This window comes from Nicotiana tabacum, chromosome 20, assembly GCF_000715075.1.
Source record: "Nicotiana tabacum cultivar K326 chromosome 20, ASM71507v2, whole genome shotgun sequence".
NCBI lineage: Eukaryota > Viridiplantae > Streptophyta > Magnoliopsida > Solanales > Solanaceae > Nicotiana > Nicotiana tabacum.
In genome coordinates this window covers 68,045,849-68,117,937 of record NC_134099.1, presented here as the reverse complement: position 1 = coordinate 68,117,937, position 72,089 = coordinate 68,045,849, and positions in this window count along the sequence as shown.

The following is a 72,089-nucleotide window of genomic DNA, read 5'->3' as shown; positions in this document are numbered from 1 at the left end:
TGGGTAGAACCTAGGTTTTTCAAAAATTGGTGATTTGGACCTCGATTAGAGGTCCGATTTCAAAATAAATTATATATTTGGGTTCGTGGGGTAATGGGTAATCGTGTTTTGGTTCAAACCTCAGGTTTTGACCATGTGAGCACGGGGCGATTTTTGACTTTTTGGGAAAACTTTGGAAAATTCATTTTCATGCATTCATATTGATTCATTTAGCGTTTATTGATGTAATTAAGTAAATTGTGACTAGATACGAGCGAATTGGTGGTGGAATCAAGAGGTAAAGCTATAATTGATACTTGAGTTGTATTTGTGGCATCGAGGTAAGTGTTCGGTCTAACCTTAGCTTGAGGGATTAGGAGTTGTGTCCTATTTGCTATTTGATTCTTGTTGAGTACAACGTATAGGTATGGTGACGAGTATCTATACGTTGGTGTCGAGCATGACCGTGAGTCTTAAGTTACAATTTATTTTGTGTTCTTAAATAGTACTATGGATGCTTTAATTGATGAATCTCGATATTGAGCAAGGATTAAGTTTGTTTACGTAGAAATTACTTATGATTGAGTAATAGTGTTAGCTGATATGAGTAGAAGTTGGGTTAAGATTGGTTATAGTTGTTTCTCCCTTGCCGGGACGTATTTCCTTTCACTGTCAAATCCTTTACCGGGATAGTGTAGCTTATTGTTGATCCCTTGCTGGGACTCTTGGTATGGTTGTTGTTAAAGGTATATAAATGTTATGTTGGATCGGGTTGTATGCCGCAACAATACTATATATGGATTGGGTTGCACGCCGCAACAATACTATATATGGAACGGGTTACACGCCGTAACAATGTTATGTTGGATCGGGTTGCACGCCGTAGTAATACTATATATTGAGCGGGTTGCACACCACAACAATGTTATATTGGATCGAGTTGCATGCCGCAACAGTGATATAAATGGATTGGGCTGCATGCCGCAACAGTGTTAAATGATAGGGATCGGGTTGCGTGTCGCAACAGAGTTATTATGGTTTTCTTGTAAATCTTGAATTGTTCTCTCATATTTCTCTTAAGTTTATGTTGGATTCGATATTTCCCCCATAGCATGTACCTCTCCCATGTTAATTGTTTATTCCTGTTTATTTTCTGATGTATATTATCTAACTGCACAGGTTTATCTGGAGTCTGGTCCTAACCTCGTCACTACCTCGCTGGGGCTAGGCCAGGCACTTACCAGCACATGGGGTCGGTTGTGCTGATGCTACACTCTGCACTATGTGCATATTCCAGAGCAGCTTTTGGACAATAGCACTTGGGGAGCCTGCCTTCAGCCCAGCCAGAGATCCCGAGGTAATCTTGCAGGCATTCGTAGGCCCGACGTTCTCTTCTACTTTATTATGTACTCTATTTTCATTAGATTTCGAGTCAGATTGTATTTCTTTCAGACATTTGTTGTAGTAATCTTAGTCTGTCCGTGATATTGTGACACCAGATTTCGGGTAGAGATGTGTGTTGTCATTATCGTACTGGCCTTGGTTATTATATTAGATTAAGCATTCCATTTGATTTCATTTATCGTTAATATCTAAATGTTGGATACCTGTTAATTCATATTGTTAAAAGGGGTTAAAAATGAAAGAGTTAGAAATTTTCTATATTTAGTGGCTTGCCTAGCTTCTACGAGTAGGCACCATCATGACTCCCGAGGGTGGGAAATCCGGGTCTTGACAAGTTAGTATCAGAGCTCTAGGTTACACAGGTCTCACAATTCATGGACAAGCGTAGTAGAGTGTGAGGGATCGGTACAGAGACGTCTGAATTTATCTCGCAGAGGCTACAAAGTTAGGAAACATTCCATATTTATTCTTTCATGTCGTGCGAATTGGTTTCTCAATGCTAATTGAAATTTTACTCTGTTTTTTCACAGATGTCGTGAACACATGCTTCCTCATCCACTGACCAGCAACCCGAGCCCCTAGTAGCAACTCCCACGAGAGGCAGAGGGTGAGGCTGAGGCCGAGCTAGAGGCCGAGGTAGGGGCCTGAGCTCAACCCAGGGTAGCAGCACCCGCAGTGGAGCCTCAGGTTGACTTTGATGATGAGGTTCCAGCCCCAGCAGTTCCGGTGGGCCCAGCTCAAGTCCTAGAGGGGTTTATTGCTACCCTAGTACTTCAGGATGCTCTGGTCCGTCTAGTGGGCCTTATGAAGAGTGTCACCCAGGCAGGCTTGCTTCCTGTAGCACCAGCCATCTCTTAGGCTGGAGGATGAGCCCAAAATCCTGTTACTCGCACCCCGGAGCAGGTAGCTCCCCAGTTTCAGACTCCAGCAGTTCAGCCAGTTAGAGCAGTTCAGCCGGGTGTGGTAGATCAGACCAGTGATGAAGTAGCTATGTCTGCCGATACCTTATAGAGGTTGGATAGGTTCACCAAGCTCTTTACTACTACTTTTAGTAGTGCATCTACTGAGGATCCCCAGGATTATCTAGATAGTTGTTATGAGGTTCTCAGAAACATGGGGATAGTTGAGACCAATAAGGTCGATGAGGGATTTCTGCTTGGCTAGACCAGCCGAATCGCCATGTTTGACTTGGGAGTAGTTTACTCAGCTATTTCTGGAGAAGTTTCTCCCCATAACTTAGAGAGAGGCCTATCGGAGGCAGTTTGAGCATCTCCAGCAAGGTTCCATGACTGTTACCTAGTTTGAGACCAGATTCATCAACTTCGCTCGTCATGCTCTTGTCATACTTCCCACCGAGAGAGAGAGGGTGATGAGGTTCATTGATAGACTTATTTATCCGATTCGTCTTCAGGTGGCTAGGGAGACTGGGAGTGAGATTTCTTTCCAGGAGGCGGCCAATGTGGCTAGGAGAGTGGAGATGGTTCTATCGCATGGAGGTGGTGATGGGTTAGACAAGAGGCCCCATTATTCAGGCAGATTCTGTGGTGCCTCGTCTGGAGGCAGGGATTTGTATGGTAGAGGCCATCCTCCTAGGCCTTTTCAGTCAGCGCTTTAGGTTCTCATGGTGCTTTAGGTGGTCGTGGTTCTCACATGTAGTTTCCTGATCAACAATCCTATAGTGCACTACCAGCTCTTATCAGTGCACCGCCGCTCCAGAGTTTTCGGGGTGGTCATTCAGGTCGCCAGGGTTAGTCTCAGCTTCCTCAGCCGTAACACTCAGGTGGATGTTTTGAGTGTGGTGAGTATGGTCATATCAGGAGGGCTTGTCCGAGGTTGGTGGGTACTCAATCACAGTAGTAGGGTTCCCAATGCTATGGTTCAGGCACTAGGTGTTCCACAGGCCGCCCAGCCAGCTAGAGGTGGTGGTAGAGGTTCTAGAGGTGGAGGTAGAGGTGCTAGAGGGGGAGCTCAAATAGCTAAAGGTGGAGGCCAGCCAGCAGCAGGCCGTCCCAGGGATGTAGTTTAGGGTTGTGGGGCCCATCCCCGATGTTATGCTCTCCTAGCCAAGCCTGAGGCTGACGCTTCAGATGCAGTTATTACAGGTATGGTTCTAGTTTGTGATTGAGATGCTTCAGTGTTATTTGATCCATGGTCTACGTACTCGTATGTGTCATCCTATTTTGCACCATACCTGGTTATGCCTACTGATTCTTCGAGTGATCATGTTTATGTGTCTACACCGGTGGGTGATTCTATTGTGGTAGATCGAGTCTATCGCTCTTGTATAGTCGTGATTGGTGGTCTTAAGACTCGTGTAGATTTGTTGCTTCTGTTCATGGTTGATTTCGATGTCATATTGGGGATAGACTGGTTATCACCTTACCACGCTATCTTGGTCTGTCATGCCATGATTGTGACCTTAGCCTTACTGGGTTTACCTTGTTTAGAGTGGAGAGGGACTCCTGGTTATTCTACCCGTAGTGTTATTTCTTATGTCAAGGATCGATGTATGGTCGAGAAGGGGTGTTTGCCTATTTGGCATATGTTAATGATTCTAGTGCTGAGGTTCCTTCTATTGATTCTATGCCCATTGTTCGTGAGTTTCCTGAGGTTTTCCCTTTACACCTACCGGGTATGCCACCCGACAAGGATATTGACTTTTGCATTGATTTGGCTCTGGGAGATCAGCCCATTTCTATCCCACCGTATTGTATGGCCCCGCCTGAGTTGAAAGAGGCGAAGGAGTCGTTGCAAGACTTTCTTGAGAAGGGTTTCATTAGGCCGAGTGTTTCTCCTTTGGGTGTGTCGGTATTGTTTGTTAAGAAGAAGGATGGATCGATGAGAATGTGTATTGATTACCGGCAGTTGAACATGGTTACAATCAAGAATAAGTATCCATTGTCGAAGATTGATGATTGTTTTGATCAGCTTCAGGGTGCCAAGGTATTTTCGAAGATTGATTTGAGATCTGGCTACCATCAGTTGAGGATTAGGGCATCCTATGTCCCTAAGACAACCTTTTGCACTCGCTACAAGCATTATGATTTCTTGGTGATGTTATTCGGGTTGACGAATGCCCCAACAGCTTTTATGGATTTGACGAACCGAGTGTTCAGGACTTACTTGGATTTGTTCGTGATAGTCTTCATTGATGATATTTTGATATATTCCCGCAGTCGGGAGGAGAACGAGCAGCATCTTAGAGTGGTTCTTCAGACCTTAAGGGATAGTCAGTTATATGCTAAGTTCTTGAAGTGTGAGTTCTGGTTGAGTTCAGTTGCATTTCTGGGTCATGTTGTATCAACAGAGGGTATTCAGGTTGATCCAAAGAAGATTGAGGCAGTCAATAACTGGCCTAGACCAGCATCAGCTATAGAGATTCAGAGTTTCTTAGGATTGGCAGGCTACTATCGTCAGTTCGTGGAGGGGTTCTCATCTATCACAGCCTCGATGACTAGGTTGACCCAGAAGGGTGCCCAGTTCAGATGGTTGAACGAGTGTGAGGCGAGCTTTCAAAAGCTCAAGACAGCTCTAACTACGGCACTGGTGTTGGTTTTGCCCACATGTTCAGGGCCTTATACAATTTATTATGATGCATCTCATATTGGACTTGGTGCAGTGTTGATGCAGGATGGCAAGGTCATTGACTATGTTTCGCGACAGTTGAAGAGTCATGAGAAGAACTATCCGGTTCATGATTTGGAGTTGGCAGCCATTGTTCACGCATTGAAGATTTGGAGGCATTATCTGTGTGGTGTGGCATGTGAGGTCTTCCCGGATCACAAGAGTCTTCAGTATTTGTTTAAGTGAAAGGAGTTGAATTTGAGGCAGATGAGGTGGTTGGAGTGGTTGGAGTTGTTGAAAGACTATGATATCACCATCTTATATCATCCGGGAAAGGCCAATGTCATGGCCGATGCTTTGAGTAGGAAGTCAGCCAGTATGAGCAGTCTTGCTTATATTCCGGTCAGTGAGAGACTGCTTGCTTTGGATATTCAGACTTTGGCCAATCAGCTCGTGAGGTTGGATGTTTCTGAGCCCAGCCGTGTGTTAGCTTGCACAGTCACTCGTTCTTCATTATTGGAGCATATCCGAGATCGGCAGTATGCTGATCCCTATTTGTGTGTCCTTAGAGACACGGTGCAGCATGGGGGTGCCAAGCCGGATACCTTGGGTGATGATGGAGTTTTGAGATTGCAGGGTCGAGTTTGTGTGCCTAATGTGGCTGGACTCCAAGAGTTAATTTTAGAGGATGCCCATAGTTCCCGATACTCTATTCATCCGGGCACCGCTAAGATGTATCAGGATTTGCGGCAGCATTATTGGTGGAGGAAAATAAAGAAAGATATCGTTGCATATGTGGCTCATTGTTTGAATTGTCAGCAGTTCAAGTACGAGCATCAGAGGCCCGGTGGTTCATTTTGAGAGGATTGAGCTTCCCGAGTGGAAGTGGGAGGGGATCACTATGGATTTTATTGTTGGACTCCAGCAGACTCGGAAGAAGTTTGATGCATTGTGGGTTATTGTTGATAGGCTTACCAATCCTGTGGCAGTCTCTTATTCTTCTGAGAGGTTAGCTGAGATCTATATCGGGGAGATTGTTTGCTTCAGGTGTGCTTGTGTCTATCATTTCGGACCGAGGTACGTAGTTTACCTCGTGCTTTTGGAGAGCAGTTCTGCGAGAGTTGGGCACGCGGGTTAAGTAAAGCACAGTGTTTCATCCGCAAACGGATGGACAGTCCGCGCTGACTATTCAAATTTTGGAGGATACGCTCTGAGCTTGTGTCATTGACTTTGGAGGCTCGTGGGATCAGTTTTTGCCTTTAGTAGAGTTTTCCTACAACAATAGCTACCAGTCGAGTATCCGGATGGCTCTTTATGAGGCTTTATATGGTAGGCGGTGTCGGCCTCCAGTTGGATGGTTTGAGCCGGGAGAGGCTCGGTTGTTGGGTACGGATCTGGTTCAGGATGCCTTGGACAAGGTCAGGATTATTCAGGATAGGCTTTGTACAGCTCAGTCCAGGCAAAAGAGTTATGCCGATTTCAAGGTTCGTGATTTGGAATTCATGGTCGGTGAGAGGGTATTGCTTCGAGTGTCGTCTACGAAGGGCGTGATAAGATTTGGGAAGAAGGGCAAGCTTAGCCCTAGGTTTATTGGCCCGTTTGAGATTCTTGATCGAGTGGGAGAGGTGGCTTATAGATTTGCATTATCACTGAGCTTGTCAACTTTTATGTGTCCATGCTTCAGAAGTATCACGACGATCCATCCCACATGTTAGATTTCAGCACTGTCTAGTTGGACAAGGAATTGTCTTATGAGGAGGAGCCTATAGCTATCCTAGACCGGCAGGTTCGTCAATTGACATTGAAGAGCTTTCCTTCTGTTCGTGTTCAGTGGAGAGGTCAGCCTCCAGAGGCATCAACCTGGGATTCCGAGTCCGATATGCGGAGCCGTTATCCCCATCTTTTCCCCGACTCAGGTACTTCCTTCTTCTGTCCGTTCGAGGACGAAAGACTGTTTTAGAGGTGGAGAATGTGATGACCCAAGAGGTCATCACTTGTTTTAAAATGAAATTCTGCATTCCTTAGCTTTAAAATCCTCTTTTAGCATCACCTCGATTTGTGTGTGCAGTCTGGCACGTAGCCGGAAAGCTTATATGTGAAAATATGTTAAAAATGATAAATTTTGACTATAAAATGAATTAATTTAACTTTGGTCAATATTTTGAGTAAACGGACTCGGACCCATGATTTAGATGTCGCAAAGGGTCCATAGGAAAATATGGGACTGGGGCGTATGCCCGGAATCGAATTCCGAGATCCCAAGCCCGAGAAATGAATTTTTGAAGAAAATTGTTTTTTGAAATTGTTTATAAGGTTTGGAAATGAATTTTTGATTAGAAAATGTTGGTATCAGACCCGTATTTTGGTTCCGGCACCCGGCATAGGTCTTATATGTGATTTAATATAATTTTGTGAAGTTTGGTAAGAAACGGAATCCATTTGACGTGATTCGGACCTTAAATGCAAATTTGATGTTTAAAGAAGTTTTGAGAAATTTCATTGATTTTGAGGTTTAATTCGATGTTCATGATGTTATTTTGGTGATTTGATTACACAAATAAGTCTGTAGTATATTTTTGAGGTTGTATGTATGTTTGGTTTGGAGCCCCGAGGGCTCAGGTGAGTTTTGGATAGGCCACGGGGTGCATTTTGAACTTAGAAAATTGCAGATTTCAGCTGTGCATAGCAGGCCTACAGGCTTCGCATTTACGAAGATTGGCTCGCAAATGCGATATCGCAAATGAGAGTGGTTGATCGCAAATGCGAAAGAAGCCAGGCCAGCTCCAGTCTCGCAAATGCGAGATTTCGTTTCGCAATTGCGAAACTTCCCTGTTCAGCCTTGGGTCGCAAATGTGACCCTGTCTTCGCAATTCCCATCTCGCAATTGCGAGACCCCCTTCGCATTTCCAAACCTAGCAGATTGCGAACCCCTGTTCGCAATTCCCATATCTGAGACCTGCAACTTTTACACTTAGATGATTTTCAACCCATTTTTCACATCTTTTCAAAATACAAACTCCGTAGGGCGATTTCCCAAGAACAACTTGTCACGACCCTGGTTCACCAACCGTGAACATGTCATGACGGCACCTAGTCTCCGTGACCAGGTAAGCCTAACACTTGCGGAAACATAATAATTGCAGAAAAATGGAATACCATATCTAAATAAAAAAAAGAAAATTGTACCGAATGCCGCTCGGCATGTACAACTTAATATCCCAAGACTAAAACAATCCCAAAACTCGGAAACTCACGGGAAACACAGGCTATAGAAATGTATAGTGAGGATCCAAACTCCAGAATATCTAACAAACGGAAGGAAAAGAGAACTAAGTACTAAATATAGAATAAAGAAGGAGACTCGTCGGTCTGCGGACGCAGCAGATCTACCTCGAAATCTCTGTAGTCCTCCTGCCTCACTGATAGTGCACCTGAGTAGAGGTACCTGGATCTGCACATGAAAAACATGCACAGAAGAGGCGTGAGTACACCACAGCGGTACTCAGTAAGTGCCAAGCCTAACCTCGGTTGGGTAGTGACGAGGAAGGTCAGGGCCCTACTGAGGTTATATAAAATATAAAGAAAGCAAGATAAGATAAGCAGTGTAATTAAGAAGCTACAGTAAGAATCTATGCAGGGTAATAAGATTACAATAACGGAAACAATGATGAAAGCAAACCATAAGGAAAGTAACCGGGGATATCTAAGTGTCCCGAGGATCTCTTAGTATCCTAGACATGTACTAGGGATCTCTTGGTATCCCGAGGATCTCTCGGTACCCTCAATATAAGCCAGGGATCTCTTGGTATCCCGAGGATCTCTTGGTATCCTCAATATGTACTAGGGATCTCTTGGTATCCCGAGGATCTCTCGGTATCCTCAATATATGTGCGGGGGATCCCCCGGAAATCTAACCCGTAGTCCCAAGGTAAATGTGCAGGGGGAGTCTCCCAGGAATCTAACCCGTAGTCCCAAAGTAAATGTGCAGGAGGAATCTCCCGGGAATCCAACCCGTAGTCCCAAAGTAAATGTGCAGGGGGAATCTCCCGGGAATCTAACCCGTAGTCCCAATTTAAAACACAGAGCAGCAACACAAGAATATTAAATTAAACGCTAATTTCGTACCAAGTAAACATTTACTTCTAGCCTAACATGCTTCACGTAATGCAATTCAGGCAATTTAAGCAAATAGGCAATTAAGTCAACTAAACATGCCTTTCTAGACTAGCAACATGCTAAATTCACAAGTAGAATAAAACAAGAAAAGAACTCAATTGAAATACTTAAGGAAAAACCGGATTTTCAACAATTAGCTCAAGTACGCGCTCGTCACCTCACATACAGGGCATTTCAATTATCAAATATAGCACATCCTAAGGGAAAAGGCCCCCACACAAGGTTAGATAAGCCACTTACCTCGAATGCTTCAAACTCAACTCACGCTTCTAGAATAGCTTTATCCCTTGAATTCACCACCCAACCGCTCGAATCTAGTCACAAATTACTTGAATGCATTAATAATTACTATGGAACTAACCCCAATGCATAGAAAAAGTTTTTACAAGGTTTTTCCCAAAAAGGTCAAAAATACCCCCGGACCCACGTGGTCGAAACTCGAGGTTCGGACCAAAACCCGGTTACCCATTCTCCCACGAATCCAAATATATGTTTTGTTTTGAAATCGGACCCCAAATTGAGGTCCAACTTCTCAATTTGTAGAAAACCTAGGTTCTACCCAAAACACCCAATTTTCCCATGAAAATCTTTGATTTGAAGTGGAAATCATGTTAAAAGATGTTAAGAAGTGAAGAAATTAAGTTAGAAATCACTTACCAATGGTTTTGGAGAAGAAAGGTTGTTTGGAAAATCGCCTCTTAGGTTTTGGGTTTTTGAAAAGTGGGAAAATGACTGAAAATCCCGAATATATATACTTTTGTTGGGGTTGGCGCAGACCGTGCAGAAATGTACCGCGGCCGCGCCGAGGGAGGGAAGAAGTGGGCTTTCTCTGAACCCACCCAGCGCGGACCGCACTGATTTGGTGCGCGGCCGCGCTGGTCGACCCTCTGAACCCACCCAGCGCGGACCGCACTGACTTGGTGCGCGGCCGCGTTGGTCGACCCTCTGAACCCCACTACGCGGACCGCACCGAAAAGCACCGCGGCTGCGTGACTGCCAGCGCGGACCGCGCGGAAATGACTGTGGCCGCACTGGGGCCTGCAACATCTGAACCTGCATTTTTTGAGTCTAAGACCTCTCGGGGCTCCATACCAAACATTCATGTGATCTCGAAAATACTTTACAGACTTACTCGTGCGATCAAATCGCCAAAATAACATCATATACATAGGATCAAGCCTCAAAACTCATGATTTTCTTTCAACTTTCATAAAACTCAAACTCCCCATTTTAAGTCCGAAACACGTCATATGACGTCCGTTTTTTTAGCCAAACTTTACAGATAGTGCTTAAAATATATTTAAGATTCGTACCGGGTGTCGGAACCAAAATACGAGCCCGATACCACAGTTTTCTGATCAATTTTCTTCTTCATTTTCCTTAATAAATTTAAGGAAATAATTTCACAGAAAAATTCATTTCTCGGGCTTGGGACCTCGGAATTTGATTTCGGGCACACTACCAAGTCCCTTTTTTTCTACGGACCCTCCGGGACAATCAAATCACAGATCCGGGTCCATTTACCCAAAGTGTTGACCGAAGTCAATATTATGCATATTAATATCAAAATTCATCAAATTTCTCACATAATTCGCATATTTCAACATAAAAGCTTTCCGGCTACGCGCCCGGACTGCGCATGCAAATTGAGGCAACTAAAAGCGAGGTTTTCAAGGTCTCGGAAGCACGGAACAAGGAAGAATTACGGTGGTGACCCTTTGGGTCGTCACACAACTCTTCTTCCAAATTGATTGTAAGTTAATTTTAACTCATTTCCTTCAATCATTAACATCTTTTAACATGATTTCAACTCAAAATCAATGATTTTCATGGGGAAATTGGGTGTTTTGGGTAGAACCTAGGTTTTTGAAAAATTTATGATTTGGACCTCGATTTGAGGTTCGATTTCAAAACAAATTATATATTTATGTTCGTGAGGGAATGGGTAATCGGGTTTTGGTTTAAACCTTGGGTTTTGACCATGTGGGCCCGGGGGCGATTTTTGACTTTTTGGGCAAAACTTTGGGAAATTCATTTTCATGCATTCATATTGATTCATTTAGCGTTTATTGATGTAATTAAGTAATTTGTGACTAGATATGAGCGAATTGGCGGTGGAATCAAGGGGTAAAGCTATAATTGAAACTTGAGTTGTGTTCGTGGCATCGAGGTAAGTGTTCGGTCTAACTTTAGCTTGAGGGATTAGGAGTTGTGTCATATTTGCTATTTTCTTCTTGTTGAGTACGACGTATAGGCATGGTGACGAGTATCTATATGTTGGTGTGGAGCATCACTACAAGAAAAATGGCCTTTAAGGAAGGGAAATATGGTCCCTAAAGATCCAAATCTGGTCCTAATAAACCAATTGCGACGGGAAAAAACTGGTCGCAACCCATCGTAATAGCTTCCGCTGCTAAAGGTCAATAACAACGGGTTCAAAAATCTGGTCGTTAAATGTTTTTAGAGACGTATAAAAAATCTAGTCATTAAATGCTTTTAGAGACTACACATCTCGTCCCAGTAGACAATTAATATATTATTAAAATTATATATTTTTCCATCGTAAAATAGTTTTAGCAACCACCTTTATCCTCCAAATTAGACGATAAATATATTATGAAAAATATATATTTTCCTATCGTTAACAGTTTTAGCGACCAAGCTTTAACGGTCATAACTCATCTTTTTGAGACGAGTAGCACTGGTCCCTATTTAATATAATTGTAGTAACTTTAACGGCCGTATTTCTGATCTCTGTATTATTAACCACAAGTATTCCTAAAACTCGATGTCACAAAAATTTATTTTTATCAATAAATATCAAATTTCTATTGAAAAATCTAGATATAAAAAGGTAATAAGGTTATTAATTACAATGTTAAACATCCCATGATGTTAGTTTCAATATTTGATCAACGCCTTAACAAAAAAACTTAGCTAATATTCCTATCTAGACTATGATATCAAGTTTTACATAATATTCTTAGCAAAATAATAATGAGCTTGTGTATCTTCCAAACTTGCATCTTACTTGTAGCTTCAATCTTCAAAACCTGTAAGTACAAAATTTTGAAAAGACGATAAATAACTATTGGTAAAACAATACATATAAATTTACATATGTGTTTCTTAGAATATATGTGTATTTTACAATGTATACTGGAAACACAAGCTCTGGGAGTAAATTTATACTTGTTAGGAACTAAGAGAGTCGAACTCCATTCACATAAATCAAGTGGTAATAGGTTGACCAATTAAATCTAAGAACAAATACAAATTCTCTTATTATAGAAGCGGCAGTGACCAGCTGTGAGCACGTGATTTTTGCCCTATATGAATTACTCCCACAAATTCAGAACAAAATAATTTTTTCCATTGTTTGCAATTTTGTGGACTTTTGTGGCATTTTTTGTCAATTGTTTGCATTTGTCTGTGCATGTTTATTTTATTTTATTAATGAAAAACACAAAAATACGTTGCATTTGCATTTAGGATCTATTTTCACATTTTGAGGTTAATTATTAAATTAGGTTCTTTATTAAAAACATGAAAATCACAAAATTGGTTTAATTTTGCATTTCAAGCCTTTTAACTATAAATCAATAAGTTCCCCCTTTAATTTAGAAGTAATTAATTCTTTTTAAATATTATGTTAGGTTTTTAGCTTAATTTAGTAAATTAATTACTTTTTAGGAGTTTTTAATTTAAGTTTTAATTAATTAAAAGAGGAAAAGAAAAACAAACAAAAGAAAGTGAATTAAAAAGACTTTTGAAAGAAGTTTGATAGTTTGGGCTGCCTTTAATTAAATTTACACAGGCCCAAGTCATTTTTATTCTCCAAGCCCCGGTCAATTCGGCCCAAAACTCGCCCCTCTATCCGGTCTGCCCCACCATAAAACTAAACGACACCGTTTCGTCCTTTTTGATCTGGACAGTTGATCTCAGTTGATCAAATGGTCTGGAACTGACTCTACCTTAATATATAAATGTCGGAACCCCCCTCCTCATCGTCTCTCTCTCACCCTCGTCTCTTCATAGACCACCCCCGAAACCCTAATCCGCCGCCCCTTTTTCCCCACCTTGAGCCCGGCGGCGCCTTTACCAAACAACCCCAAATTAACACCCCCATGACCCCCTCACTCCCCTCTTTCCAAATCCCCACTCCGTTCCTCTCGAACATGGCCAGAACTCTTCGAATCTTGAATCTAGGGTTCGAGCTTTAGAAGCCAAAACTAAGTCCATTCATGCAAGATCATCTCTCCGGTGTTTATGAGCGTTTAAGGCTGATTTTATCGCGAAACAATGTTATTTGCCTGTTCTTGACAAAGAACAAGTGATTAATATTATTTTGCGGTTTAAATCGGGAGTCAGTCGCGAGTTCGAGTGTTGGGTGAGTTCTGTTTCTTTCTTTGTCAATTTTTGTTCGTCTTTTCTCTTCCTCCTATTCTTTTTCTATGATTGTTTAAATGGCATGTCCTCTGTCTGAATTTGTTGAAGAGTTATGAACCATGTCTTTCCCTTTAGATTAATTTAGGGTTCATTTGTTAGTTATTCAATTTCTCTTTTCAAGTTTTTAATTACTGTCCTCAGTTTTGTTAATTTCATTTTTAGGGTTATGGCATGTTCTGTTAATTAGGTTGAGATGGATTTTTTTAATTTGTTAGTTTAATTATGGTTTGGTATTTAGCATAAAAGAAAACCAATGGTTAGTTTAGATTTTGGGCTTTTGTAGTTGTTCATTTGTCTTTCCTTTCTGCTTCTCGCTCGAATTAGTCAGTTGGAGTTATGATCTTTTTTTTTTGAGCCTTGGGTTCAATTCTGACCCATTCATTTGGGTTTGACCCAGTAATTCAAAATTGAACCAGAGTTGGTATTAAGTTGAAGGAGTAAATAACATGGGTTGTAAGGGTAATTTGAAAATTCTAGGCGGTGGGAATCTCTAGTAACTAAATAGGAAGATTCTTGGAAGTTGGGGTGGGGACTTAGCTAAAAATCTGAATTTTAAATTGAGGATATGTGAGCAAAAACAAAAATTAAAAAGGTTTCAATTGCAAAATTGAATTCTTTTAGGCATCCCTAATGCCTTGCCTATAAAGGCACCTTTGCTAGACATTCAAGGGGAGATTTTTTTTTGGGAAGGGATTAAGAAATAAAATTTTAAAAAAAACAAAACGGCTGAAAACTCTAAAACTGCACTGATTTCTAGCATTTTCCTTGATGAAAAACTGATCAAAATTCTGTTCCAACTTGGATTTTCTAGTTTTTCCCATTAGTTGGAATCTTTGAAAACTTCACATCTTGCATCTGGTTTGGAGATGGCTTGATTTTGGTGTTTCAAAAGTGGGTTTTGAGCTATGGTGGGGCTTATTGTTTCATTGATATTGCTAGGTCTTTGGTTCTGCTGCTGCCTACTGCTTCCTCACTTCTTTTTCCCTTTCAATTTCCAGGTACATATTCTTGAGACTCATACAATGTGATACTCAAATTAAAGATTGAAATGGAAATGGAATGTTGAAGTTTAAACTTTAAGTTGTTGGTTCATAGCTTAGCTTTATTTCTTCTGTAATGAATCTCTTCTGTTTCATGCTCCTCCTAGCCAAGTTTCCTCATGTGTAGGCAACCAGGCCATTGAATGTTACATGTTTACTTTAGGATTTAAATATGGTTATGTTTGAGTGTAGTTGATTCAGAACATTTTGGACCTTATGTAGTGTGTGGTAAATGAGTCAGTAGTTGGATCTTATATTCCATTATGTAATTTACGTAATAGGACTGTATTAGAGCTGTCTTCCTGTTGTATGAGTCATTTAATATGTCATGGCATATGTGTCATGTTTAAACAACATTCAGATTCACGAAATAGCTAATTGAATGGTGTTCTAGATTGTGGTCAGTTTTCTATTTTATTACAAGTTACTTCTGGACATGTGATGTTAGTAATATTCAATGTTTCTGGGTGTACTAGTTATTGGGTATTGATGAGACTTATCAATTCGTGTTTTACTTGTTAATTGTGGTTGTTTTGCATTAGCATGGACTCGATATCGAGTCTAGGATCTTCAGCCTTGTTCTTTAAAGGTTTTAAGCTCATTGAGCTTTGGATTCTGAAGTCCTTTGCAAAGAAAATGGCATGTTGCCGCTACTTGGGCTTGTTTCTTGAGCCCAGTAGCTCGTTCATTTAGTTCACTGGATGTTCCCTTTTATAAGCAAATTTAATTAATACATGCAAAAATAGAAATAAGAATTTATTTAGTCAATTTGTGTTAATTAGTTAAGGTAAAGAAATAATTGGTAGTTCAATCTCGTTTTTCTTATAATTTTGATTGATTTGTAACTAGCCGATTTGGGCTTAAATGTTGATTCTGAGATATGGGGCCTGATACTGGCCTAGTTGACGAAAGTCAAGACCAGCTGAGTCTGCCTGGGGTGTGTCCTTGGACAGTCAATTCACTTTAAGAAATTGGGCTCACCTTTGGGCCCAAATCTGAAGGCATCTGTGAGTAGGATTCAGACCCATCCACCCTTGTTGAACCTAGCTTGTCGTCGATTGTTTGTGCTGGCCCAGTCCGTCTCACTTGTTTAAAATATTTGTTTTTCATTACATTTGGGTTTATGACTAGCAAGATGCAAACTGAACCTCAATTTAGATTAGATCTCGCTTAGTGATAGCCCTATGATTAATAATCTGAGTTTGAGCATTAACTTAGGAGTAATTATAATATCTTTAAGCCTTATTTAGTTAGTTAGATCCTTAAAATTATAATCGAGGTGTGCCGCGCCAAATAAAATCTTAACGTGCAAGGCCCTCGTTTAATTAATCTTGTTTATCCTTAGAAATCGAGGTGAGCCATTTAGCAAATTTTCATGGCCCTTGCAAAGTTGCAAGCGCGTAGTTGCTTTATGCGCGTTATTTTATTAATTCACCTTCCTAAACTCGGGTGCGCATTTATGTGATCCAAATCCAAATCTCAACAATGTTAGATAAAATATGTCGAGGACCGCGGGTGCATTTATGTGACGTGGTTCAAGACGTATTTTAAATGACGTTGCAATCTTCCTTTAAAATAAATAAATGCGGTTATAAAGTTCAAACTGAACCATATGTTAAAACATGTATTAAAATCATATAATAGGCCATTTATAATAGTTGAGCGACTGTGCTAGAACCACGAAACTCGGGAATGCCTAACACCTTCTCCCGGGTTAACAGAATTCCTTACCCGGATTTCTGTGTTAGCGGACTGTAAAACAGAGTCAATTTTTCCTCGATTTGGGATTTGAAACCGGTGACTTGGGACACCATAAATTATCCCAAGTGGCAACTCTGAATTTAATAAATAAATAATCCTGTTTCGATTGTCAGATTAAGTTGGAAAAAAACTCCCTTATACTCCCTTCCGGGGTTGGTAGGAAAAAAGAGGTGTGACAGCTCTGGCGACTCTGTTGCAGACTAGAACCCAGAATCTCTGGTTCAGGTTTCAAGAATTCGATCTTAGAATAATTTTTATATTTGGCTATGTTTATTATCTGATTTTATTACATGTTTGGGCCTAATGTGCTAAATGCTGCTTTTTACCGCTTTGATACTATTTGAACTGTACATAAACTGCTACGAAACCCCTCTCTTCTCTCTCCTGAGGAGTGCACGCTGGTCGTGACTTCTTTCTGTTAGTGTCATATCCCAAATAGAACGAGGTTCGGACAAGTTGCAATGCCGGATGATCTTTTGGTTACCGGTACGCAGCCCCCTCGGCTCGAGTTGTCCGCTCGGGTAAGCCAGGTCTAGAACAATACACCCAGGTTTTAAACTTAGAATAACTCAGCCTCATGCCGGATCCCTAGTAGGAGCATTTGTTTGCATCACGTGCATTTGAATTTGGAGACTCAACACAGGGGTTGGGTCTGTCTATGACAGGTGTGCCTGAAATGAAAAGACCATCCTGATGCATCTTACTTGCTACTTGTGCATTTATTTGCTTCAGATTTGCATGCTGACCGGCTTTTGAATAATAGGAGAAAGTTGAAAAAAGAAAATAGAAGTGTGAGGGCTAAGTGAGATAATCACCTATTTTGAAAAACCAATGTCCAAATGGTACTGAAACTCTGCCGAAATTTTGAAGAAAAAAAATTTTATTTTGAAAAAAAAAAGAAGAAAAAAAGGGGTTGGTTTTTGTTTTAAATTGCCCGAACTACGCCAGTTTGATTCTCACCGGGTGTGGGATACGTAGGCAACCCCCATCGGGTCCAACTTCCTTTTTGCAAAAATAGCCCAAAAGGCATCAAAATTTTCTTACTTTGTTGGAAATAAGTAAGGTGAAGGCATTTTTGTCGAAAATAGCCGAATGTCCCCAAAAAGACGCCGGAAGGCTGTTTTTTGAAGAACAACCACCTTTGGTCTCTTTTTTGATATTTTGGCCGGTTAGCAAGCACAACCTTAAAATCTTTCCCCCGGAAGTGCTAAAAGGTCGTATTTGCAAAATCGGATTTATTTTGAAATGAAAATTTGAAAAGAAAAGAGAGAAAACAGTGTTAACTTCATTTTTGAGTCAAATAAGTCTTGATTTTGCTTAATCACTCTAATAAATGTGCATAATGAGCACGAGTCAAAGTTTGCCAATAACAGTCGTGAACAAGATCCCTTTGGAGTTGCATATGTGGTGGGAGAATCTAGGTAAATCAGAGCAAGATAAGGTCAATCTACATCTGGGGGGCCTCACCGGGTTGTTGAAGATAAGGCCTATAGGAGACATCATAAAGGCGTTGGTTACATTTTGGGACCCAGCTCACAACTTCTTGCATTTCTCGGATTTTGAACTCACACCCACCTTGGAAGAGATAACAGGTTATATGGGAAGTACTGAAGGTCTGAGGCATAAGTATCTGATCGCTCCAAGAGCCGTTAACTCTCACAAATTCATGGATTTGCTAAAAATAAGAAAGGGAGTACCATACTCCGAGTTGGAGGATGGTTTTTCCACTCTACGTTTTATATACTAGAGGTACGGGCATGTAGGAGGATTCAACAACTCGGAAAGTGGGGTGTGTAGCAAAGGCAACTGAGCAAAATGGGATAAGCATAGGCGTTTCGCTTTCATGGTAGCTTTCTTAGGCCTCATGGTGTTTCCCTGGAAAGATGGGAATATCGATCCGCGGGTGGTTTCACATCTCCTTTTTTCCTACACCTCGGAAAGGGTATAAGGGAGTTTTTTCTAACTTAAAGTGACAATCGAAACGGGATTTATTTATTATTAAAAATTTAGAGTCACCACTTGGGATAATTTATGGTGTCCCAAGTCACCGGTTCAAATCCCGAATCGAGGAAAAGATTGACTCTGTTTTACAGTCCGCGAACACAGAATTCTGTTAACCCGGGAGTAGGTTTTAGGCATTCCCGGGTTCCGTGGTTCTAGCACGGTCGCTCAACTGTTATAATTGGCCTATTATCTGATTTTAATACATGTTTTAGCCTATGGTTCAATTTTAACTTATTAACCGCTCTTATTCATTTTTTAGGAAGATTGTAACGTCATTTAAAATATGTCTTGAACCACGTCACATAAATGCACCCACGGTCCACGACACATTTTATTTAACGTTTTTAGGATTTGGATTTGAATCACAGGAAATGCACACCCGAGTTTAGGAAGGTAATTTTAAATTACGCGCCTAAAGCAACTACGCATTTTTTAACTTTGCGAGGGCCATAGAAAATACGCTAAATGGCATGCCTCGAATTCTAAGGATTTAAAATTAATTAAATGAGGGCCATGAGTTTTGAGGTTTTATTGTAGATGGAGTGGTATAAATTGATAAGTACAAAATGCCTAAAGAAATAGGTTAGCTACATGTATATCACTGGAGCCTTTTGTTATAGCATACTACAATTCAGAAAGGTGGAGTTGCCATTTATGTGAAAATAACATAAGACAGGTGCCAGCTTTGGGTTCATCTCCATATCATCTTCAAAAAACCGACTTTCGTTTTCAAATTCTAGAAAGAAACTAACAAAATTTTATAACAAAATAATGAATCTTAAATGACCATATGAGCACAAAATAAAAAATTAACCATGCTGAGAACTATTCGGATGAATCAGAAGGAACAAAACAAACATGGACATACAAAAATGCATTTTAAACTTGATTATCACAAAGAGCACTTAAAGTAATTTATTTATTTAACACTATGCTAAAGAAAAAGTTGTAGTATCACGACTATAACTTCTACAGTACCATTTTGAAGCAGAGGAAGTTGAATCTTTACATGGTTAATTTAAGAAAATGTGCAGCCAATAACATAAATTGAAGATAAGATCCTTCCACTAACGCAATCTATTTTTTTTTACATCTTAATGTTGACAAATTGTTCAACTTTACATACTTCTTTAAATTTCAAAATATGAACGTGGTGCTACATGGGCTTGAAATCTAAATGTAAACAAAACAATACATGTTGGTTACAAGTCATGAGCCAAGAAAAATAAAAAAAAAGTAAAAAAAAAAATAAAGAAAAAAAAACAAAAACGAGACAGAGTCATGAACATAATAAAATAACGTTAACATTTGCAAATCTCAATTCACTCAATCAAAGAAACATCATTCATGCGAACAGATCCAATACGAAAGAAACTTTATCAAAAGAATCAAATCAATTTGCTTTTGCTTCAATAAAGATGCTCTGATATTTTTTAACTCAAGAACTTGAATTACATACCTACAAGAGAGTGAATTGAAATGAATAAAATCTGAAAGTTGTAGAGTCAATACAGCAACAACAACAAAATCTCTATCAACTCTTCTTCAAACCCAAGATTCAAGGCCCGAAATGTTGAAAGAAAAATTTAATGAAAATTTTCGACCTACATTTCTCTCCTCCCCCTATCTTCTTTTTTTTTCTCAAATTTTCTCTTCTATTTAAAGCAAAATTTTCGAGATTTTTCAGAATTTTATTTAAAAAATATTTTATTATTTTTTATTAAAACAAATCGCACTTACAAATTGATTTTATTTTTTTATTAAAAGAAATCACACCTTTCTGTACTTTTATTTTTTAAATTCCAACTTAAATTACTTTTATCTTATTTAAAATCCCACATTTTTTACTTTTTAAAGGAAAATTTCACTTATTTAACTTTTCTTAAAAAACAATCCACTTTCTTTTGCTTTTCTTTTAAAAATGCTACTTTCTTTTCCTTTAAATTTTTTTAATTTTCAGATACCTTTATATTTATTTTTTAATTCCAACTTTCTTTTACTTTTTATTTTTTTAAAATTTCCACAAAACTTTACTTTTATTTTTTTAATTTTCTACATTCTTTTACTTTTTAAAAGATAATTCCACATACTTTTACTTTTATTTTTTTAATCAATACTTCCCTTTTTCTTATTTTTTAAATCACTCCTGAAAATTAAAAAAATTAATATTTTTCGATTTTTTTTATATTTTAAAATAAAATAATATTAATAGTAATAATTCACCTTTTAAAATTTTATGTTTTTACCCTATAATAAAAAGTGTAACAAAACTAAAAATTGTAAGTTAAAACCCCTAAAATATTTACATAGAAGAAGTTATAAAAAATTAAATATTATTAAAAATTAGGTGCTCAAAGTTGCCCCTCTTTGTTTGGAAACATGAAGTTTTGGTTTTGGACATGTGACTAATTTTTTAACATATTTTTATTCAAAAGGAAAGAAATAAGGAAAAGAGAAAGGGTGCAACCGAGTCTTAGTTTTGGACAGCCTACATATCCCGGGTTATAAGGGAATCAGGTCGCGTGTAGTTCAAGAAGTTTTGGTAGCTGGTACTACCGAAGAGCTGTGATTTTGCTGCTATTGTTGTTGTTTCTGCTTACTGAACTCCTTATTACACCGTGACAAAATAAAAGAAACCAGATTAAACTATGATATACGAATTACAAGAATCCTATCTATATCTTCAAACTTGAACTTGCAGTTTCTTCTGCCCTACTGACTTGTACTCTCTGAGTGAGATTCCTTTGTTGCTAACTTGACTTGCATTCTGAGATGCTTTCCCTTTGTTGTTCAAGTGGGCTCCTAATTGTTGTCTTCCTTTGAACCTTGTTGCTTCCCTTCGTTCTCCAGGTGGGCTCCTGATTACCAACACTTGCGCTGCTTTTCCTCGGAACTTGAATTGTTTCCCTTCATTTTTCAGGTGGGTTCCTAATTGCTGAACTACTTTTAACCTTGCTGCTTCTCTTCGTTCTCCAGGTGGGATCCTGATTGCCAATACTTGCACTACTTTTTCTCGAAACTTGAACTGCTATCCTTCGTTCTTCAGGTGGGCTCCTAATTACCAACACTTGACTTGCTGCTTCCCTTCGTTCTTCAGATGGGCTCCCGATTAGCAATACTTGAACTGTATTCCCTTGCTTTCCAGGTGGGCGCCTGATTGCCAAAACTTGAATTGTATTCCCTTACTCTCCAGGTGGGTGCCTTATTGTCAAAACTTGAACTGTATTCCCTTGCTCTACAGGTGGGCGCCTGATTGCCAAAACTTGAACTGTATTCCCTTGCTCTCCAGGTGGGCGCCTGATTACTGAAACATGAATTGTATTCCTTTGCTCTCCAAATGGGCGCTTGATTGCCAAAACTTGAATTGTATTCCCTTGCTCTCCAGGTGGGCTCCTGATTGCTTGACTTGAACTGTCTTCTTCTTGAAACTACTTTTCTTTGACTTGTCCTCCCTTGTTTCTCCAGGCGCGTTCCTGATTGCTTGGGTATGAACTGCTTTCTATTCTTCGAAACTAGTGTTGTCCTTCCCTTCTCTTCAGATGGGCACCTGACTTCCACAAAATAGACAAAATAAAAGAAAATTTTCTGCCCCAGTTTGGTAGCTGGGCATATCCGTGTGTGTTAATTGAATCATGCTACCAAATATCTATAAGAATTTGAAAGCTAGATCTCATTATCTAGGAGAGTCCTGAAAAATTCTAGTAAAATGCCTATTTTAAAGCTACATTATATCTTCTAAAGGTATGACTTCTGCTAAATCTTGTTATCTAATACAGACCTAAACTCATCCCATTATCCAGGAGGGTCCTGAAAATCAAAATCAAGTTTTATCTTAAGAGTGACATTTTTAAGTCTAAATTATACTCCCTTACAGTAGAACTTACGCTAAATCTTATTATCTAATGGAATTCTTAAAGCTAGGTCCCATTATTCAGGAGGGTCCTGAAACTTTCTAGTGAATCCTACCTCAAGCATGCAAACTTTGAAGTTTCGCATATATTCCTTTGGGGTACATTTATGCTAGATTCTGCTACTCATGATTATTTTGAATTTTTAAACTAAGTCCCATTTTCAAGGAGGGTCCTAAGAACTTTGCGATCAAACCTACTTGGTACTTTTTCTTTCTTCACGTAGGATTTCTCCGAAACAAATGAAATTTTTTCCCCTATTTCAAATCAAAGAAAAATCTTGTCAGTTTAGAACGTGGTGGTTAGTTATGGCATTCTTACTGTAGGCGGTTCTTCCTTTGCCATGCTTTGCTTTGAGTGACTGCCTTGAGCAGGTCGAGAATTGTTTGACCTTCTGATTTATCCTTGACCCCAGGAACCTAGATGATCTGAGTGCTCTACACCCCAACCGTTGTTTTTCATTTCTGACCTCTGCATCTCCCGCGATATTACTGAACCATTTCACCGATTTAACTTTTGCTTACACTCTATGTCCCACTTTTCATCACACTATCTCTGGCATGTCCTAGCCGCATTTTGCTTTGTGAAATTTTGAAACTGGTAGTAAACTTTGAAATTCCTTCTTATTTGTTGAAACAAGGCTAACCTTAGAAGAGCTTTAGAGGAGTAAAATTAATAACAATGAAATGCGATGATTTTGAGAATTAAGAATAAAGAAGAAAATCCAAATTTGGATGACTGTTGGAGAGAGAAAAAGAAACTTATCTAAGTGGAGTAACTGGAACCAATAATCATGGTATGCATTTTGGATTAATCAAACCAATCTATTTAACCAATCACTTTTCCAATTGTTTTACTTTGTGCTCCAAGATCTCCGCAACCCGATGTTTACTTTCCGCCAGCTTACAGACCTTGTTCGGCTTGCAGTGCCCTGAAGGGTTTTCACCGACAAACCTCTCTCATTTGTCCATTCCTCAATTCCTTGTTGCCTCATGGTGACCGTGAAGGTTTTCACCAATAAGACTCTCTCATTTTTACTCTCTCTCAGCTTTCATCGCCTCATGGTGCCCACGAGGGTTTTCACCAATAAGACTCTCTCATTTTTTGATTTCTCTTGCTTAACCCGGAGTGTTGCCCCTGATATGAATCCTCTTTACTTACTTGACTTGGCATCTCTCGAAGACTGATCGGGAGGTCTTTCTTTGGACGGCAATGTGGGCTCTTTGGATATGTTTGGAAAGAAAAGGGTATCAAAAAGGCTCAAAGCAACTCAAAATTACAACTTTTGGAATCTGATTTCTTACCACAATCACAATTTCTGCCCCAATTTCTTGCTTGGGGATTTTTTATTTTATTTTGATATGATATGACCGAGCCGTCAGGCTGCCTACGTATCCTTAATAGGAATCATGTCAAACGTAGTTCACATCTGAATTTCCTTGTTGTTATACTTTCTCTTTTCACTTCTTTTCTTTTCTTTTCGTTATTGATTCCAATAGAGGGGTATGAAAAAAAATAAGGCTCAAAAGGGGGAACAAAGTGTAAAGTGTTTAGATAGCAGAACAAATTGCCTTCGTCATTCCAATCTTTGAAACAATGCCAAATACAAACAATCAACAATTATACCAAAGAAATCATAATATCTCTTGACTGCATTAGAATTGATAGCCATGTCTATGAATTTTCCTTCGATATCTGTTAAACATAAAGCACCATTGGACAATACTCTGGTCACAATGAATGGCCCTTGCCAATTCGGGGTGAACTTGCCTTTTGCTTCAACCTGATATGGAAGGATACGTTTCAACACTTGTGGACCCACTTCAAACTTCCGGGGACGGACCTTTTTGTTGTATGCTCTTGCCATTCTCTTTTGATATAACTGGCCATGACTTTTTTCATCAATCAAACTCAACTGCTCTAAATGAGTTTTGACCCACTCATCATCATCAATCTCTGCCTCAGCGACAATCCGAAGGGACGGGATTTAAACTTTCGCAGGTATCACTGCTTCAGTGCCATATACTAACAAATAAGGAGTTGCACCTACTAAAGTACGGACAGTAGTGCAATAACCCAGCAACGTAAATGGTAATTTTTCATTCCATTTCCTGGAACCTTCTACAATTTTCCGAAGTATCTTCTTTATGTTTTTGTCGGCTGCCTCGACTACTCCATTCGCCTTGGGACGATATGGGGTGGAATGGCGATGTGTAATCTTAAACTTTTGACATACCTCTTTCATCAAATTACTGTTAAGATTAGCACCATTATCCGTGATGATCACCTTTGGGATTCCAAATCGAGAGATGATATTTGAGTGAACAAAATCAACTACTTCTTTCTTGGTTACTGACTTGAAAGTCTTAGCCTCAACCTACTTGGTGAAATAATCAATGGCTACCAGAATGAACCTGTGCCTGTTGGATGTTGCTGGCTTAATTGGTCCAATGACATCCATGCCTTAAGCAATGAAGGGCCATGGTGCTGACATTGTGTGCAATTTCGATGGTGGAGAATGAATTAAATCTCTGTGTATCTGGCACTTATGACATTTTCACACAAAACTGAAACAATCTCTCTCCATGGTGAGCTAATAATAACCTGCTCGAAGAATTTTCTTCGCCAACACATATCCGCTCATATGTGGTCCGCAGACTCCCGAATGTACTTCAGACATGACAGTCGTAGATTGTCTAGCATCTATGTATCTTAACAATCCAAGGTCTAGTGTTCTTTTATACAAAACTCCTCCACTGAAGAAAAATCCACTTGCCAATCATCGAATTGTTCTCTTTTGATCCCCCGTGGCTTGCACCTGATATACCCCCATTCTGATGTACTCCCTGATATCATGAAACCACGGTTCACCATCAAGTTCTTCTTCTACCATGTTATAGTAAGCATGCTGATCTCGAACTTGAATATGTAGAGGATCGACATAAGCTTTGTCCGGATGGTGCAACATTGATGCCAAAATAGCCAAAGCATCGGCCACCTCATTATGGACCCTTGGAATATGCCTGAACTCTACTGATCTGAACCGTTGACAAAGATCGTGCAAATATTTTCGGTATGGTATGAGCTTTAAATCTTGTGTTTCCCATTCTCCTTGAATCTAGTGCACCAGAAGATCCGAGTCTCCCAAGACCAAGACTTCCTGGACATCTATGTTTGCAGCTAGCCTTAAACCCAAAATGCATGCCTCGTACTCAGCCATATTGTTGGTACAATAGAAACGAAGTTGAGCTGTAACAGGCTAGTGATGCCCTATTTCAAAAATAAGCACAGCCCCTATTCCAACTCCTTTCATGTTGGCAGCCCCATCAAAGAAAAGTTTCCAACCTGGTTTTTCAATCTGCTCTAGTTCGTCGATATGCATCACCTCTTCATCGGGAAAATAAGTTCTCAATGACTCGTACTCTTCATCGGCCGGGTTCTCGGCGAAATGGTCGGCCAATGCTTGGGCTTTCATCGCGGTCCGAGTCACATAGATGTTGTCACACTCCGTGAGCAAAATCTGCCACTTCGCAAGTCTTCCTGTGGGCATAGTCTTTTGAAAGATATACTTCAACGGATCCAAGCGCGAAATGAGGTAAGTAGTGTAGGATGACAAATAATGTTTCAATTTCTGTGCTACCCAAGTTAGGTCGCAACATGTCCTTTTTAGGTTAGTGTACTAAACCTCATAAGCCGTGAACTTCTTGCTAAGATAGTAGATGGCATGTTCCTTCCTGCCAGTGATGTCATGCTGACCCAATACACAACCAAATGAATTTTTCAGGACTGTCAAGTAAAGAATCAAAGGTCTCCCTGGTTCTGGTGGGACCAAAACAGGTGGGTTTGACAAGTATCCTTTTATCTTATCAAATGCTTCTTGACACTCATCAGTCCACTTGACCGTAGCATCCTTCTTCAGCAACTTGAAAATAGGCTCACAAGTTGTCGTGAGCTGAGCAATAAACCTGCTGATATAGTTCAACCTCCCTATCAGACTCATCACCTCAGTCTTGTTCCTCGGAGGCGGAAATTCTTGGATAGCTTTGATCTTTGACATGTCCAACTCAATACCTCGACGGCTAACTATGAATCCCAACAATTTTCCGGATGGAACACCAAATGCGCACTTGGCAAGGTTAAGTTTGAGGTTGTACCTGCGAAGCCTCTGGAAAAATTTCCTCAAATCTCCGACTTGGTCGGCCTGCTACTTTGACTTTATGATTACATCATCTATGTATACCTCAATCTCCTTGTGTATCATATCATGGAACACAGTGGTCATTGCCCTCATGTAAGTTTACCCAGCATTTTTCAAACCAAATGGCATTACATGGTAGCAATAAGTTCCCCATGGCTTGATGAATGCTGTCTTTTCCGCATCTTCTTCATCCATTAAAATCTGATGATACCATGCACAGCAATCCACAAAAGATCCAATTTCAAATTTGGCGCAATTATCGATCAAAATATGGATATTGGGTAGTGGGAAATTATCCTTTGGACTTGCTTTGTTGAGATTGCAGTAATCAACGCATACTCTGATCTTGCTGTCCTTCTTTGGTACTGGCACAACATTAGCTAACCAAATGGGATATCGTGTTACCCGAATGACCTTTGCGTCCAACTGCTTGGTGATTTCTTCCTTAATCTTCACACTCATATCATTTTTGAACTTTCTCAATTTTTGCTTGACGGGAGGGAATGCCGGGTCAGTGGGTAATTTGTGGACCACCAAATTAGTGCTCAAACCTGGCATGTCGTCATATGACTATGCAAAAATATCTTTATATTCAATCAGTGCTTTGATTATCTCTTCCCTGATCTTTTGTTCAAGGTGGATGCTTATTTTAGTCTATCTAATATTATCTGCGTCCCCTAAATTGATGGCTTCTGTATCATTCAGGTTGGGTTTGGGTCTTCCTTCAAAGTGATTTAATTCCTTACTAATCTCTTCAAAATCCTCATCATCATCATATTCTGATTCGTCTTCACACTCTACTTCTTGAATTATTATTTCAAAATCATATTGATGTTTAAGACTGGGCTGAGAATTCCTCATGCATACCATGTCATTAGAACCAGCGTAAAAATAACTGTACAGAAAAGAAAAGAAAAACAAAATAAAAACTATCAGGAATAATAAAGAAAGGAGATTGCATTTCATTAAATGATAAAAGATAACAAGGTTTGCACACTCAAATAGACTGAAAGATAACAATCTGGATTACAACCCTGGAATAACCAGACAAACCGAAGGAAAATCAAAATAAACTACCAAAACTCCTTCCAAGTGGGGAGAGGAGTAGCCTTCCAATTGTTATGCTTTGTTTTTGGCCCAACAAATTGCACTTCCACGTTGCTAGAACCTTCTCCAATTTCCACCATGTTTACATCGTCAAACAATTTCTCGAATTTTTCAATTAATTCCTTGTTAGGCAGGATCAATCACAGAACTGGGAATTGTTGTTACTGGGAGACTTCTGGTACCGGACTTGACAAATGATCTGGAAAGACATGGGACCGGCTTTGGAAGGACCCATGCCCTTTGTTTCAATTTCCTGGCTCTTTTTATGTCTGCGGATGTGGGTTAGAATCCCAGGCCAAATGTTCCCAAGTTTTTAGGGAGGGGCACCAGCTGTATGATGCCCTGCAGATATGAACCCAAACCTTTGCTTGGTACAAAACCATTCTTCAACATTTCAAAGGCCACCCTGGCTGATGCAGCGGTTATCTTCAGATTTGGAATGTGTTTCCCCTCTGAAACTTTCTCGACCAACATCGTGTCAAAATCCTGGTAGACCCACGGCCCCTTGTCATCTTCCATTTCAATGAACGGCACAACGGCATTGCTATGAGCGCACAAATTATCTTCGTCGTGCACAACTATTTCATGTCTATCCCATTCAAATTTGACCATCTGGTGTAGTGTTGATGGGACTGCTTTAGCTGCGTGAATCCATGGTCGACCTAACAGTAGATTGTAGGAAACAACTATGTCTAGAACCTGGAACTCCATTGTGAACTCAACTGGCCCTATTGTCAGCTCTATCACTATATCCCCAACTGAACCTTTGCCTCTGCCATCAAATCCCCGCACGCAGATACTATTCTTATGAATCCTCTCATCTTCTACTTTCAACTTGCTCAAAGTGGAGATATGGCAAATGTTTGCACTAGAACCATTATCGACCAATACCCGGGTAACCACGGAGTCCTCACATTTCACCATAAGGTAAAAAACTCTGTTGTGCTTATTACCTTCTACAGGCAATTCCTCGTCAGAAAAAGTAACTATGTTCACTTCAAAGATTTTGTTGGCTATCTTTTCCAGATGATTCACTAAGATTTTATCGGGAACATGAGCCTCAATTAGGATTTTCATTAAGGCTCGATGATTCTCGTATGAGTGGATTAACAATGTCAATATTGAAATCTGAGCAGGCGTCTTTTTCAATTGTTCCACGATAGAATAGTCTTGCATCTTCATCTTTCTCAAGAATTCCTCTGCTTCTTCTTCAGTTACAGCTTTCTTCACTAATACTGGGTTATCTTTACATTTTCTTAACTCCTCGGGGGCAAAGCATCTCCCCGAACGAGTCAAACCCTGGGTCTCACAGACTTCTTCTTCCCTAAGGACCTCAAGGGAACTCGGGCAGTGCTCACACCTAGATTTTATAGCCAAGATAGAGTAAGTGCAGTGTGGAAAGGCCATCTTTTGTGTGTCAAAGTTCAGATGGAACTCAAGGGTCCCAAGGCAATGCTCACACAAAAGGGGCAGAACTTTGTGGTCTAAGAGTAGAGTGAGAATGCTCGACATAGTTTTGAAGAGTTTAAGTAAGAAAACAATTTTGAAAAAAGGTAAGCAAGAAACAATTTTGAAAAAGAAAGACTTAATTTGAATAGTTTTATGCTAACGTTTAACTGATGAAAACCATTTGAAGGAGCATGCATACAAATATTAGAACCAAAACAAAGTCAGCATCACACCAAGGACCAAGAATAGTCCAGCAAACACAAGCAAGGGAATGGGATTGGAAGGATAAGTATGGAGTATGTGAGGGAAAGCAGGTAGTAGGCAGGAACATATACAAGCACATAATCAGAAACGCCAACAGGTTCAGTGGATCAGGGGGGACAGTAAGGTATTAGATTAGATTAATATATCAACACCAAATAACTAAGACCATGATCGTACCAATCATGGGGATTCACATAAGAAACATGCACTAAGTATATAGAAACATGTTGATTATTGAAAAGTAAAGCATAACATAACATGTAGAGGGAACTTAGGATCCTTATTACATGTTGAACCACAAAAATAGTGAATAAAAGCATATCAGAAGTACAAGGAATTGTAACAGTAATAGAAACATGTTGGTTTGAGGACTAAGATTTGAATTAGAACATACGAGTGATGTAAAGAAAGCAAAAACATAAGCAGAAATAGGAGAGGCATAGTAGTTAGTGTCGCGCCCCCCTTTTTCTTTTCCTCGTGGAATTGGGTTCATGACATTTTGGATATGGGACAACTCATTCCTTTTAGGAACGATGTTTGCATTTTTGAAGAGTCACCACCTAACGAGTTTAAGGTGCGTTATGGTACCTGCAGGGTTCATTCCTAACTATGTTTGATAACCAGAGATAGGATAAGGGCATGAAATTATCCTAAGGGGAAGGTGTTAGGCACCCCTCAGGATCTACTAGTGTGGTTCCCGGTCAGACCATTTTCTGTGAATTTGTGCAATTAGAAAATACACAAGTAGGGATCAAATAATCGAGGATTTAAGTTTAAATGCACAAGTGTTTGAAAACAATTATTGAAAGGCGAAATTTTGAAAAGAGTTACAATCTAAAGCATGTTTATGAATGAAAAGGGGGGTGTCCTAGGTTTGTTTATAATATGAATCACATCAATGCAATACCCGGTATGACACTCCTCAAAAGAAGGGCTATACGTGGTATTAGTACACCGTTCATCATATCCATATCTACCCATTCTCGCCCCGTAAAGGTAATTAAGCAAAGGATGGTCTCGACTCTTATTGCATGCTATTACCCGTCCCTTCCTATCAGTCCCGGAGGAATTTAGGACTCCTATCCTATAAGGAGGTTCTAGGCAGACCCTCATGTTCAAAAGCAAAATACTAAGGCGACATACAAAACAAGTAGGACTGCATTTAAAAGGGGGAAACCACAAAAAACAAGTAGAAGGCTAAGATATGCCTCCACAAATAATGCACGTAGATAGCATGACTCATACACAATTAAGGACTGAATTCATAATCAAAAAGTAGGGTGTTTAAGTGATAACATCATAACCGGATTTATTACATGACTCAGAAAAGAAGTCTGAATTAGATTTGCCTACTGATTTTAACAGTTGATAATTAAACAAAGGCAGTTCCAGTTTTATTTAAGTTATTACCTAAGGTTTGCCTAGGCCTAAAGCAAGATACAGTGGTTATTCAGAATTATTAAAAGGCAGTTTGGAGCTTATTTTTGTTACCTAAAAAATGTTGTTCTAGTTGGTACAAATGCAGAGACTATTACCAGTTATTTTAAACGGGAGAATCAAGTGTGAAGCTGTTTTTACCTCTTTTATAATCAGCAATTTACACTAAGTGTGAATGTAAGTGCAAATAAGATCCTAGAACATGGTGTCTAAGGTGATGTATAAAACTCATGATGTAGAATTCCTAAGAGAAGGATTTCTAAATGCATATGGCAAGATTGCAGAATTTCCTAAGAGCAGGATTTCTAAATGCACATAGCAGGATTGCAGACTTTTCCTAAGAGCAAGATTTCTAAGTACATAGACATAGAGCATGGATCAATGAATGAGGTGTTGAAACAAGAATCATAGGTCCTAAGAACATGATTTCTAATGCATTGTATGAATCCTAAGCATGGTTTCTATTGCACAATTAGGAATTGAACCTAATAACATGTTTTCTACCCTTGACAAATTATGGCATGCATATTTACCCTATCCCTTTTCACTAGCCACCCCACTACTTGTTTGTAAATTATTACAGACCATGTGATTGAATTACATGAGAAATGCAAAATAAGAAGTTACAACTATAGGAAGCCTGATTCTGAATTTCTCTCTGAGTTGTGTGATAAACCACCTCAAATGCAAATATTGTTCCATAGCATTTCTCATATCTGGGTGTGTCAGAGTTCCCTAAGGACCTCAAGGGATCTGGGGCAGTGGTCATACCCAGATTGCATAACCAAATAGAGTGACTGTAGTATGGAAGGGCCAGCTCTTATGTGTCCAAGTTCAGCGGGAACTCTAGGTTCCCAAGGCAAGGCTCACACAAAAGGGGCAGAACCAAGTAGTCTAAGAGTATGTGTGAGAGTGCTTGACATGGACTTAAAGGAGTTGAGTTGGAAAATAGTTTTGAAAACAGCATGTTTGAAATAAGTTTGCAAAAACAGCAGAAGACTTGCTTAGTGGAAACAGTTTTTGAAAAGGAAAGGGGATGGGAGCAACAACAACATATACAGAACAAGTTCAAAGAGCAGTACAACTTCACCAGTTACAAACATGGAAGTAAGGGTTGGGGACATAGAGGACCCAAATCAGAAACACATAATTAGTTATGAATTAGTGTTAATCAAGTACATTAGGAGACATGTTAATTGAGGGACATAAATAGGAACAAGTAGACATGCTAATTGAGGGACATAAATAGGAACAAGTAGACATGCTGATTACATTTGAACAAAGGAGGGCAGACTTTTAAGCAAGTTGAGTAAAGCAAAAAACAAGAAGTGCAATTTAACAGCATGAGCCATTAAGTCAGTACAGAAAGAGACAGGGATTGACAAACAAAGGAACACATAGAGTTGAGTTTCAGAATTTAAACTAGGAACATACCAGTTGAAGAAGCAAAGTGCAGAAAAAGTAAAGAAGCCTTGGCTTTCAGCTGGCTAGACAAAGCAGTAGCACAAGTAATATATAAAGAGGAGAGAGTTTGAGTGTATATGTGTGTGTTCTGAACTAATTGTTCATGTGTTTAAAAAAGAGAGGGTAGAGTATTTATAGGTTTGAAAATAGGTAGGAAAATAAGGTAACAAGTACTGGCTTATCATAATTATAGAAATAATGCAAATTAGAATCAATTAATGATCTGGACTCCCTTTAATTAAGGAGTCATAGTTAAAACAGGTACAAGTTGTAGGAAAAGAATTGCTTGTGAGACTGATTTTACTATAATAGGAATAGTAAAGCATGCAGTATGTAATAAGGACTAGGTATAGAATAGTTTCAACATAAGGAAAGTACACGTTAATTAACATCACATAAACAAGGCAGAGTATGATTTGATTCTAAAAAAAATTAGTTCAAAGAATCACGGATGAGATTGAAAATCACAGAGAATCAATACTAACCAAGGAAAGTATCACAAAAGCAAGGAAGCAATTTCGAAAAACCAGAATAGAGTTACAAGGAAAAAACATAAAATCAAAGTTGTAGGTTGAAGAAGATAACACAGAATCACCACAAATTGTGTGAACAATCAGTAAAACAAATGGTCGGACCCATAAATGACACGGGTTCGGACAAAATCAAAGAAACATTAAGAACAAATCAAAACCGGTAGCACAAGAGCATATAGGACACACATAGAGCCCAGAAGGTTCATAATAGTCATGCAAACACACCGCAAACAAATTTAAACTTCAAATCGAACCCAAAAGTATTATGGTTTCTTGACAAAAATGAATCGAGCCAAAAGGAAAGACTCAGGTAACGTTTAAACATGCTAAAAATCACAGTAATCAGAAAGAAATCGTTTTTTGCAAAAGGGTTTTGAAACCCTAGTTTGAAAAATAAAGAAACTATCTGAAATCGGAGAAGCATTTGAGGAAAACAAGTGAAACCTTAATAAACCCATAGATCCATCACAGATCTAAAGAAGATCGGAAGATTTATAACTAGGTTTTTTCAGAAAATAGCAGAGACAAAGAAAAAAGTCGTTTAAAACCCATGGATACACCTAGATCGAAGACAGATCTAAAGAGAAGTAATAAGTCTCAAGAGCTAGGGTTTCAGAGAACCCAAAGAAGGATGAGAGAACATTAGATCATTACGGGTTTTAGCCGGAAACGCCATGGATCTGACTCGAGCGGCCATGGATGGCCGGAAAAAGACCATGGATAGAAGTTGAGCAAGGTCTAGACTAGATCTCTTCGAGATCTTTCCACAAAATCATGAAAACAAGCAACCAGGAGACGTAAGAGACAGGTATACGTCTCAAACAGCCATGGAAGTCCATGGATTGAGTGGGGATCAAAGGGGATTAGGGTTAATTTGGATGGCAGTGGCTAGGGTTTAAGTTAGGTTTCAGAGAGAATTGGAGAGGAAAGGGGATTCAAGGGCGGCGGGTTGGTAGGAAATGAATTAGGTTAGGGGTCGTTTGGGTTTATTTTATAAAGGGGAAATGGGGACCGTGTATCTAAATGATCAATGGTCCAGATTGAATGGGGTAGGTGGGTCGGGTTATAAAATTGGGGTTGGGCTTGGTCCGGTGGGTTTACTTGGATTGGGAATTGTGGTATGATTTAGGCTATAATTGAAATACAAATGGGTTGTTATTTAAATAGCCAGTTTTCCCTTTTTAATTTATAAAAAATAATAAATAGTTTCTGAAAAATAGATTGGAAGTACTAAAGTGATTTATAATACCTAATTAAAAATTTAAAAATGCATGATCTGATTTTATGCGTATAAAACACAATTAAACCTTAAATTGGCTAATATTGCAATTATGTGCAATTTAGCTTTAAAAATACTAAATATAATTGTAAAAATTACTTTAGCCATATTTTGGAATAAATACAGAAATACCATAGATGAATTATCAAAACAATAATTTTGGAAATAATTATTGAGGATTTCATGGATAAAAAGGGAGAAAATAAATCAATTTAAACCTTTCAAATTATGGGAAAAATAATAAAACACTTGGACATGCTTATATATACATATATATGTTATGTTAAAGTTGTTTTGCATATTGAAAATATATAGGGAAAAATTGGGTATCAACAGCTGCCCTTCTTTACCTGGGAAGGATGAAGGAGTTGCCGGGTAAAGATATGATGGCCAATTTTGACCGAGTGAAATGGTTTAAAGAGGTTTAGGCTGCACCATGGCTTCTGAGTTGCCTACATATCCCTAGTTGTACATGAATCAGGTCATATGTAGTTTAGGATCTATCAGCGGAGTATACCGATGAAGATCTTTCAAGAACGAATGCAATGTCTAGTTCTGGGCGAGTGGATGATTTATGGGAATGGTTAGGTTCGATATGGCTACGGGAACTGGAGTGGGATCGCTCCGGCTGGGATGGCCATTGCTCGCCAACTTGCCTGCAAAAGAGAAGCAATACAAGCATATACTGTGCATAAATTTAAACATGATGCAAATTCCCGTCGGACCATGAATGTTGTCTTCGGACGATTTGGAATGGCGTCCTCAGACCATGATGTCCTAGGCCATGGGTTGTTTGATGTAGGATTCTCAAGCCATGAACTGATGTTCTCGGGCTATAAGGATGGTGCCTCTGAACCATGACGCCTTTGAATAATGATCTGCAAAAGATTGAAGGAGATCCTCAGGCCATGACATGGTGTTCTCGGGCTATGAAGATGGTGCCACCGAACGATGATGTCTTTGGATGAGTTGGCAATATTTCAGCCTATGAAGGATGCAATAGTATGATGCGGACAAGACAAAGCTTATTCTTGCGAATTGAAGGGCAGAGCTTAGCCTGTAAAAAAAGTGAGATAAATAATGCTTGGGATAGTGCTTAGTTTTGAAGAAAATTGGAGGCCGAGCTTAACGTCGAAAGGCAGAAAAGTAGCCTTATGCAAAGATGTGAATGCAGGTGGAGGTAGAGCTTAAGATTGGAAGGCAGAATGGTAGCCTTATGCAGAAATGCAGATTGAGACAGTGTTTAGTCTCGGAAGGCAGAATAGTAGCCTTATGAAGATTGGAAGGCAGAATGGTAGCCTTATGCAAGAATGCATATGGAGACAGCGCTTAGTCTCAGAAGGCAGAATAGTAGCCTTATGAAGATTGAAAGGCAGAATGGTAGCCTTATGCAATGCAGATGCAGATGGAGTCAGCGTTTAGTCTCGGAAGGCAGAATAGTAGCCTTATGCAATGTAGATGCAGATGGAGATAGCGTTTAGTCTCGGAAGGTAGATTGGTAACCTTATGCAGAATAGAAGGCAGAATGGTAGCCTTATGCAAGAAATAAAATAACAAATGACAGTAGAGTTTTCTTAGCTAATAGCAGATTGCGGCGTTGTGATTGTTGGGAGCATTGTGACATACGGAATATCACTTGGTGTGTATCGATAGCAAATGTTGGTAAGTGCAATGGTTTGGAGAGCCGTATTCTTGAATAATGTTTATTCCATGGCATACAGTGCATTTACTAATTTTGCAGTCCTAATGCCTACATCCAAAGAAAAATCCTGAGTTTTGTAAGGGGAAGGTTAGTTCGTATCCCCGTTGGCTTTGCTTAACTTGTTCGGCTTTGATCTAGTAATATTGTCTATATCATTGGGGTAGTGTTGCTAATCAAATCGGTTTACAATAAACATGCATGATTTTTTAAAGGTATAACATAAATGTATAGTTAAAAATAGCTTTTAAATGAACCGACGACCGTGACGTAGTGTTGATACCCAATTTTTCCCTAGGTCTTTTTGTACCCAAAATACTTCCAAAATAGCATGTATGTGCATATATAAGCACACCCAATAGTTTTAGTATTTTTTAATGATTTTTAAACCGATTTACTACCTATTTTAATACCACAAAATCCAATAATTATTCTCAAAATTATCATTTTTTGGTGAATAACTTATTTCATTCCCGTATTTACACCAAAATATAATTAAGGTAATTTTTGCATATTGTTTACAAATTTGTTTGGCATTTTTAAGCTAATTGCATGTAATTGCAATTAAGGCCTATTTTATGATTAATAGCATTTTATAATTATAAAACTGGTTCCAATATTTTTAAAATTGATATTAATATATTATTTGTTAGCTCAGTATTTTTAATTTACTTTTTAAATCATTATTACTATTTTTATAAAATAAAAAGGGGAAAATTGGCTATTTAACACTTAGCCTATTTCTACTTCAATAACAGCCTTTTCTCCCTTTCAATTGTAGCCTCAATTGGCCCAATTCCGCCCCAAATTAAACGACCCAATTCCCATTTCGACCCGACCCCTTAGCCCAATTTTTAAACCCGTCCGATTTTTTTTAAATCCTAGCCGTTGATCATTTTGATCAACGGCTGGAGTTTAGGCTTTCCTTTTTTAATCACCTAACACCCCTAACCCTACTTCATTTGCTTAGAGACGCCTCCTCTAACTCTCTTCGTCTCCCTCAAATCCTCTTGAATCTCTCTGAAACCCTAATCACCTCCCACCTTATCTCACCTCCTTTCCACCGGAATCCATGGCATCTCCTGCCATAGATGGCCTTTACTCACCCTCTCTCACGCCCAAGCCTGAGTTGCACGAAGTCTGGACGCTTGACCTCGATGGTCCTCTCTAAGATCCGTCTCAGATCCGTAGATCTATGGTTTTCCAGCCATGTTCCAGCATATTCAAACGCTGGAAGCTCTATTCCTGACCATTTCAACTCATGATCTGATCTTGTTCTTCCAAGCCTTTCTCACTTCTAGGGTTTATCTGATACCCTAACCCATTCGAGGTTCTTTCACCGTTATTTGTTTAGATCCGTGCTATGTCTGTGCTTTTCTTGACGATTTGAGTGTTTTCCCCAAATTTCCTTCTCAAAAATCGTTCGATTTCAAATTAGGGTTTCTGAACATCTTTTGATTCTTGATGTTCTTTTCTTTTAGATGTTCGTCTGTATTATGCTTGTATGTTTTCCTTCTCTATTACGTATGTATTGTCTTTTTTTCCTTTCTTTTATATGTGTGCTCACACGATTAATCCGTGTTAAATTTTCCTCACTCTTCTACCATGTGTGTTTACTACCGAGCTTCTTGAATTTTGCTTTTCTGAACTCTGTTTGTGTTCTTGTTAAGCATGTTTCATCTATTCTGGACTTGTCTGAGCTCCGGGTTTCCAAAACGTGTCCTTTTATGCTCTCAAATCGATTTTCATTCTCTGATTGTTTCAAACCTGCTATCGTGGTCTGTTTGTTCCTCATGAGACTCCTTGAGTCTGTTCACTTGCTTTCTCGTTTCTGTGTTTGATTCAATTTGAAACCCTAGATTTTGGGGGTTTCTTCGATAAATTGGATTAGGGTTCCACTTTGGGACCCTGAACTTTCAAACTCACCATGAATCTATGACTGAACTAGTATTCTTTAGTTTGTGATCCTAAACCCTTCAATGCTAGACTATTCTGTTTGAATTGTTTGCTTTATATGTGAGAAACCCCTCTTTCAAGATTTTTGACGATTGCTTGATTGATTTTGGACCCCTTTGATAGGGTCTTGATTGATTGCCCTTAATTTCCTTTTGTTTGAGCCCTTCTCTCCCTATTCCTGACTGGGTTCATTCGAATCAAACCTGTTTACTTTGATTTTGTTAACTGTCTGATTGATTCCCTTTCCTTTCTCTTTACAAATCAAGTACTATTGAGACATTTCCTTAAATATACTTCATGTATTTTCCCTTCTTAGGCTACTATGAAAGATTTTACTCAAATTTCCTTTCCTTGTTTACATTTTTTCGTCTGAAATTAAATCCCTTGGCTGAAGGGAGAATATTTTAGACTGATTTTTAAAAGGTTTTCTTACCTTTCTTTCTTGTTTCTCTACACTATAAGAGGGTGCTGCCCTTATGCACTTTAGATAATCAATTTGACACGATCAATTCTGATCACTTCTCACTCTCAAATACACTTAGAATTTTCATAAGAGCTCGAGTTCTCTGAACTCACAAGCATAAAGTGTTCTTCTCTGATTGTGGCTTTGCTTGAAAGAATCCTGCTTTTCTGTGCTTAGTTTTCTGCAACTGGTATGTTCTTATATTCAAGTCCTGTCTCTTCCCCTTATGTGTTTATTCTATAGTTCATCTTTTACTATTTACATGTTGTGATTTTCTGCAAGTTTGTTTATTTCATCGTTCCTGCTCTTATATGAATCCCAAACCCTAAGCCCCCCATATGTGGTTGAGTTATGGTTTAGAAACATGGCAATACTTGACGTTATTGTCCATGGACATGAACTGGACCCTCTTGAGTCCTAAACTCTTTCAATTCCCATCCCCATTCCCCTTTACATGTATGCCGAGTTTGAGACTTTGGTCTGATAGTGTCCTAATCACTGTCCAGGCCCTAGTCTGACCTTCAATAGGTCTTTACTCATAATTGATTGGCCGACAGGCTGGTCAGGGGTGTGCCAGCCTAGCATATGGTTGGGCATAACCACTAGCCTGCCTTGTCACTCTCTAACCCCTGTACACTTACACTTATTCTTAGAATTTTAAGTTCTACCCCCCTCTTATGAACATTGCTTTGGGACCTTGAGTTCCCTCTAAACTTGGATATCTGAGGGATGGCCCTTCCACACTGCACTTTAATTTAATTTCTAATTAATATCTTGGGTGTAAGCACTGCCTGGAGTTTTTGAAACTCTTTGGATCTCTGAAACACCCTAGATAAGAGAAGGCTTTGGAAATCTGGATCTTGGAAGTGGTTCAATCTCATATTGTTAGATACTAAGTCTGAATTAGGCTGCTCGGATGTAGCTGTAATTTCTGACGTATCTTTATTTCTGCCTTATTTTTTTTGGTCTGTAATAATTTGTATAAACCCGGGGATCTAGCGAAAAGGGGGCGTCGACAGCATGGCGACTCTGCTGGGATTCTTTAGGCTTTTACCATTACATGTTGCTTGTGACTTTACTATCTCATTAATTGCTCTATTTACTGTCTTTATTCGCTACGAAACTGACTTGGCTCTTCATGTCTTTTCTTTCCTTTAGCTGCTTTCCTTTACTGCTTTATTTCAATACTGTTGTAGTTACTGCAATTATTGTAATCATTTATATTATGAACGTAAAAATACATGTCAATTTGTTTCATTCTTGTAAATTGCATCTTCAACATCATATTCCACTCGTGCCAAACAAATACCATAGCAACGCTTATAATGAGTGGTTGCGCTCTTCCAATATTATCACCATTTAAATTCGGCAAAGGCGTATTTGCAGTAAAACCAATCGATCAGCGGTGCAGTCGACGGTTCCTTGCCTTTCCCTCTTGAGTTGTCCGCTCAAGGGTACCTGTCTAATACCCCAATAGAAACCTTACTCTGTTTAACTGTGCATGCATCATGGTCAAACCTAGCCTAGTCAGTTATGTTGTCCGCATAATGACTCATTAAGATAGCCTTGTCCAAAGTCCATCGGGTTTCCCTGAAACCCAAACGGACACCTACATGTTCTGTGCATTTATTTGGAGAACTAAATGCTTTTTATGCTGATTATTGGTATTAAATAGTCGAGTCCGGTGGGGGTGAGGTCTTAACCCTTTTGTTTTGCAGAAAATGAATGACAAAGTTCCTGACTTCGGTATGGTAAACATACCTTCACTCTTGCAGACTTGGTGGAGAAACCTCCCACCGAGCAACCAAATCAACGAATGAAAAGAGAGAGTCACCAAGGCTAGTGAGAAGCTAGAATACCTAGAGTACAGCTTGCTGGAATTGGAAGGGAAAGTGAGGAAAAGAGTCATCGACTGTCAAAATGCTGAGGAAGGCAAAGGAGAACGTCTGGCGATAGCATTTTTACTGGAAAATCTACGCGAGCTGGAGGACTTGATCAACGAGAACATTCAACCTGAAGAAGATCCTTCTGGGACCAAGTAGTTAGGAGTCTTTCATTTTGCTTTAATGATGTAATAAGGCCAATGGCCACTAGTGACATTTTACTTTCCGTTATTTAGTGTCGTTTTGGATTCGTCTTATTTTTATTAATAAAATGAGGCATTTAGCATTATAAGTTCTCCAAATTAATTTGTCGCTAGGCCTACCTCGGGCATAACGAGGCACCCAAATTAGGACGCGATTTATATTCTTGCACAATGTGTTTAAATACTGTAACATTTTTCCTCATAATCCGCACTAACTTGTTACCTTTTTTTTTGTTTTTTATTCCCCTCCCCAAAGGTTAGTTCGTGCATTCTGGCACCATCATCCTACAGTACAAGATCCAAGGGCCCGAAAAGCTTCAGGGTAGTAAGGCTAAACAAAAGCGCCATGCATCACATTTTTACTTTTTACTAGCTAATTTTATTTCCACATTGTCTTTAATTTTGAAAAGTGCTCTGATATTCAAAACAATTATGAATTTAAACAAAGCATTTCAATTTATTATATATCTCGCTCTTATTATTTTTCTATCATTCACTTTATTTTACACAACATTACTAATACTTGCCTTGACGATGAACCAACTATTGTGACTTGCAACGAGACGACGCAACAAACGGATATGGACTCCGAAAAGGATGATATACCAGAAGAGGTCGTCAGAGGAGTTGAGAATTTTGAAAATAGGCCTAAGTCTAACTTGGACGAAACTGAGGTCGTTAATCTAGGAGATACAGGGAATGTCAAAGAAACACGCATCAGTGTTCACCTGTCACCATTAGAAAAGAAAGATTTCACGGAGTTCCTGAAGGAATATGAAGATATATTTGCCTGGTCATATGATGATATGACTGGTCTCAGCACATCCATTGTAGCTCACAAACTGCCAACAGATCCAACATGCCCGCCGGTAAAGCAGAAGCTCAGGAAATTCCAACCCGACATGAGTTTGAAAATCAAAGAAGAGGTTACCAAGCAAGTCAAAGCCAAGGTTCTCAGGGTAGTAGAGTATCTGACATGGTCAGCCAACATCATGCCAGTGCCAAAAAAGGACGGGAAAGTTAGAGTTTGTGTTGACTATCGGGATCTCAATTGGGTCAGTCCCAAAGACAACTTCCCCTTGCCTAACATACACATTCTTATCGACAACTGCGCCAAGCATGAGTTGCAGTATTTTGTTGATTGTTTTGCTGGGTATCATCAGATATGGATGGATGAGGAAGATGCAGAGGAAACGGCTTCCAACGTGCCACGGGGAATGTACTGTTACAAAATGATGTCGTTCGGTTTGAAGAACGCTGGTGCCACCTACATGAGAGCCATGACTACCATCTTTCATGACATGATACACAAGGAGATCGAGGTATATGTGGATGACATCATTATCAAATCCAAGAAAGCCAGGGATCATATGGAAGACCTAAGAAAGTTCTTCAACAGACTGAGGAGGTACAATCTGAAACTGAATCCCGCCAAGTGTGCATTCGGGGTTCTTGCTGGAAAATTATTGGGTTTCATCGTGAGTCATCGAGGAATAGAATTGGATCCATCAAAGGTCAAAGCTATCGAAGAATTGCCACCGCCAAAGAATAAGAAGGACGTGATGAGTTTCCTGGGAAGACTCAACTATATCAACCGGTTCATAGCTCAATCCACGGTCATTTGTGAACCTATCTTCAAAATGTTGAAGAAGGACGCTGCTACCAAATGGACTAATGATTGTCAGAAAACTTTTGACAAAATTAAGGAATACCTGTCAACGCTGTCGGTCTTGGTTCTGCCTGAGCCAGGAAGACCCCTATTGCTTTACCTTGTGGTATCGGATAGATCATTCGGTTGTGTTCTAGGACAACATGATGAAACAGGGAGAAAGGAGCAAGTCATCTACTATCTCAGTAAGAAGTTCACACCGTACGAGGCCCGGTATTCTCTTTTACAACGCACTTGCTGTGCTCTGACTTGGGTCACGCAGAAGTTAAGGCATTACTTCTGTGCTTACACTACTTATCTTATATCCAGAATGGACCCTCTGAAGTATATCTTCCAGAAGCTCGTGCCCACTGGCAAGCTCGCCAAGTGGCAGATCCTGCTAAGCTAATTCAATATTGTTTACGTGACCCAGAAAGCAATCAAAGGGCAAGCCTTGGCGGACCATCTCGCCGAGAATCTCGTGGACGGAGAATACGAGCCCCTAAAAATGTATTTTCCCGATAAATAGGTATCTTTCATGAGAGAAGATATTGCAGAATCCTATGATGGTTGGAGGTTGTTTTTCGACGGAGTTGAAAATTTCAAAGGAGTTGGCATAGGAGCAGTCCTAGTATCAGAAACCGGCCAGCACTAACCGGTATCCACCAAGCTCAGGTTCCCTTGCACTAATAATATGGCCGAATATGAAGCCTGTATCTTGGGGCTCAAATGGCCATTGACATGAACGTTCAGGAGTTGCTAGTGATCGGGGATTCAGACTTTCTCATACATCAGGTTCGAGGAGAGTGGGAAACCAAGAACTCTAAGATACTTCCCTACTTGCATCATATACAGGAGTTGAGGAAAAGGTTCACAAAGACAGAATTTCAGCACGTCCCCAGAGTTTAGAACGAGTTTGCTGATGCATTAGCTACTTTATCGTCCATGATCCAGCATCCAGATACAAATTTCATTGATCCCATCCCAGTAAAGATTCATGATCAGCCAACTTATTGTGCCTACGTTGAGGAAGAAGCGGATGGAAAACCATGGTTCCATGACATCAAGGAGTACTTGACAACAGGGGAATATCCAGAACTTGCCAATGCTACTCAGAAGCTCACACTTCATAGGTTATCCAGCAACTTCTTTCACAGCGGAGGAATCCTGTACACAAGGACTCCCCGATTTGGGTTTACTAAGGTGTGTCGAAGCAAAAGAAGCATCCAGGCAATTGGACGAAGTGCATGCAGGGACCTGCGGGCCGCACATGAACGGTTTTGTCTTAGCAAAGAAGATACTCCGAGCAGAGTATTTTTGGATGACTATGGAAATAGACTGTCTCCAGTATGTTTGCAAATGCCATCACTGTCAAATACATGCAGATATGATAAAGGCACCTCCAAACGAGCTTACTGCAACAAGCTCACCATGGCCATTCGCCGCTTGGGAAATGGATGTTATCGGACCTATCAAGCCTGCTGCATCAAATGGGCACAGGTTCATCTTAGTGGCAATCGATTATTTTACCAAATGGGTCGAAGCAGCATAATACAAGGCAGTCACTAAGAAGGTTGTGGCGGGTTTCATCCGCGACTACATTGTTTGTCGGTTCGGAGTTCCGGAATCAATCATCACTGATAATAGTTCCAATCTCAACAGCAACTTGATGAAAGCAATGTGTGAAACTTTCTAGATCAAACACAAGAACTCTACAGCCTACATGCCTCAGATGAATGGAGTTGTGGAAGCAGCCAACAAGAATATCAAGAAGATACTAAGGAAGATGGTTGAAAGGCACAAACAATGGCATGAGAAGTTATCATTCGCCTTATTGGGATACCGCACTAAAGTCCGCACATCAACCGGAGCAACTCCCTACATGCTGGTTTATGGTACAGAGGCGGTCATCCCCGTCAAGGTAGAAATTCCCTCCTTAAGGATCATACAAGAAGTAGAATTGGATGATGCAGAATGGGTAAAAGGTCGCTACGAGCAGTTAGCCCTTATAGATGGGAAAAGGATGAATGCGGTTTGCCGCGGTCAGTTGTATCAGAACAGAATGTCCAGAGCCTTCAACAAAAGGGTTAAGCCAAGAAAGTTTACACCGGGGCAGCTGGTGTTGAAGAAAATATTCCCACATCAAGATGAAGCCAAGGGGAAGTTCTCTCCCAATTGGCAGGGTCCGTACATGGTTCACCGAGTTCTAACTGGAGGAGCCCTTATTCTTGCAGAGATGGATGGAGAAGTCTGGTCGAAGCCAATCAATTCAGATGCAGTGAAATGATATTATGTGTAACCACTTATGATTCCCTCTATGATGTAATTTGAACTACGCCCGACCTGATTCCCAAATAAGAGGGGATACGTAGGCAGCCCTATGGGTTCGGTCATAATTTAATAAAAATTCCATTTTCCCCGCTATTGGAACTGGGGCAGAATTTTGAGGAGGACCCTCAAAATTACGAAGTTAATTTTAGTTCATGCATCGCCAGAAGCACCAGCCCAGTAAACTGGGGCAGAATTTTGAGGAGGACCCTCAAAATTCCGGAGAAAAAGAGGTTTCAATGTCTTGAACCACGTCGCAGTCGTTGGTTCATCTAAAGAAAATTATTTTTGATTATATATTTACTAGAGCATGCATAACTATTATCTGAATTGCTGTTTTTTAGAGATGCTACCCCAATAACACATAACGTCAAGAGCCCGGGGAAGACAAACTAACCTTTCCCCTTACAGAACTCACGATTTTTCTTTGGATGCAGGCACTCAATTCGCAATATCATTAGGTATATTTATGCACTCTCAAGAATACAACTTCTCAGAATCATCACTTGTCCACAATTGCTATCCGTACACAATCTCTCCAGCAGTCATATTGTCGTAATCGACTATCAGCTAAGAGATCTTACTACTAATCATCCTTTTACATTCTTGCATTGCATAAGGCTACTTTCTGCCTTTCGAGACTAAGCTCTGTCTCCATCTACATTTTGCATAAGGCTACCTTTCTGACTTTCGAGACTAAGCTTTGTCTCCATCTGCATTTTGCATAAGGCTACTTTTCTGCCTTCCGAGGTTAAGCTCTACCTCCATCTGCATTTTGCATAAGGCTACCTTTCTGCCTTTCGAGGTTAAGCTCTACCTCCATCTGCATATCTTTGCATTACATAAGGCTACTATTCTGCCTTTCGAGACTAAGCTCTGTCTCCATCTGCATTTTGCATAAGGCTACTTTTCTGCCTTCCGAGGTTAAGCTCTACCTCCATCATCATGTGCATAAGGATACCTTTTTGCCTTCCGAGACTAAGCTCTGTCTCCATCTGCATTTCCTGCATTGCATAAGGCTACCTCTCTACCTTCCAAGACTAAGCTTTGTCTCCATCCTGCATGGCTGAAATAACGCCACTTTATTTCCTTGCATGGCTGAAATATCGCCACCTTATTTTTCTTGCATGACTGAAATACCGCCACCTTTTATTTACGTCTTGCATCGGCTGAAATATTGCCACCTACTGCATTTCATGGGCTGAAAGATCGCCAAATTGTCCAAGGGCGTCATTGTTCGGAGGCACCATTTTCATAGCCCGAGAACGCCATGCCATTTCCTGAGGACCCCATTTTATCTTTCGCATATCATTATTCAAAGGCATCATGGTTTGGAGGTACTATTCTCATAGTCCGAGAACATCATTTCATAGCCTGCGAATCCTTTATCATACGCTTCATGGCCCAGGACGTCATGGTTCAAGGACGTCATCCTAACCGTCCGAGGACAGCATTCATAGTCCAATGGGAACTTGCATCACGTTTAAATTTACGCACAATATGTGCTCGTATTGCTTACTTGCACGTACATCGGCTGGCAACGGCCGTCTCAGTAGGAGAGATCTCGCTCCGGTTCCCGCAGCCTATCAATTTTCAGAAACCTCTCTCAATCTAAACATCGCGTTCGTCCGTTTCAAATCTCCATCGGCATATTCCGCCCAATGGATCCTGAACTACATATGACATGATTCCTGTAAGACCAGGGATATGTACGCGGCTCAGAAACCAGATCTCGGTCAAAATTCTTTTCAATCGCCGCTTCCGGTCAAAATTGGTCATTTTATCTTTAACCGACAACTCTTTCATCCTCCTCGGGTAAAGAGGGGCAGCTGTTGATACCCAATTTTTCCCTAGGTATTTTTGTACCCAAAATACTTCCAAAATAGCATGTATGTGCATATATAAGCACACCCAAGAGTTTTAGTATTTTTTAATGATTTTTAAACCGATTTACTACCTATTTTAATACCACAAAATCCAATAATTATTCTCAAAATTATCATTTTTTGGTGAATAACTTATTTCATTCCCGTATTTACACCAAAATATAATTAAGGTGATTTTTGCATATTTTTTACAAATTTATTGGGCATTTTTAAGCTAATTGCATGTAATTGCAATTAAGGCCTATTTTATGATTAATAGCATTTTATAATTATAAAACTGGTTCCAATATTTTTAAAATTGATATTAATATATTATTTGTTTTCTTAGAATTTTTAATTTACTTTTTAAATCATAATTATTATTTTTATAAAATAAAAAGGGGAAAATTGGCTATTTAACACTTAGCCTATTTCTACTTCAATAGCAGCCTTTTCTCCCTTTCAATTGTAGATTCAATTGGCCCAATTCCCATTTGGACCCGACCCCTTAGCCCAATTTTTAAACCCGTCCGATTTTCATTAAATCCTAGTTGTTGATCATTTTGATCAACAGCTGTAATTTAGGCTTTCCTTTTTTAATCACCTAGCACCCCTAACCCTACTTCATTTGCATAGAGACGCTGCTTCTAACTATCTTCGTCTCCCTCAAATCCTCTCGAACCTCTCCGAAACCCTAATCACCTCCCACATTATCTCACCTTGTTTCCACCGGAATCCATGGCATCTCCTACCATAGATGGCCTTTACTCACCCTCTCTCACGCCCAAGCCTGAGTTGCACGAAGTCTGGAGGCTTGACCTCGATGTCCCTCTCTCAGATCCGTAGATCTATGGTTTTCCGTCCATGCTCCAGCATATTCAAGCGCTAGAAGCTCTATTCCTAACCGTTTCGACTCAAAATCTGATCTTGTTCTTCCAAGCCTTTCTCACTTCTAGGGTTTCTCTGAAACCCTAAGCCATTCGAGGTTCTTTCACCGTTATTTGTTTAGATTTGTGCTATGTCTTGCTTTTCTTGACGATTTGAGTGTTTTCCCCAAATTTCCTTCTCAAAAATCGTTCGATTTCAAATTAGGGTTTCTGAAGGTCTTTTGATTCTTGTTGTTCTTTTCTTTTAGATGTTTGTCTGTATTAAGCTCGTATGTTTTCCTTCTCTATTACGCATGTATTGTCTTTTTTTTCTTTCTTTTATATGTGTGCTCACATGATTAATCCGTGTTAAATTTTCCTCACTCTTCTACCATGTGTGTTTACTACCGAGCTTCTTGACTTTTGCTTTTTTGAACTCTGTTTGTGTTCTTGTTAAGCATGTTTCATCTATTCTGGACTTGTCTGAGCTTCGGGTTTCCAAAACGTGTCATTTTATGCTCTCAAATCGATTTTCTTTCTCTGATTGTTTCAAACCTGCTATCGTGGTCTGTTTGTTCCTCATGAGACTCCTTGAGTCTGTTCACTTGCCTTCTCATTTCTGTGTTTGATTCAATTTGAAACCCTAGATTTTGGGGGTTTCTTCGATAAATTGGATTAGGGTTCCACTTTGGGACCCTGAACTTTCAAACTCACCATGAATCTATGATTGAACTCGTATTCTTTTGTTTTTTATCCTAAGCCCTTCAATGCTAGACTATTCTGTTTGAATTGTTTGCTTTATATGTGAGAAACCCCTCTTTCAAGATTTTTGACGATTGCTTGATTGATTTTGGACCCCTTTGATAGGGTCTTGATTGATTGCCCTTAATTTCCTTTTGTTTGAGCCCTTCTCTCCCTATTCCTGACTGGGTTCATTCGAATCAAACCTGTTTACTTTGATTTTGTTAACTGTCTGATTGATTCCCTTTCCTTTCTCTTTACAAATCAAGTACTATTGAGACCTTTCCTTAAATATACTTCATGTATTTTCCCTTCTTAGGCTACTATGAAAGATTTTACTCAAATTCCTTTCCTTGTTTACATTTTTCCGTCTGAAATTAAATCCCTTGGCTGAAGGGAGAATATTTGAGACTGATTTTTAAAAGGTTTTCTTACCTTTCTTGCTTGCTTCTCTACACTATAAGAAGGGGCTACCCTTCTGCACTTTAGATAATCAACTTGACACGATCAATTCTGATCACTTTTCACTCTCAAATACACTTAGAATTTTCATAAGAGCTCGAGTTCTCTGAACTCACAAGCATAAAGTGTTCTTCTCTGATTGTGGCTTTGCTTGAAAGAATCCTGCTTTTCTGTGCTTACTTTTCTGCAACTAGTATGTACTTATGTTCAAGTCCTGTCTTTTCCCCTTATGTGTTTATTCTATAGTTCATCTCTTATTGTTTACATGTTGTGATTTTTTGCAAGTTTGTTTATTTTATCGTTCCTGCTCTTATATGAATCCCAAACCCTAAGCCCCCCTATGTGGTTGAGTTATGGTTCAGAAACATGGAAATACTTGACGTTATTGTCCATGGACATGAACTGGACCCTTTTGAGTCCTAAACTCTTTCAATTCCCATCACATTCCCCTTTACATGTATGCCAAGTTTGAGACTTTGGTCTGATAGTGTCCTAATCACTGTCCAGGCCCTAGTCTGACCTTCAATAGGTCTTTACTCATAATTGATTGGCCGACAGGCTGGTCAGGGGTGTGCCATCCTAGCTTATGGCTGGGCATAACCACTAGCTTGCCTTGTCACTCCCTAACCCCTCTATTGCACTTACACTTGTTCCTAGAATCTAAGTTCTGCCCCCCCCCCCCTTGTGAGCCTTGCTTTGGGACATATGAGCTCCCTCTGAACATGGACACTCGAGGGCTGGCCCTTCCGCACTGCACTTTAATTCAATTTCTAATTAATATCTTCGGTGTAAGCACTGCCTGGAGTTCTTGAAACTCCTTGGATCTCTGAAACACCCTAGATAAGAGAAGTCTTTGGAAATATAGATCTTGGAAGTGGTTCAATCTCATATTGTTAGATACTAAGTCTGAATTATGCTGCTCGAATGTAGCTGTAATTTCTGATGTATCTTTATTTTTGCCTTATTTTTTCGGTCTGTAATAATTTGTATAAACTCGGGGATCTAGCGAAAAGGGGGCGTCGACACGTAGTTCAAGATATTGCAACCTCTTCCACTAACGGAATTTTTAGGGTCCTCCTCAAAATTCTTCCCCAGTTTTATGGGTTGACGTTTTTGACTGTTGCTCGTGCGGCGATCGACTGAAATTACTTCGGAATTTTGAGGGTCCTCCTCAAAATTCTGCCCCAGTTTCCAGTTGCTGGGGGAAATGAAATTCTATTGAATCTGTGACCGAACCATAGGGCTGCCTACGTATCCCCTCTTAAACGGGAATCAGATCAGGCATAGTTCAATTTACATCATATAAGGAAAGCACAAAGATTACACATAGTAATGCTTGACTGTATCTGAATTAATCGGCTTTGTCCAGACTTCTCCGTCCATTTCTGCAAACATGAGGGCTCCTCTTGTCAAAACCCGGTGAACCATGTATGGACCCTACCAGTTGGGAAAGAACTTCTCTTTGGCTTCATCTTGATGCGGAAAAATTTTCTTTAACACCAGCTGCCCCCGGTGTGAACTGACTTGGCTTGACTCTTTTGTTGAAGGCTCTGGACATTCTGTTATGATAGAGTTGACCATGGCAAACTGCATTCATTCTCTTTCCATCTATAAGGGCTAGTTTCTCATAACAACTTTTTACCCACTCTGCGTCGTCGAGCTCAGCTTCTTGTATGATCCTTAGGGAAGGAATTTCTACCTCAGCGGGAATGATAGCCTCTGTACCGTAAACCAGCATATAGGGGGTTGCCCTAGTTGATGTGCGGATTGTGGTGCGATAAACTAGTAGGGCAAATGATAACTTCTCGTGCCACTGTTTATGCTTTTCTATCATTTTTCTCAATATCTTCTTGATATTCTTATTGGCAACTTCTATTGCTCCATTCATTTGAGGCATGTAGGTTGTAGAATTCTTGTGTCTGATCTTGAAAGATTCACACATAGCTTTCATCAAGTCACTGTTGAGGTTGGAGCCATTATCAGTAATGATTGACTCTGGAATCCCGAATCGACAAACAATGCGATCGCGGACAAAGTCTGCCACGAATTTCTGACTCACTACTTTGTAAGAGGTTGCTCCGACCCATTTGGTAGGATAAACCTTTGTCCGTTGGAAGCAGCAGGCTCGATTGGTCCATTAATGTCCATTCCCCAAGCGGCAAATGACCACGGTGAGCTTGTTGCATTAAGCTCATTTAGAGGTACCTTTATCATGTCTGCATGTATCTGACAGCGGTGGTATTTCTGGACATAGTGGATGCAATCCGTTTCCATAGTCATCCAAAAGTAACCAGCCCGGAGTATCTTCTTTGCTAAGACAAAACTATTCATATGTGGACCACAAGTCCCAGCATGAATTTCCTCTAGTAGCTTGGATACTTCCTTTGCATCAACACATTAATCCTAAATCAATAGTCCTCCTATACAGGATTCCTCCGTTGTGAAAGAAGTTGTTGGACAATCTCCGAAGTGTGCGTTTCAGAACAGGATTAGCAAGCTTCGGGTATTCTCCTTTTTCAAATATTCCTTGATATCATGAAACCAAGGCTTTCCGTCAGCTTCCTCTTCGATATGGGCATAGTAAGATGGCTGTTTATGGATTTTCACCGGAATGGGATCAATGAAATTCTTGTCTGTATGTTGTATCATAGATAATAGGGTAGCCAATGCATCGGCGAACTCATTCTGGACTCTAGGAACATGCTGGAATTCCGTCTTCATGAACCTCTTTCTCAATTCCTATACGTGATGCAGATACGGGAGTATCTTAGAGTTCTTGGTTGCCCATTCTTCTCGTACCTGATGTATAAGTAAGTTTGAATCTCCAATCATTAGCAGCTCTCAAACGTTCATGTCAATGGCCATTTTGTGTCCTACGATGTAGGCTTCATACTCGGCCATATTGTTGGTGCAGGGAAACTTGAGTTTGGCAGACACCGGATAATGCTGACCGATTTCTGATACTTGGACTACTCCTATGCCAACTCCTTTGAAGTTTGTTGCTCCGTCGAAGAGCATTCTCCAACCATCATAGGATTCTGCAATGTCTTCTCCTATGAATGATACCTTTTCATCAGGAAAATACATTTTCAGGGGTTCGTATTCTCCATCCATGAGGTTTTTAGCAAGGTGGTCTGCTAGTGCCTGTCCCTTGACCGCTTTCTAAGTCACGTAAACAATGTCGAACTCACTCAACAGGATTTGCCACTTGGCTAGCTTGCCGGTGGGCATGGGCTTCTGAAAGATGTACTTCATCCATTCTTGATATGAGATATGTAGTATAGGCGCAGAAGTAATGTCTCAGCTTCTGAGCTACCCAAGTCAAAGCACAATAGGTGCGTTCTAATAGAGAATATTGGGCCTCGTATGGGGTGAACTTCTTACTGAGATAATAAATGGCTTGTTCCTTCCTCCTCGTTTCATCATGCTACCCCAGAACGTAACCAAAAGCTTCATCCAACACTGCAAGGTAGAGTAATAAGGGTCTACCTAGCTCGGGTGGGACTAAGATTGGTGGTGTTAATAGGTACTCCTTGATTTTGTCGAAGGCCTTTTGGTAGTCATCGGTCCATTTGGTAGTGCGTCCTTCTTTAACATCTTAAAGATTGGCTCACAGATAACTGTAGACTATGCTATGATTTGGCTAATGTAGTTAAGCCTTCCCAAGAAACTCATCACATCCTTCTTGTTCTTTGGCGGTGGTAGTTCTTGAATGGCTTTGACTTTCAATGGATCCATTTCTATTCCTCGGCGGCACACAATAAACCCAAGCAATTTCCCAGCAGGAACCCCAAATGCGCATTTTGCGGGGTTTAGTTTCAAGTTGTAGCTTCATAGTCTATTGATGAACTTCCTCAGATCTTCCATGTGGTTAGTGGCCTTCTTTGATTTGATTATAACATCATCCACATATACCTCTATCTCCTTGTGTATCATATCATGGAAAATGGTTGTCATGGCCCTCATGTAGGTGGCCCTACATTCTTCAGGCCGAATGGCATCATCTTGTAACAGTACATTCCCCACGGTGTGATGAAAGCCGTTTTCTCAGCATCTTCCTCATCCATTCAGATTTGATGATAGCCAGCGAAGCAATCTACAAATGATTGTAGCTCATGCTTGGCGCAATGATCAATTAGAATGTGTATATTTGGCAAAGGGAAGTCGTCTTTCGGGCTGGCCCGATTGAGATCCCGATAGTCGACACAGACTTTGACCTTCCTGTCCTTATTTGGCACTGGTACAATGTTGGCTAACCATGTCAGGTATTCTACTAGCTTGAGAACCTTAGCTTTGATCTACTTTTTGACTTCTTCCTTGATTTTCAAACTCATATCAGACTTAAACTTTTTGAGCTTTTGCTTTACCGGTGGACACGTTGGGTTGGTTGGCAGTTTGTGAGACACAATAGATGTACTCAGGCCAGTCATGTCATCATATGACCAGGCAAATATGTCCTCATACTCCTTTAGAAATTCTACATATTCCTTCTTTTCTGATGGCGATAGGTGGATGCCGATTCATTTTTCCTTGACATTTTCTACATCTCCCAGGTTGACAATCTCGGTCTCGTCCAGGTTGGACTTAGGTCTATTCTCAAAGTTCTCAACTTCTTTGACAATCTCGTCAGGTATGCCATCTTCCTCTAAATCAATGTCCTTTTGTTGCGTTGTCTCGTTGCATGTCACAGTCATTGGTTTATCAAGATAAGTAATAGTAATGCTGTATTGGTAAAGTAAGGAGAGAAAACAATAGCAATAAATATCAATTCATAAGAAAAATCAAGCATGCTTTGATAAATTGAATAATTATTTTGAGCATTAAAGATCTTATTGCGAGAATTGGAAAATGCGAGAAGAAAATCATTTAGTAAATAAAAATAGTGAATGATGCTTGTTTTAGCCTTGCTACCCCGATGCTCGTCGGGCTTTGGTTGTCCTGATGGTCCAATTATTGAGATGTGACCCTCTACTCACAGCCTGTATGGAAGGGCCTTCCTCCCCCTCCTCCTCGAGAATAACATAATAATCCATATCCCTATTTTCCAGAAACAAGTTTTTCACTGCTGCGAGCGCTTATTCTTCATCTGAACCATAAATAATGTCGGGTTGTTTGAAGGTATGCTCCAGACCATTCCCAGGTATATTCATATCCCAAACCGAAAGTAGTGCCATGTTTCTTGAGTTTTATGGGTTTAGAGATTCCTTGGAGATTCTTGCCGAGCCCCTTTCCAGGTTTGTACCCACTCCAACTTATTATACTCTCAATTTTGCGATCCCACCATTTGTCTTTGTCAATAGCATTGACCCGCTCAATGTGGTGGTAAGTTTCTCCACCCAGCTTCCTTCTTCCTCGATCGCCGGAATGGTCTGGCGACTGTATATAGGGTTGCTACCATCGCTGTGAAAGATCACTTCCTGGTGATTCCATTCAAACGTTACCGCCTGATGCAGCGTCGATTCTACGGCCCCAGCAACATGAATCCATGGTCATCCCAGCAGCAAGGTGTAAGATGCTGGTACATCTATCACTTGGAAATCGACCTCGAACCAGGTCAGTCCCATCTACAAACATAGAATAATATCACCAATGGTGGACCTCTGAGAACCATCGAAAGCTTTCACATTGATTTCTCCATCCTTTATCTCATGCAGTCCTTTACCCAACTTCTTGAGTGTTACCAACGGACAAATATTAAGACTGGAACCTCCATCGATCAGGATTCTAGTAATGAAATAATCTTAGCATTGCATGGTGATGTGTAGTGCCTTGTTGTGCCCTAGCCTTTCAAGTGGCAGCTCGTCCTCATGAAAGGTGATCTTTTGGATTTCCAGCACTTGTCCTATCATATTAGCCACTTCCCCGCTAGTTATGTTACTTGGTACGCTTCATTCAGCACCTTCAATAAAGCATTCTTATGTGCTTCACAATTTTGTAGCAAGGAGAGAATGGATATTTGTGTTGGCGTCTTGTTTAACTGGTCGATAACCGAATATTCCTTGGCTTGTATTTTCCTCCAAAGGTCGTCCGGACATGTCTCAATGAGGGATGGCCAATTGGAGGCCTGCTTGCTTGATTAAGCTAGATGTTTAGGGGTATAGACTCTACTAGTTCTCGCTATACCCTGTGCTGCGACAGTTTCTTCAATCCTGACCTTTCCTTTCCTTCTCACCTTGGCTGTATAGTCCCAGGGTACGGCATTTGTATAGAATTGTGTCATGGTAGACATCGCCACTGGGATCGGTGCGGCTATCCTCACTTCGAGTGGACCATGTTCCTTGGGTGGGAAGACTGCAACCTCAAATGGTGGGGGTGCATTCGCCAGAAACACGAACTCAACCTTCATCGGTGCTGGTGTATTTGCGGATGGTGCCGCTTCAAACTCAAGTGGTACAGACATATTCACCTCAGCATCCTTGGACGGTTAGATCTGGACTATGATTGGATTGAGAGTAATTATTGGTTTCTTTGGGTCATCACTTTCTGCGATCAACCCTATTGATCCCTCGGGATCCCAATCATCTTCTATTTCAATCATGTGGATACCTCCGCCCTTATGGTCTGGCAGGGGGTTGTTGCGGACTTTCAGAGAAGGTTCCTTTTCCACAATGATCTTCTTATCAATCAAGGACTGTATCTTGTCTTCCAAGGAGCAGCATTCATCGATGGTGTGCCCTTTCATGCCAGAGTGGTATGCACAGGACTTGTTCGAGTTAACCCATTGAGAAGGATTCTCAGGGGTTGTAGCAAGGATGGGGGTGACATAACCAGCAGCTTTGAGTCCCTCATACAGATGGTCGATGGGTTCAACGATGGTTGTATATTATTTTGGAGGTCTGCGATCAAAATTAGGTCGGAGTCTAGGTAAATTTTGGCGTGCAGGGGGTGATCGATAATGGGATGGTTGAGCATTGTAAGTTTGGTAGACATGAGTGGGTTGGGAGTATATAGGTGAAGTAGGTTGATATGTAGGCGGTGGAGATGACTGATAAGTTGGTGCGGAGCTTGGTATGAGGGTGAGGGTGCTTGGTAATTTGGGCTTGGCTGATATGTGAGTGAAGGTGTTGGGTAAGTTTGGTATTTGATGGGAGATTTGGTCCTTTGTGCAACCATCACGGCCCCTACGTCCCTTTTCTTAGACACACCACCGGATTGTAAAGCCTTATTTGTAGCTTGCAAGGCCTCAAAGTTTGTAACCATACCACATTTGATACCTTCTTCAATTCTTTCACCCAATTTGATAATGTCGGAGAACTTGTGGTTCTCAATCATCATCAGCCGCTCATAGTACTATTGGTCCTGGGCCCGGACAAAGAACTTGTTCATTTGCTCCTCTTCTAAGGCGAGTCTAACCTTAGCAGCTTTAGACCTCAAGCGAGTATCATACTTGCGAAACATTTTCGTGGGCTTCTTCTTCAAATTCTGAATATAAAACACGTTTGGGGCATTCTCTGTATTAAACCTGAACCTATCCATAAAGTTAGATGCCATGCCTACCCAGCTTGACCACTTCTTGGGATCTTGGCTGATGTATCAAGATAATGCATCTCCTTTCAAACTCCTCATGAATAGCTTCATGCGTATTCTTTTATTCTTCCTTATCTAACCAGCTTGTCGCAATATGTCCTCAGATGGACCCTTGGATCACCCGTGCCATCAAACATCTCGAACTTAGAAGGTTTGTACCCCTCGGGTAGTTCGACATCAAGCTGTATGCAAAGATCCACATAGTTCAGCCTCTCGATTCCTTTGCTTCCTTCAATGACTTGGATCCGGCCGGTTAGTTTCTTAAGCTCCTCGGCTAGGTTCCTAATGAGTATATCCTTTTCGTCAGACTCAAGTGTGCATGAGATAGGTTGGGTGGAGTGTGGCATGGTCTCCACGTAGATAGGAGTGTTATGGTGACCAGGTGTATGGGTTTGGAAATGGTCGTTTGTGGAGCTTTAAGGTTCTGGGATGAGTAGTGGAGCATTGTTTGGGGTATGGCAAGTGTTATATTGGTTCTTTAGTAGAGCAATATGATGGTGAGGAGCGGGATGATTTTGCTATTTTGGGATCTTTTGAGGAGGTGTAGGGTTTTGAGTATTGAGGAAGTTGACATCTGGGGTGCTAAGGGAAAATGACAAGTTTGCCAGATTCCAAACCTGATCGAGCTCTTCCTAAAACTTCAACAGTTTCTGTTCAAGCTGCGACACATTCTCGTTTGGAACCCGAATACCCTAGCTATTAGTGGCTTCTACCCGTTCAACTGTGTTCTCCTTCCTGATGTTGTTTAAATCTTCCATCTTGCCTTTGTTCTTGCCTTTAATGGGACTAAGAGGAGGAGTGAGTGGAGGGCCCTTGAATTTTGTGAAATAAGATGATGAAGCCAGAGTGAATGAACTAACATTTTGGGAGGGTAATAATAAAAGAAAACAAAATAAAAACAAAAGGTAATCAAGTCAATGAGGATTATAAAAAGTATTGCAATATTTAAACATATAGTGCGGGAATGTAAAGCGTGTCCTAATTTGGGAACCACTTTATTCCCGAGGTAGGCCTAGCGACATATTGATTTGGAGAACTTAGAATACTAAATGCCTTATTTTATTGATAGAGATAGATGAATCCCAAAACGACACTAAATAAGCAGAAAATAAAAGTCACTAATGGTCATTGGATTTATTACATTTATAAAGAAAAAAAGATAAACTCTTATCTATTTGGTCCCAAAAGGACCTTCCCCAGACTCGGCATCCCTTGCTCCATCAAACAGTTTCCCTAATTCTTGAAGTCTCAGCAACAGGTATGCTCTGGATAGATGTACACCTTTGGTCCCTTCAGCCTTTTGACAATCTTCAACCCTTTTGAGAAATTTTCTCTCCAATTCTACCATGCCTCACTCCAAGTATCCTAGCCTTTTGTTGGCACTGATAGCCATATCCTTCCATTCCTCAATCAGCTTCTCGTTGGACTCTTGTATCTCACGGTGTTCGCTCTCGCACTCACAGATCCTTTTGCGCAGCTAGTTGTACTTGACTTGCGCCTTGGCCTTTTCATCTATAACTCTGTGACCTCGAACGAACCCTGGCTGGCCCAGACCATCATGATTGTCTTTCAACCAACTTGAATAGAAAGGAGTGCAACTAGCATGATATCGGTCTGGCTCGATGGTGTCTCTCCCCATTATGATATTGCAATGCCACATGTGTTGGACTTGGCACTTGTAAGGACTGTCATCATTTTGGAAGACAACTCGGAAATGGCTCATATTGTGGACCCTGGGTATGACTTGCTTCCTACCTACTTGCCTCATAACTCGAAGAGGGATGTAAGGGTATGTTCCTCTTAGACCAATCAGTATCAAAAAAGGTACATCTCTAGATCGGATGATGAATTCCTCTATCAGAAACCACTCGAATATCCATTGAACATGTTCTTCAGTCGGATTATCAAAGAGCTCAACCCATCCTTTGGTAGTCTCAGGCTGAGCGAACATGTCGGGATGTAATTCATTCGCTTTGTGTGGTGGAAAGCGATGTGATCATCCCAGTCCCTCCGCTGAATCTCTTGTGGATATTCGCCCTTTTGGAGATGTTCCATGAGCCAAAGCTGAAGTAGTAGATTGTAGCCTTCGAAGTGTTTTGCTCCTCATTGACACTTCTCTAAGGCTCGGTATATGTCTGCGATGATAGAGGAATTCATCGCAGGTTTGGTTGAGTTCCCGGGGGCCTCAGGTATGTTTCGAATGCTCAACAAACCATTTTTGGACTTGGAAAGATTGCAGATTTTCTGCTGTTGTGTTGCAAAGAAAACCTTCATCACGTTCGCGAGGGGGTCTCACGTTCGCGTAGAGCATCTGGGTGAAGCAGCTGAAATATGCTTCGCGTTCGCGATGATGTACCACGTTCGCGAAGGTAAGGACCTGTTGGTCTTCGCGTTCGCGACATGGTCCTCGCATTCGCATAGGGTCTTCCCGTGTAAGCTACGCGTTCGCGAGTGGACCTCGCGTTCGCTAAAGAGGAATTTGGCCAATAGGAGTTTTGTGCATCGCATTCACGATAGTAGCCTCGCGTTCGTGAAGAAGGAATTTCCTGAGCAGATATAAGATTTCAAAATCGAGGGTTTAGCCATTTTTATCAAAACTTAAGCTTGGGAGCTTGGATTTGAGTGAGATTTTGAGGGATTTTCAGAGATATCGGTTGGGTAACAATTCTAGACTCCTTTTTTCTTGTAACCTATTAATCTAAACATGAATTCATCCTTTAATTTCGAAATTTGTATGAAAATTGGGGAAAGTTTTTAGACCAAGAAATTGAGTTTTTATTGGGGATTTGACATCAGATTTGGATAATTTTGGAATCGTTAGACTCGTGACAGTTTGAGTATTCTGAAACTATAAATTTTACTCGATTTCGAGATGTGGTCTCGAGGGGAATTTTGGTTATTTTACATAATTTCGCGTATTAGCTTAGACTTTAATTGTAGAATCAGTTATTTGAAGTGTTATTTACATTATGAAATTGAATTGAATAGATTTTGGCCATTTGGAGTTGAGTACTCGTGGAAAGAGCGTTGTTTCGGATTGATTTTCGAGCCGCTTCGAGGTAAGTGGCTTTTCTAACCTTGTGTGGAGGACCCTCCCCTTAGGATTGGTATATTTGGTAATTGAAATGCCTTGTACGTGAGGTGACGAGTGTGTACTTGTGCTAATTGTTGGAAATCCGGTTTTCTTTAAGTAATTACTAGCATGTTTCCTTTCCTGTATCTATTACTTGCACTATTAAGCCTGTTGTTAGCTTAGGAAAGCATGTCTAAGTGACAAAATTGCTTTATTTGTTCAACCCGCCTTACTTAAATTCTGTGCAGCATGCTAGGCTAGAATCACTTGTTTCATTAATATAAAAAATTGCCATTTCTGTATATTTTCCTGTTGCTGCTGTGTATTAATTTTGGGACTATGGATGTGGAATTTCGGTAGCTCCCCCTTGCCTGTTTATTTTGCGACTACGGATGTGGGATTCCGGTAGATTCCCCCTGCACAGTTATATAGAACTACGGGAATTCACCCCCCAGATTCCCCCTGCTTTAGTATTTAGCCCTTATGTATTTTTCTGTTCTTATTAGACATTCCGGAGTTAGAGCTATGTAGTATTGATCTTAGCTTGTGATTCGTGGGTTTTCGGGATTTGGATTTATGTTTTGGTTTTGAGAGTTGAATAGGATGCATGCTGAGTGGCACATTTAAACACTGTTATTACTTTATTACTGTTTAAAGTCATTTTACTTCCGCAAATTTTGGTTTTTCTTTCGCAATTTTGGCTTACCTAGTCGTAGAGACTAGGTGCCGTCACGATGGTTCACGGAGGGCAAACTGGGGTCGTGAAACCTTGCCTTTATGGTTCTTAGGCATCAGCAAACCCTGAGTTTCCCACACTAGATCGGCCAGGCCTCCTATCTCTTCTAGAAAAGGTGTCATTTCGACGTCCCCGAAGCGAAACACGACCCTTTCGCAATCCCAAAATAGGGTAGCAGCTTCTATTATCATGTTGTTTGGTTGGACCTCCAGGAGGGATGGTAGATTGCCCAAATATTTTTTGACGAGGGTTTGGTCACTAGAGTGTAAATCTTTCCACCAGCTTAGCAATCTTGGGTAGATGTTGGTGACCATGCTGAATTCCTAAAGCATGATTTCTAAATGCCTAAAGAGTTACAACACGATTTCATGACGTGTAGAAGCAACAGTTTTGTGTTGATGCTGTTATTTAGCCTAAAGCAGGATTTCTAAGTGGTAAAGTGATGCCAAATGAGATGTTGAAACAGTAAACCTAAGAACATGGTGTCTAATGCATTACATGCCTTGAATGGGTTGATCTTACACATGGATTCTAATGCACATATAGGAAATGTAAACCTAAGACATGGTTTCTACCCATTGATATTGATAGCATATATAACTACCATCACCTTTTCACTAGCCAGCCCCAATACTTGTTTACAACAGATTATTACAGACCAATACTGAAATGAATTAACATAAGTAGAAAAGAAAAATAAAAAGTAAAAAGTTACACTATAGAGAGCCTGAAGATAGGCCCAGATTCTCAACACCTGATTAGGACTTCCTCTCTGGGTTATGTAATAAATCACCTCAAATGTCAAGATTTTACCATAGACTTTGTCATGCCCCAAAATACAAGGAGCACGACCGGCGCTCAACCGAGTAATCCCGACTGAGCAAGCCTGTTAGGTTCCATTCTACCCAAACCAACTCATGATTAAATATGAGATGGACTCCATTAATCAGATTTAGTAAGTATTTCATTAACAACTTCCATTTCATTTTCATTAGCAACTTAAATCATAATTATCAAAATATTACAAGTTTTATAAATCCTTACAAAACATCAATATTTTTACTTTAATTCCCAATACACGGAGTATTCCAACGGGCAAAAATCACTCGTATCCGCTCACTTTATCTTTGCACGAAAACCCTGCGTGTTTTCGGACAAAGAGGGGCAGCTGTGAGCACGTGATTTTTGCCCTATATGAGAATTACTCCCAAAAATCCAAAATAAAACAATTTTCCTTTGTGTGCGATTTTTGAATTTTCGTGGCATTTTTGGATAATTATTTGTATTTTTGTCTATGCATGTTTATTTGTTTAAATTAATAAAATATAAAAAATATGTCGCGTTTGCATTTAATATTTAATTAAATTTGTTTTACAAAATGAAAAAATCATAAAAAATAATGTATGTTGCATTTTTAGCATTTAACGTCCAAATTATGTGATTTTATCGTTAATTGCTATTTAAATGTGCGATAATTGTTATTAGGAGTTAATTGGTATTTTGAGATAATTTTGGATTTTTATAATTTAATCTTAGCATTTTTAGCTTTATTATTTAGGAAATTGAATAAATAGAAAAGAACAAAAATAGAAGAAATCGGATTGGGCCTTTTCTTCAAATTTAAACCAAATACCCAGCCTTCCCCTACGACCCGGTCCATTTCAAATCGGGTCGACCCAGTCCATAACCCCAAAGACCCAACCCCTTTCTTCATTTTGCATTTTTTCATTTCCCTAACCCTAAACCTAACAAACCACCCGCCCCCCTCTCTTTCCCTCTTCTTCTCCAAAACTCCCAAAGCTCCCCTCCCATGGCTGCCCCTCTCCCGTCGTCCCCTTCATCCTCCGCCTCATCGACACACACACACACACACGTACAGCATGAACACCCTCCTCCATCTCCCAACAGCCACACCATCCATGGCTGCCTCTCAAGCGCGTCCATGGCTCAAGCTTGTCCACAGCGCTGCAGCCCACGACCAGCAGCTCCAGCGGCGACCATCAACAGTCCGTCGAGCTCCAGCCATCGACGACAAACAGCCAGCCTCCATCGTCTTCATCGTCACCACCCTCCAGCTCCACCATCGTCCAACGACAACAATGAACGACCAGCTCCATCGACGACCTCCCCTTCTGCTTCGTTTTCATGTCGCAACACACATACACACACAGCTCCACAGCCTGTCGACGTCCAGCTCCGACACCCAGTCCATCGATCTCCAGCAGCCCCACGACCTGAAATAGTTGTCCCCCAGCTTCGTCTCCAAACACTATCCATCCGAGAATCAGTGTCAAGTTCGTCGAGTTGCAGTGCGTCGAGGTTCCGTTCGAATTCGTGTCTGTTAGTCGAGCTTCGAAATAGTGTTGTGAACGAAGCTGTGTTTCGCCAGAGGTTCAACATTGTTCGACGTCGGATCGTTAGCATAAAGGTCAGCCATAGCTCGTTCGCGTTTTTGTTGCTTTTTCTTTGGTTTTGATAAAATTTAGCATGATAAAATTTAGCATAGATCGTTAGCATGATATGTGTTTTCATTTTTTGATATGTGTTTTTAAGCAGAGTTCAACAAATATGTGTGTTTACATTTTTTGATAAAATTTTTGCATGATATTCCTACTGCATATTCGTTGAAATTATGTGTGTGTGTGTGCGTTTTGACGGCTTTCCTACTATTTTGAGTTCGATTGATGATCAAGTTTAGTGATTGAAATCTGCTTGCTTGTTCCATTAGGTTTGTTCTAATATGAATCTGACTCTGTTGTTAATTCATGAATCTTGTTCCATTAGGATTTTGTTTAGTGAGTTCGTTCATTCAGAGTTTTGATTATTAGTGTGGTTAATTGGTTAAATGAATTGGTTATAGCTGTTGTATTTTGGTTAGAATTGATTAGGCAAATTGGTTATAGCTGATGGGGGTAGAATGGTAAATTGCAGTACTTTTAGGGGTAGAATGGTAATTTCAGTAGTCTCAGTGGGCATTTTCGGGATTTTAAATGAGTCTTAAAAATAATTAAAGAGTGCTCTATCCACTAAGTATTAAATAATATTAAAATAATGCATAAAATAATACGTAGTGGGGGACAAGACATAATGGAGTGGGAATAATGCATTTGTTTAATATGGTGGGGGACAAGACATAATGGAGTGGGAATAATGTATTTGTTTAATATAGTGGGGGACAAAACATGTAGGCATGGGGAACAAAGGAATTAAATAAGAAAAACATTAAGTAGTGGGGGCAAGGCATGCAATTATGGGAATATTTCGGGTTAGTGGTTCAAGACAAGAGTCTTGGTTATAAATAGAGTCATTTTTACACAGGAAGAGAAGGAATGAGGAAAAGTTCATAGAGTTGACTGAATTTTGAGAAATCAGAATTTGAGAGAAAAAAGAGAAAAACAAGCTGAACTTTTACTTGAATAATTTCAGGCTGCTTTTCCTTGAGTGTTATTCAAAATCAGTAAACTACTTCGTCTTGTATCCGTCTCTCTTCTGCTTTGACTGCGATTGCATTCTGGTACTGCTGGTTTTCAATCTGTTACTGGGTTATTCTACTGGTCGTTACTTGTTTTGATGTGTTGCTGAACCTGTTGTTGCTGTGTATTTACACTACTGCTGCTTCTACTGATCTTCATCTTCTTTCCTTGCTTTCCAAATACCAGGTACACAAACTGATACACTGGTTCATCTTGTAAGCTACTCAAAGCATGAATGCAAAAATGGGAAAGATTTGAAGCTGTAGTTTAATGTAGTCTTTTCTTTCTTTTACTGTCTGTACCTAGAACATTCTATGTGCTGCCCATGTAAACTCTGGTTATATACTGAATCTCGATTGTATATATGTTAGCTAGTTGCCTTCACTAGAATCAAGTAGTTGTTGGTTATGTATAACATGGGCACTATCCTATAGCAGTTTAAGTTGTAAACTTCTTCCCCGTAGGTCTTTTTAGTTTAAAAGGACTAATAGTGTAGTTGTAACATTCTGCTAGTTCAATTTGTTCGATTAAACAACATGTTCCAAATACACATCAGGCCTTAGGTTGATTACTCAATAGTTCAAACTATTTTAGTTAACAACTTGCTCATCTAAATTCGTTAAAAAACGGGTTTCATTAGATATCACTTTCATTTCGGATTCTTAAAGTTTGAACATGTGTAGAATCATTTAGCTAAGCCCAACATCTGAATAAGGATGGCACAGGTCCAGTTTTACCCCTTATACATCGGACCTGGGCCCATAATTGTTAACCGACTGCTCTTATTGTATCGTTTTCAGATTTAACGACTCACTTTTGAAACTCAACTATAATAACTCGTGAGCATGTAAATAAGTTAGAACTCTTTTTTCTTTCATTATAGAGACGAACGAAATAGAAAACATAGTCACTATAGGTCAATCCTTTTTGATAATGAGACGAGCCTCGCCAAATAAAAATGCAAATTGCGGGGCCCTCAATAATTGTTCATAATAAATACTTAGAATTTGGGATGGGCCGTTTAGCGAATTTCACTGCCTTCCTCAAAGATAATAACACGTTAGACTCTTTAGGTGCAATTTTAATTAATTTACATTCTTAAATTCGGGTGCGCATTTATGTGACCCAAATCCAAATCTCAACGGTGTCGGAATGTATCAACAACTACGGGTGCATTGATTGCGATGTGGTTCGAAGATCCATTTCCACGACGTTGCAATTTTATAAAAATAATAATAAAGCAGCTTTAAACTTAATAAAAGCACACAGGTTATAACATGTATTAAAATCAGATATTTAGCCATTATAACAATTTAAGCGACTGTGCTAGAACCACGGGATCCGTGGGTGCCTAACACCTTCCCTCGGGTCAGCAGAATTTCTTACTTAGAATTTCTGGTTCACAGACTTCATTTGGAAAGTCGAATATTTTCCTCGAAATGGGATTCAAGATAAACCGGTGACTTGGGACACCAAAAGCAAAACCTTTCCCAAGTGGCGACTCTAAATTAAATAAGTAATCCCATTTTCGAATAATGTCACTTAAATTGGAAAAACTCCCTCACGCATTTATCCTTCGGGGTAGGCGCGCAAAAAGGAGGTGTGACAGCTCTGGCGACTTTGCTGGGGAACGAACCAAGAATCTCTAATTCAGGGTTCAGAATTCGAGCTTAGATGAATTGTTACATTTGGCTTTGTTTATTATCTGATTTTTACATGTTTGGGCCTAAGATGCTAAATGCTGCTTTTATCGCTTTGATATTATCTGAACTGTATATAAACTGTGCCGAAACCCTTTTCTTCTTACCTCCGGGGAGGAGATTGCTGGTCGTGACTCCCTATTCTGTTAGTGTCAATACCTGAAATAAGAAAGAGGTCGGACAAGTTACAAAGTCGGACGATCCCGCGGGTCCCCGGTACGTAGCCCCCTCCTCGACTTGAGTTGTCCGCTCGGGTACACAGTCTAGAACAAATACCCAGGTTATGAACCTAGAATAACTCAACTTCATGTCGGATCCCTAGTAGGAACGTTTGTTTGCATCACGTGCATTTGACTTTGGAGGCTCAACACAGGGGTTGAGTCTTTCTAGGACAGGTGTACCAAAATGACAGAAGACCATCCTGATGCATCGTACTTGCTTCTACTTGTGCATTTATTTACTTCGGACTTGCATGCTGACCGGCTTTTGTATATTTTGAGGAAAGAGAGATAGAAGTACGAGGGTTAAAAAGAGTTAAATCACCTGCTTTGAAAAACTAGTAGTGTCGAAACTCTGCCGAATTTTTTGAGAAAAAGAAAAAAAAGGAAAAGAAAAAGAGAAAAAAAGGGGTTTTAGTTAGTCTTATTTGCCAATGAAAAAAGAGTCTTGTTTTCAAAAGAAGTTTGTTTTATCGGACCGAACTACGCGGGTCTGATTCTCACCGGATGTGAGATACGTAGGCAAACCTCATCGGTTCCGACCCCAATTTTCAAAAAAAATCCAAAAATATTTTCTTTTAATTCCTTCTTTAGAAATATTTCCTTAGAAAATTTACAAAAAGAAAAGAAGTAGTTTTTAAACTCAAAAAAAAATGGTTTCCTTCTTTCTAATATCTTTCATACAAAAAAAAAGAAGAGAAAAATCAGTAAAAATCAAAATTTAAAATACGGGTTTCCTTCATTCTGAAGTATTTTTCCAAAAAATCCAAAAAGAATATCAGAAACAAAAATCCAAAAAATTGCTCTTTAGCTGTCTTTATTTTGTAAATATCCATAAAAACTTTGAAAATATGAGTCCAAAAATATTTTCGCTTTTCTTTAGAAGTGCTTTTGTAAATAAGCCACTACGATCCGCACATCAACTGGGACAACTCCCTATTTACTGGTTTATGGTACCAAAGCTCAAGCCGAGGTAGAAATTCCTTCTTTAAGGATCATACAAAAAGCCAAACTCAGTGATGCGGAATGAATAAGGAGCCGTTTTGAGCAACTAGCCCTCATAGATGAAAAAAAGAATGAACACAGTATGTCACAGTCAGCTTTATCAGAACAGAATGTTCAGAGCTTTCAACAAAAGGGTCAAACCAAGACAATTTGTACCAGGGCAGCTGATGCTGAAGCGGATCTTCCCGCATCAAGACGAAGCCAAAGGGAAATTCTCACCCAACTAGTAAGGTCCTTACATGGTTCACCGGGTGCTAACAGGAGGAGCACTCATACTTGCAGAAATGGACGGAGATGTTTGGCTAAAACCTATCAATTCAGATGCAGTCAAGAGATATTATGTTTAGATTGTTTACATTCATTCATCTGATGTAGCAGAACTACGCTTGACCTGATTCCTATTTAAGAGGGGATACGTAGGTAGCCCTGTGGGTTCAGTCATATCTTAATAAAATTTTCATTTACCCCAAAACCAGAAACTAGGGCAGAATTTTGAGAAGGATTCTCAAAATTCCGGAGCAAGTCCAGCCAATGCCATTATATGCTAGAAAGTCAGAAATCGGTTAGGTAACTGGGGCAGAATTTTGATGAGGACCCTCAAAATTCTAGTGCAAGGAAGCCGCAATGTCTCTAAAGTGTTACAGTCATTAGTTCATCTGATTTACTTGATATTATATATCACTATGTTTCTAAATAACTTTATTTCATCAATAAGTGCATATTTTCGAAAATTTTATTTCTATGGTAGCCAGGTGTTACCTAGGGTAACTCAAACAGGGCCTCCAGAGCAAAAGCAAAGCAAAGCAAGCAGACAAAGGCACGAACCAACCTTCACCTCCCCCCCTACAAAACTCACAATTTCTCTTTGGATACAGGCACAGTGAACATGACAGGAGTATTCGCAAATATACACATATCAAAATCACTATCAATCAAGCCACCAGACGCAAATGTCTCTCCAATTTAGAAATATTCTACTCCTATTTGCTACTTTTTCACCGCATAAGGCTAAGCATTTCCTTCTCTTTGCATGAGACTAAGATTTATCTCGATCCTTGCATAAGGCTAAGCCTTGCCTCCATATTTGCATAAGGCTAAGCATTGCCTTCTCTTTGCATGAGGCTAAGCCCTGCCTCTATATTTTCATAAGGCTAAGCATTGCCTTCTCTTTGCATGAGACTAAGCTTTGTCTCGATCCTTGCATGGGGCTAAGCCCTACCTCCACAATTGCATAAGGCTAAGCATTGCCTTCTTTTTGCATGAGACTAAGCCCTGTCTCAAATCGTGCATGAGGCTAAGCCCTGCCTCCCTGTTTGCATAAGGCTAAGCATTTCCTTCTCTTGCATGACACTAAGCTCTGTCTCGGTCCTTGCATGAGGCTAAGCCCTGCCTCCATATTTGCATAAGGCTAAGCATTGCCTTCTCTTTGCATGAGACTAAGCCTTGTCTCAAATCTTGCATGAGGCTAAGCCCTGCCTCCACATTTGCATAAGGCTAAGCATTGCCTTCTCTTTGCATGAGACTAAGCTCCGTCTCAAATCTTGCATGAGGCTAAGCCCTACCTCCATATTTGCATATGGCTAAGCACCTCCTTCTATTTGTGTGAGACTAAGCCTTGTCTCTAGTCTTGCATGAGGCTAAGCCCTGCCTCCATATTTGCATAAGGCTAAGCCTGCCTTCTCATGGGACTAAGCATTGTTTCCCCTTGCATAAGTGTTGTTCTATTCTAAACATTGCATTATCCTCTTCTCTCGGGGCTAAGCTCTGCCCCCAAACTCTGTACGAGGCTAAGTGTTGCCTTGTTATTAGCTTTGTTATCATGCCTCTGCACATCATGGGCTGATGTATAGCCAATTTTTCCAAAGGCATCATAGCCCGAAGGCATCATCCTCATAGCCTGAAGACACTATGTCATGGCCTGAGGATCTTTCAATATGGCACATCATTATTCAAAGGTATCATGGTTCAGAGGCACCATTTTCATGGCCCGAGAACATCATTTCATGGCCTGCAAAACTCTTATCTCATGATTCATGGCCCGGGAAGTCATGGTCTAAGGACGTCATCTTCATTCTCCAAAGACAACCTTTCATGGTCCAAAGGGAATTTGCATCATGCTTAAATTCTCACAATAATCTATATACTTGCGTGCATTGTGTTTTAAGTTTTACGGGAAATCTTGGAAGTAACCGTCCTTCAAATAGGAGCAACCTTCGCTCCGGTTTCCACTCATACCATTCCAGTTTCCATCCATATTGTTTGATGTTATCTCAAACGCAACCGATTCTCATCAATTACTCGCCTTTAACCCACGACCATTCAGATACCTACCATGTGATACATCCGTTATACTTCAGACTTATAATCATAATTCTGCATAAACCCATCTGATACTACCCTTCACAAAAGATCCTTTTCTAAAACTTGCTACCATTCCTATAACAAATCCATCGACCTCGTTCACTGTTGGGTCCAGAACTACACACGGCCTGATTCCTGTAAAACCAGGGATATGTAGGCAGCTCAGAGACCAAGGTGCGGCCTATATTTTTCAAAACACCCCATTCGATCAAAATCGGTCATCTTTACCCAAAAACTCTTTCATCCTTCCCGGTTAAAGAGGGACAGCTGTTGATACCTAATTTTTCCTTCATATATTTCAAAATGCATATATACTTTCAAAATGGTGCATGAACATCGACCAGTATTTTTTCATAATTTTTGTAATTATTAAAGGATTTTAATTAATTTTCTAGTATTTTATTATCCAAATAATTACTAATTGCATCACAAACGGTTTTATGACAATTGTATTGCTTAATTTTATTATTTTATATTTATACTAAGCTTTAATTATTTCATGAATAGACACATTTACATGTTAGGGTTATAATTACAATAACTTTGTAATAGTGGCCCATGTGTGCATAATTACCTTATTTCATAAGAAAAGTCTTTTGTATTTTTTATAATATTAATTAATTATTTTTAAATAATTTTCATGCATAAAAGTTATTTTATCATTTAATTAGCTATTTTTATAAATTATTTTATCAATTAATTAGGTATTTAACAAATAGCCTCTTTAATTTTGTCTAATTTCGGACCTAGCCCAAATTACCACCCCAGCCCAATTAAACCAACGCAATACCCATAACCCAATTTTAACCCGCCCAACCCCAGACTCAATCCTAGGCGTTGATCTCAAGAAATCAACGATCCAGGACATTCTTTCCTTTTTTAATATACCAAACCCCCTAACCCTAGTCATTTCTCTGATTCCACTGCCCCCAAATCCCTTTCCTCCTCTCTTCTCTCTTAGACTCTCCCCTAACCATAGCCGCCGTCACCGGAAAATCCTCCATTTCATGGGGTTTCCTTGTGATTTTAGGGCCCAGCCGACCTTTTTTCTTCACTGGTTATTCGATTTTGCTGTTATCTGAAGGAATCTCGAAGAGATTCAACTCAGACTTAGCTTCTAACTCTTCATTTCTTGATGAACCTGCCTTATGTTCATCGCTATGTTTGTGACTATTGTTATCTTTATGTTGATGACTTGAAACCCCAGTTCTTAACTGAATTTTTCTCACCTCGTTACATTCTCCAAAACCCTAATCTCTTTCTACTCGAGTCTGTTGAGATCTTTATAGATTTGAGATGTTTTTGAGGTTATCTGATATTTCTCTTCAAAAATCTTCTATTTTTCTTACTATTAACCGATTTTAATGTTTCTCTAAAACTAGGGTTTTATTTCTTTGCATTTCTACAAAACTTTTTTAAAGAAGTTTGAGTGTTTGATTCTGTTACTCTTTGTTTGCTTGACTATCTATGTTCTAAACCCTAGGGCTTCTGATTATTTCATTAGTTATTCTGGTATTTGTCCATTATTTTTATCTGTATCAATTAAAAGAGATTGACTGGTTTTATTAGGGTTCAAATTATATTTTTCTGCCAAGATTGGTACTTCTTTGAGATTTTTTACCTATTTTCCTTATTTGTGGCTCCTAATTAGTACTACTTGCCTTAATTAGTTTATTAATCGGATTTATGGGATTTGATTGATTTAGCCGACTCCTATATGGTCTTTGATTGATTTTCTTGCCTTGTTTAACCTCTAATTTAGCTACTAATTGATTCTCCCTAAGTTAAGGGATGTTTTCCGGATTCTATTGTACTAATTAGTTGGGTTTAGCCCCAATTAACTGGTCGATTTTTATTTGCCTGCCTTATTTATGAACTCTAATATTCTTTTCCTTATTTGCCTTACCCTGCTAAGTGCTATATAATTCCCCTATTCTGATTTCTTTAATAGACACAAACACACACAGAAAGATACAGAAACACACACAGAAAGATACAGAAACACACACAAACTCTTGCTCTTATTCATACACACTCTCCATTGCAATTCCTCATTCTACTTGTGTTTGTTACACTATCTAGCCGGATGAAAGCCAAGGCTAGACTCTTGGATCCTATTTGCTTCACTTTCTTGTTGTTATCTCTTAACTGGCATGTCTCCACTTCTGCTATCATTCAATATGCTATGTAATTAGACCTATGTTCTTCCTGTTTACTGCTTTTAAATAGCATGTCTATCTCTGTTATCCTGTCATATTCAATATGCTATGTATTCAATCTATTGTAGATATAAACATGCCTCTGTTTGCCTTTATGTTTCTGTTAACTAGCATGCTTTAACTCCTGTGAATTTGTCACGTCCAATATGTTAGTTTGGTCAATACACTTAGCATATCCTTGCTCGATCCAGGATACTTGTTCACTTGTTTCCTCAACTAGCATGTTTCAAGCCCTGTCCTGTTTTATGTGTTTACCTTAATAGGTTCCTGATTAATTCATGATTTCTATTCTCTCAACTTTTGCTACCTTTTCTGTATGACTGTCTGATCAGTAACTTGATCCCAACATGTTGTTCTCTTTTTAATATATGCTCACCAAGTAATAGCTAATGAACTAAGTTAATCCCAGGCAATATGAAACCTTGCTTGAATTGATTGTGACTATGTTATATCTGTTGTTTGACTTCAGGTCTGAACTCCATCTGCTAAATGTGGTTCTGTTTGTAGTTGTTGTAATCTTATGACTTGTTTCTATTCACTTCTAAAAATCCAAACTGTTTTTTCCTAAAACTACCTCCTACTTACATATACTAGTTTCAACTCTTACTCTTAGCTATCTAGGTCCTGTCACCCCCAGTGCGAGCACTGCTTAGGGTCCATGAGACTCCTCTGAACTCTGACACATTGGGGCTAGTTTTCAATCCTTTGTGAATTTTGTTGAACATATGATTCTAGTGTTAGCATTGCCTGGGGTCCCTGAAGCCCTTGGGAACTTTGACACACCAGGAACCAGTTTTATGTGTTATGGTTGGGCTACCACTATGCTCAGAGGTGCTATGTTAGAAGGCCTGGTTCCCATGTGGATATTGGGCTTATGAAGGCACCCTATAGTTTAATGGTTCTTTCATTGTGTAATTTATTGGTCTGTAATAATAATCTTTGTAAAAATAGATATTGGGGTTATTAGTAAAAGTTGGGAGGGATTTTTATATATCTCTGTTGGGATTGGGCAGAAATCATGCCTATAGGATTGTTGTGATTATTTATATGCATTAGAAACCATGCCTATATGCCTTATCTTTATATTTGTCCTTAATTTCCACATTACATCCTAGAAATCATGTTATAAGACGTTTACCAATTCTGTATCATAATTCATGAGTTTAAATGTGCATTAGAAACCATGCCTATAGGATCTTTTTGGAATTATCAACTCGTATAACATTCTTCTCACTTAGATATCATGTCCATAGGAAATCATATTTAAAATCAGCTTTGACAACTTAGATATCATGCCTATAGAGAACGTGTAGAAAAATCAATTTTCTGAAATAACACTTGTGATCAGTTTCAGCACTTAGAAAGCATGCCTGTAGGGATAAGATCTGTCTGTTAAGAATCAATCACTAGTTTATAAAATTATGGTCTGATTAGCGTTTAAATATCATGTCTACAGGATTCTTCCACTTATCATTTAGGCAAGCCTATAGGACAATTAAATCCTGGGTTTAAAATTATGATTTACTTGCTGCTTGAAACGTGCTCAGATTCAGTAAGTGATAAAATCAGTAGGCAAACTGATAGGTACTCACTACCTCGCCTAAATAAAATTGTTGTATATTCTGTTTGTACTCATTTAGATATCCT